Source organism: Centropristis striata, chromosome 4 (assembly GCF_030273125.1).
Source record: "Centropristis striata isolate RG_2023a ecotype Rhode Island chromosome 4, C.striata_1.0, whole genome shotgun sequence".
In the NCBI taxonomy this organism is placed as follows: Eukaryota; Metazoa; Chordata; class Actinopteri; order Perciformes; family Serranidae; genus Centropristis; species Centropristis striata.
The window spans coordinates 3,276,834-3,330,625 of NC_081520.1; the positions used below are offsets into that span (position 1 = coordinate 3,276,834).

The following is a 53,792-nucleotide window of genomic DNA, read 5'->3' on the forward strand; positions in this document are numbered from 1 at the left end:
TGCATTTATTTTTTTGTAAAATTACTTTTTCTCACTGTTAAATGTACTAAACACCATATCTCAAACAGAAATATACTGTAATATTTAATGATGAAATCTGTAATTTATGCGGCATTTATAAAGTATTTTTTTGTCAATTATATGGCAGAACAGTGTTTCTTTTGATGGAAAAACTTTTTATTTATATGGTAAAATATGGAATAAAATGACAATCTTAAACGTGGAATCAACAGTGCTAATATCATTTTCCTATAATATCAAAAAAGCTCTACTGTATTTATTACGGTAAAGTTCTGGCAATCACAGCTGCCAGTTTCTTACCTTAAAAACAAAGTTTTTTTTTTTCTCATGTTACATTGGATACACTGCATTTTTATACTCTTGCTGGAAGGAAAGAAAAATGAGGTGAAAAAGGAGAACATCACTGCAGCAGTCATCCCAACATAAACTGATTTAAAAAATCACTGTCTTTTCCTACATTTCCCGGAATCCCTTTTCTCCCGATGTCTTGTAGCTTTAGTGTTAAAAAAAAATGATGACATGAAGGACAGATGGATGGATACCTGTTTTGATTGTTCATTCCGGTCGTCTGCTTTTTGGGTCCAGCAAACCCCGAACGACAGCAAAACACACAAATATTTACAAAAAACACACATAAAAACACACAAAACACATACAGCATATATATATATATATATATATATATATGCTGTACTGTAAAAAAAATGGTAAAAGATGTATTAAAGGGGAGAACATGCAAATTCCACACAGAAGAGCCGCAGGCGGGAGTCGAACCAGCGACCCTCCTACATTTACTGCACATTACTCGTATTTTTAAAGAAAGTATCTGTAAAATAAGTGTTTGGCAACTTCCTCTGCCATATTGTTTATAGTATTGTATTGTATAGTATTGTAATATTTAATTACAAACAATCACAAATATAAATATTTGCATTCAGAATCTTTTATTTTTATCACTCTCAAGTATGACACAGTTTAAGAATACAAACATACAACAGCACCTACAGGAGCTGCTTTGACTAGATGAGAGAAAATCCTAAAAAAAAGACCTCACCCAATGAAAAAGATGTTTCACACCCACCACCGATTTAAGTTTGTGGATTTTTTATAAACGCTTGCATACTCCTGTGGAACATTCGTGCAAGGGAAAAATACTCACAAAGACCTCAATTTTAGCGGATTTCCACCTGCAGAAATAAGTGTTTGACCATGTAAATCCTTTACTTCAAATTATGGCCTGAACAGGAGCCAGGCAAGCAGTTTAACAACCTTAAAGGGACATTATGACAGCTGAAGAGGATGCTGATGGAGGAAATTAAGAAGAGAAAGGAAGAGAGAGACCGGGCAAGAGGCTGCTGGACGGCTGCTTTTGGACGAGTGAGTAATATTCACTTCTGTGACCAACATAATGTTAGCAAATATCAGTCACATTTCCATCTTCACTGTACTGCAGATGTCAAACCATCAACCTGGTCTCACAGAAATCCGTGAAATAGCCACGGATTTCGCTAAACTCAAAATCCGTGAAATAGCCACGGATTCGCTCAAATTTCCGTGAAACTGACACGGATTTCGCTACAATGCAAGTTAATGACAGTCATATCCCGTGGCTATTCCAACATACAAAGTGATTATGTACATTCACTGAGTGAATATTTAGAAAATAAAACATATATTTCTCGCTACAAATGTGATCAAAATCCATTTTTATGCAGAAACTAAGTCAAAATATTGATTTTTCACTAAAAATGAGAGAACTGTCCGCGATGTTTTTTGTTCTGACCGCTGGGACCTTGAAAGTCACGTGACTTGGAACAAACCAATAGCCACGGGATATGACTGTCATTAACTTACATTGTAGCGAAATCCGTGTCAGTTTCACGGAAATTTGAGCGATTCCGTGACTATTCCACGGATTTTGAGTTAAGCGAAATCCGTGGCTATTTCACAGATTTCTGTGAGACCAGGTTGCAAACCATATATGGTTTTTGTTTTTGTTTGGATGGCTTTTGTTGTGTGGAGTCGAAAATGGAACACAACAATTCAGAAAATTTGCACCGGACCCAGCATGATAGCTCTCATACAAAAAAGAAAGAAAGAAAAAATAGTTAATAAAAAGTTTGTTAAACACAATACTTCATGTGGTCAGTGCTAATGTTTCTTCTTCAGAAGTCACACATATTGTATAAAATAAGGCATTTTCCAGTTATCTCATAGTTAAAGGTGAATTTTATTTCATTAAAGGGCTGAACTTTGTGTCTAATGTGTGTCTTATTTGTGCTAATAAAAGGCAAAGACACTGTGTTCAAGTCATGAGAGATGTGACGGGCTGTGTTAGAGTCAGAGACCATGAAAACAACTTACACCTCCATCAGTTGTGGCCTCTTACACCAAATTAGAAAGACAAAATGTCCACTTATAACCCAGGAACTCATCAAATTGTCAGATTGTCAGTCCTGTTTATGTTCCTGCTCTGCAGAGGAAGAACCCTGTAGATTTAACAACCTGGTCTCACAGAAATCCGTGGAATAGCCACGGAATCGCTCAAATTTCCGTGAAACTGACACGGATTTCGCTACAATGCAAGTTAATGACAGTCATATCCCGTGGCTATTGGTTTGTTCCAAGTCACGTGACTTTCAAGGTCCCAGCGGTCAGAACAAAAAACATGGCGGACAGTTCTCTCATTTTTAGTGAAAAATCAATATTTTGACTTAGTTTCTGCATAAAAATGGATTTTGATCACATTTCTAGCGAGTTTTATTTTCTACTCAGTGAATGTACATAATCACTTTGTGGTGAAGATCTCGGCAGAAAAATTTGACTGTCATTAACTTGCATTGTAGTGAAATCCGTGTCAGTTTCACGGAAATTTTAGTTAAGCGAAATCCGTGGCTATTTCACGGATTTCTGTGAGATCATGTTGAGATTTAATGAACCCATTACCTGTAACATTCATTTCCCCCCCCCATTGATCCTTTGAGACTTGAATGCAGCATCTTTTAAAGTCAGTATAAAAAGTCGGTGTCACAGGCTCAGGTGGTTTAAGTGTCATGGCGGGGATTAATGAGCCTCTACGACATTATGGCCCCTCCCCTTTTCCTGGCGACATCACGTAATTTCAGAAGTTCTGGAAGCAATTGTCTGCTGGTGTGTGGGGAGGGCGGAGTAAGGGGCGGGGTCTGAGGCCAGGTCAGGGTCAGGGTCAGGGTCAGGGGTTGAGTGCAGGTCGAGGGTGGAGTCTGGCGTTGGGGCCGGCTCAGTTTCAGGGACAGGATCTGACCGAATCTCAGTCCTGTCATGTGACACCTGCTGCATCTCTACTGTAAGCCCCGCCCCCCTGTCCTCCACCTGACCAATGAATCCAGTGCATCCTAAGTAGCTCCTGCTGGGTTGTGGCCAGCCCGCCCTGCATGTCTCCCCCCTCCTCACTGAGCTCTTCCCTCTGGGTGGCGCCCGCCTATTTCGGCGGTTCTGATTGGCTCCGTCTTTCTGCTTCTGGTTCTGGTTCTGCTGCACTCTCTGCAGCGCCAGGGCGGCCAGGTCGGAGTGCGACGACGTGCTGTCAATCAACCTCTTGCCCATAGAGAGCGGCCGGACGGGCAGCGCCAGCCGCAACCTCAGCCAGAAGCGTGATCGCCGTGGTTCGGATCGACTTCCTCGCCACGTCACCGTGGTGACGGCGGCCTGCCGGAGCTGAGTCACCTCCACACAGGGCAACTTACTGACTGAGCGGAAAACGACGGCGACGATGGAGGCCTGGTGGCCGTGATGGAGGTACAAGCCCAGACGACACTCCAGCAGGCCGAGGCTCTTTTCTGCCAGGAAGTCGGGGCTGAGGATGAAGAGCAGGCGGCGGCTTCGCTGCATCGACTGCAAGATGGCGTCTGATAGGTCTGACAGAGGACAAACAGGAAGTGCAGCTGATCAAACACACTTTAAAACATTATTAAAAACCTATTTATTCTCCTTGGTGTTCAGTCCCAGCTAGGCAAGAATCCTTGGCTTTCTTTTTACTTTTTTACCCTTTTATTTGTCTTTTTTTATCTCTAACTCTGTTTTGGATTGAGTTTTTATTACTATTTTATTTTATTGTTTTACTGTTTTTAGTATTTTATTCTTTTTATTGTTTTTATTTATATCCAGTTGTGTATGATTTATTCTATTTTAATAACTGTACAGCACTTTGGTCAACTGAGGTTGTTTTTAAATGTGCTCTATAAATAAACTTTGACTTGACTTGACAAACAGATCATAGATTAAATACTCTGGCCCTCATTTATCAAACGAGCGTACGACAGAAAGTGAGCGTAAAGTGGGCGTACGATCATTTCTACAAGCCTCGGCATTTATCAATGTGGACGTGAGTGGAGGGTACGATCAGATCTCAGTCTGCTCTCAGCTCGTGTACAAAGGGTGTGAGTCAGCGTGAAGTCCACACGTCTGAGTCGGAGAACTGATCTTAGACTATAGTATCGATGCCTGGAGCTGAAAAAACTCTGTGGTGTTTTGTTTTTAATGGTGATAAAACATAACATTTACCGTTATCCTGCTGGACACCGGAGCGTCAGCGTCTCCTTCACCAGCGGTTCTGACCCAATAGAAACATTTCTAATCAGCGCTGCCACACACTGCTCTGACTGGGACAGAACTATTACTAAATGCAAAGAGGTGAATAATATATCTCCATCATAATAATAATATTTGGATATTATATAGGCTATTAGGCTTTATATACCATGATGTATAAATTAATTACTCCATCCTCACCAGGAGTTTAATGCTCCACTGCTACTCTGCTGACAGCACCACTGATTTCCTTCTTTTTCACTTTTTATGCTGCCAAACAAAACCAGTTTGTTGTGTTGCAGCTGTTGGACGTCAGCGTTTTACTTTCTGACTCTGAGAAATTCCTCTTCTTTTGGAATTAAAACTTACTTTAAAACATTGTTTACCTCCTTGAACCAAAAAGCTGTGAAAACGTTTAAGTCCGTGCTCCAAATGTAAAATATTCACCAAACTTGTTTGAGTTTATAACTATAATTACTTTTATTTCATAAACCTCCGTCGCTGCGTACTTCTTTATTATGCGTATTTCGCTCCTGTTATTTGTAACAGTGCACTTTGCTAATAAAGCTGACTTTAGGGGGGAAAAATCCTCTTTTTGGCTGTATTGCATCCATCGGTGTGGTAAACTCTCGAGCAAGCCTTCTGAATCGGGTATATATATATATTACACTAATATAATACATATATACACTATTAATACTAGCCTTCCATGTTTCTGAGGAAGATATATCTGGAGTTTCAATTTTTTCCTGCTTGGCAGAAATTATTGTGGAAAGTATGAAACTGGTCTATAACTGTTATAAAACAGAGTAAACTGAATTTAAAGAGATTCTATTGGAGATAAAACTACTTATATCTGGTATTACTAGTAACCAAACTGCTACAGATGCTAACAGAACAAAATAATTAAAAAATGTACTACTGTTCTGTTCTGCTGAGAAAAGAATAATTGTACAGAATATATCTTCATGCTGTATGAGCATTATGATCCTACAGGCATGTGAATTTGTGCAAATGGAAAACATGAAATGAGAAACACTGAAATGAATGATGATGGTACACACCAATAGATGAACAATTAATTTATTTCAGAAAAATAGAGGAAATGCTATGAACTGTTAAAATACAAAAATTAGAGCATGACAAAGTGCAGGATGCATTCTCCCATTACAATACTGTTCATGTTCAAAAGTGTTAAAGATGAAGAGCATAGTTTCTTTTTTGTAAATAAAAAATACCTTGATTTCTTGTAGATATACTTAATGTATAAAAGTGGAAACAGTGACAATAAAAAAATACAGAAAGTGCATATTAATTGCAAAATTTTAAAGTAACATTGAGATAAGTACATTGAATAGTCTTTGAAAAGCTGTAGTACATGGATCCCTCTTCTGTGTGTAACATTTTATAGTTGCAGCGCTTTTAAAAGCTACTGCATATGATATTGTAAATATTTCTATGCAGATGACATTCAACTTTTTATCAGTGTTTTCCTTGTTTTTTCAGTGTTTTCCACCTAAAACAGATTCCCTCAAAATATCGAAATGTATACATGAATAAATAAATATAACAAATACCACTAGATGCTGCTTAGAGAAATGTTTTTTCAATTCAACAATGGAATTAAAATAGACATTCATTTATTCTCACACCACCAACAGGTCAAAATGTTCCATTTTCAAACAATTTTAATAATTTTAAGATATTTCTAAAACTGATGACCCCAAATTCTTTTCAGCCTTATCAGTATTTCATATTAATAACACAATGACAGCTATCTGCTAGCATGGTCCTGAAGCATTTTACGCATTAAATATGTTCAGACCAAAAAGGATGTTTGCCTTGCATTATCAGCATAGAAGGGATCATTTGTGTGTATTTGCAATTTGTGATTTATCTGGTTCACTACATCAGTATGAACCCAAGATAAACAGGTTTCACTGATTTAATTGCAATAAATGGATCAAAAGAATGCTGAAATAACTACATGTTAATGCAAATATGTAAAAAATGTAGAGTCATGCTTCGTCAGGTCCGTCTACAAGATGACAAGCAAACAATATCTAAAATGCTGGTTTTCTGAACGGAGTTTGGATCTAAAGGATTCTGCTTTTCAGCCTTGCTGATAGACTTTTGAGGCACAGTGTCGTGCAAATTAGGGGCGCCGATTTCCTTAATTTTGTGGGATCGGCGATTGGCTAATTCTTTCACGGCAAACCGATCTTATCTACCTCGATAATAACCCCCTACCGGCAAAGCAGTGCTCCCAACATTGTTGCTAAATTAAGCAACTTTTCAGACCCCTTAGCAACTATTTTTCAAGAAAGTGACTGGAGACAAATCCAGCGACTCCTTTTTACTCTTCTCCGGCCCGTTAAGAAGAGCCACCGTTAGCGGCAGTTAGCTACAGTTAGCTTAGCAGTACAGTGTGTATGTTCACTTAGAAATGAAGAACACGAAGAAACTACATTTGTAATGAACACATCGTGAAGCATGGCTTTAACACATTATCAAAAAGCAGCCGTTGTAATTGATAATGAGAGGATCACTAATACTGAAGCTGACATTGTAAAAAAAAAAAAAAAAAGTAAATGGAATTAATCTGAAAAGCACCACAAGTTTTTCTTTGTACGTTACTTTTCTCGTCGTCTCTGGAGCTGCTGATGAGTGTTTTAAAATAAAAGGTTTTGTAGAAAATAGGTGGCAATGAAATGGGATAGGGCATTGTGTTGCGTTACTGGGGATTTCCACCGGACGCGTTACAGCAGCAGCACGTCAGCTTAGCGAGCCGGCCGTATACACGCGAGATAACGAGATCACGCGATAATCCTGACCATACGGGAGACCGCAAGATCCCGTGATAAACTCTAAACTCTATTTATACAGTCTATGGATAAACTGTGTGTATAAAGTAAACAACAACAACAACAACAACAACAACCAGCTTACTTTGCTTCTCTGAGGTGAAAGATCTGTTGATCTGACCATCTATCCTTATAAAAACAATATGTTATGTCATAAATGATTGTATGATGTTCCACTTCAACAATCTGTCTCTTGTCGTCCGTGTCGCCGATCCTCTGAGACCCTTTGATTGATTGATTGATTGATTGATTGATTGCTGATCTGGTGCCCCGGTCATAACATAATGTTGATGTGAAGTAGTTTTAGGCTGCATGAACTGTGTATTGTGTTTTATTTTGAAAGGGGCGGAAGTGTTTTACGCTGATTCTGAGTCGGACTTCCTGTCTGGTGCGATCTGCTCTGTTGAGATTCACGCGGTTTAGCAGCGTCTCGCGGAGAAATAGAAGTCCTACCTAATGCTCGCGGAGAGACGCTGCTGAGACGCTGCAGTAACGCGCCCGGTGGAAATCAGGCTTTAGAAACATAATTTATCTCAATGTGGGAGAAGACTAAAAAGAAAGAGAGCTTATGGTCTCAGTCATAACAGAATAACATCCTCTCTGTGGAGACTGAACAGTGACATGGGCTCTCGTGTCCTTTCAGACTGAAATGTTGCGTCCTCCCTAAGCTGCAGAGTTGAGGACCTTCTGCGGGTCTTTGACAGTGTTGCAGATGAGGCCTGTGGCGGAGTTAGTGCTGTTCTGACTGAGCATCCTCAGCAGGGGCACGTCCTTACCGCCCCCTTCCTCCTCCTCCCTGCTGCTAACCCTCCTAACAGGTAGCTCCACCCTCAGCCTCTTCCAGAAGCGAGACGTCAGCTCCTTGGACTTGTCCCCCTGCCAGTGCACCAGAGCCAGGGCCACCCGGGCCCTCCTCAGCTCCCTGACCCAGACCTGCCTCTGGACTGGCTTGTACTGGATCAGGACCACCCGCAAGTGCCCGCCCCGCGCCATGCCGTCGATGCCGGCCTTTAGCTCCAGCAGGGCCTGGGAGCCCTGGGAGGCGTATCCTTGACTTATAACCACCAGGAGGCGCCGGCTACGAGCCACGAAGCTCAGAGTCTCATCAGTGATGGCTGCAGGGGAGAGAGGGGTGAAGGGTGAATGGATGAAGGGTGAATGGATGATGTCTGTTTCTGCATTTTTTGCTTTGTCTAAGCAGAAGAAGTAAAGGTAGCAGTGGAACCAAAAACGAATTCTGGAAAAAGATTTAGCAGCAGCAGGAAAACACCTTCAGTGAGAGTAAAAGCAGAAGTAGAAGCAGTGTGTTACAGCTGAATGTGTCCAGGTGCACCTGGTAGGGTTGTCAAAAGTATCGATACTCAAAAAAGCATCGATACTAAAACGTTGTATCTGGATTCGATATTCATTTTCAAAAGTATTGATGTTGTTCTAATTGTTATAGTATTGTTATTTTTTTTACACTACCTCAGACCTGAAGCTTGTTTTCATAGTTGCAGTTTATTTTTGCACAACTGTTTTTTATTATAAATATATAACGTGTGGTTCTGTTAATTTTAACATGTTGCATTTTTCTTGTTAATAAAAATATTTCTGTTAAATTTTTGGGCCTTTGTTTTTATCCTGGTGGTATCGAAAATGGTATCGAGTATCGAATATTTTCCTGAGTATTGGCCTCGTCACCATGGGCAGTAGAGCCTTCAGCCGCTCTGGAACAATCTCCCTCCTGACCTCCGCACCATTGACTCCTTGCCACTTTTCAAATCCAGACTCAAAACTCATCTGTTCAGACGAGCATACACCACCTAGTCACCCACTCACCATGTCAATACTGTTCGATGTTCTATTTTGTTGCCACTGTTTTTAAATTATTTTATGTTTTGTTGTAAAGTGACCTTGGGTGATCTGAAAGGCGCTTATAAATAAAATGGATTATGTTATTATTATTATTTAAGACGGACTCGATTGATACATTTTAAAAGTGAGAAATCACATACTTTGCCACTAAATCCAACTTCTCATTTTCATTAAATCAAAATAATTCAGGATTATGATTCTGCAGTCCTGCAAAGGTAAATGGACATTCTCCGATAACTTCACTGAGCTCGCCAAGCGTGCACTGCTCCGTCCTGCAAAACAGCCATCCAGGCGGAGGGTGGAGTGGAAACGGGGTGAGAAGAAGCTGTTGATGTGACAAATGCATCTTTCCTAACTTCTCCTCCCGATAAGTCTCACCAGCAGACTAACCTGTCCTCTTCGTTCATCTTCTTTCTCTCCGTTTTCTATTTTGACCCCACTGACACGGAGAGTGTGAGAGAGTGTGCTGCGGAACAACTACAATTATTCTTCTGTCTACTTTTTGCTGCATTTCTAACAGTATTCAAGTACTACTTCTAATGTTATCACTGACATTTGTGTTGCTCATTAGAAATAGTAACTGAAAAAGGAACAGAGGTATCAGCATCTGTTTAAAACTGCTTATTCCCTCTGATCACAATTACCCTGTCCAATCTATCTTTTGTATTGTATTGTTATTAATTCTGTGTATTTTATTGCTGAATCTTTTCTATCTTTTTGTATGGTGTCCTTGAGTGCCAAGAGAGGCGCCTCCAAATAAAATGTATTATTATTATTAATGTTATTAGCAGTAGCAACAAAACTGTAGTACAAGTTCCAAGAAATACTCATAGTTTCAGCAGTAGCAGTAGTAGTAGTAGTAGTAGTAGTAGCAGTAGTAGTAGGAGGAGGAGGAAGAGAAGCAGTTTTAACAGCAGGACTAGAACCATTAGTAGCAGCAACAGGATAGGAGTATCACGGAGTAACCACTAGGATTACTTGTAGTAAGACAATATTGTACTGCAGTATAATTGTGTACAGTGCATACAGACTGAAGTATGTGGTGCAGTATCAGTACATGTGAGTACTCACTCCCTCCTGGCAGACTGTCTCTATCAAAGATACACACGGAGTATCCCAGCTCGTTCTCCAGAACGTTACGCAGCGTCGACAGAACAAACTGCTCCTCCTCGCTGTTCCTCGCATACGAGATGTACACGTCATACTCCTTATCATCTACAGACACACACACACACACACACACACACACACACACACACACACACCATTTACCGTTTACACACATATATATATATATTCCACATCCTTATCTCTAGAGGAAATGCGTAAATGTAAAAAAAAAAGTCCCCTGGTCTTATCTGCAGATGTTTTCTGTATAAGTTTTATCAAAAATGATCGCCGGAAAGACGTCAATCTGGTCTGTAGTCATGGAAACTCCAACATCTGATTACCATTAATAATCTATTCTAGGGGTTAACAATGAGTGGCAAACATGAGAAAGGTATGTTTTTTAATGTTACATAAACATAATCAGTCGTGCACTCAGCTCATAAATTGTTGAAGTTATTGCTGCTGCTGTTTGTCATTTTAATTGCGTTTACTGTGTTTATGTTTTGAAGTATTTTATGAAAAGTGCTTTACTTAATTACTTAACTTGGTCTGACAGTCATTTCCGTGCATGAGATAAAAACGGGTACATGCACAGGAAATAACTTCAGGCAGTTGGTATGAGATAAAATGCCACGTTTCACACAAGATTGAAAGATAATAACATAACAAGAACATAATCTGTGTTAAGAAATCCAGATTTGGTGAACCATGTTCTTTGTGCACACATTCAGACGCTGTCGACTCTGTGAACACTTTATATTAAGGTCATTAGTTAATAGGCATTAAGTCCTTGATTATTACCATCATTATGTGATAAGAATATTGTAAGATTATAAGACACTTATAAGTAGTTATAAGAACATTGTTAACAGTTTATAACTTCCTTAAAGCCTTAAAAACTATTCAATAGTTTATTACAAACATGTTTAGTGAACTAATTAATCTTTATGTCATTGGTAAACCTTTACTAAACGGTTTTTGTTGCTTTATTAAGATTAATACATGCTTCATTATGTATTTATTAACATTAATAACATTAATTATGCTTTTTTAAAGAACCAGATCCAAAGTGTTAACTATTCTTTATTAAAGTTAATAAATTCATGCTGTTTACATGAACGTGATAAACATTTAAAAATATGTTTTTTTTTTTAGACATCAGTGTATTTTGGTGTTTAGTTGTATTTATTTGCAATTGTTTGTTTACATTTTTTCTACCTTGACCACATGTAGTTTACATTACAGATGGGAGAGCTGCAAAAGCATATCAACTGTTAATAAGTCCATAATAAAATATTTATTAAGCATAATGAGGCATTGTTCTGGCTTTAGATCCAATAGCTGCAAAACATATTTTTTTTGTATTAATTTCTGAAATGTACTATATTTCTAAATATGCTATTGCTACACTTAATGGCAAAAATTGCACTGGTTTGTTGGACTTGAAAAAAAAAAACAATATTTTTGTTGCTTAAGCTTATGTATTCAGTCATTATTCAATGGTATACTAAAAATCCATGTGAAAAAAATTACTTGTCACTGTTCTCAGGTCAAATATTTATATGCGATTAAAATGCGATTAAAATGCGATTAATTTCGATTAATTAATTACAAAGCCTCTAATTAATTAGATAATTTTTTTAATCGAGTCCCGGCCCTAAAAATAATAAAAAACTAAATGAGCTCTGTCTGCTATGAGAACACCAGCTTTGATCTGAGACTCTGGAGACGATAAGAAGTGATCAACAGAAGGTGTCAACTGTAGTTTACCCGTGTGTCGCTCGTCGGTGCCGAACCAGGATCGATAGAGCAGCAGCAGCTCCAACCAGAAGACGTGATAAACCACGAAGAGCAGCAGCATGAGGACCAGAGTCACACCGAGACCACAACCCAGCTCCACCGACGGCAGCGACACTGGCACAAAACAAACACACCTGAGATTAATAACACATTCTGGTTAAACTAACTAAAAAAAAGTTATTTAATGGCTCATTTTAACTACGATTGTTCAGTCTGTTTGATGTCTTTCTTCCTTTTATTTTCTATAAACTAAGCCTGATAAAAATGCCTGCGCTTGTCTTTCCTGGAAAGCTTTTAATGTAAAATTTCTGCAAGAAAAGTTGGTAACACTTTACAATAACCAACTAAGTGATGTTTATAGATGGTTTATAAACCAATTATTAACTATTTACAAAAGTGCTACACATATTTAATCTTAAAACGTTTTCAACCAATTTCTTAAAGGTATATGAATTTCAAAATTTTCATTTCAAAATCATTAACATACTTAATATGGTGTTAAAAATGTTATAATCAGTGCAACTAAACCTATTAATTATAATTTAATTGTTTGTTAATGGTAAAGTAACTATCAGCTTAAATTAATATATCATCTTTTTGCCATTTATGAATTATTTAGTTAGTTAAACATGAATAAATTATGTATCTACCATTCTAAATGGCCTATATACGGTTTATAAATGATGATTAACAATAACAAACTATAATAATCATCGTTTATAAATGGTAAACAGATAAAGTGTTACCAAAAAGTTGAGTTTGATTGTAGCAAGAACAATAAAATCATCCAGCAGATAGATAAACCTGATTTAAATCTTCTGAGTAATAGAGCTAACAGAATACCTGAAGTTTTTCTGGAAATTCAACACCTACTAAATAATAGATTTTTCAGCCTCTGTAGCAGATAAAAATGAAATTCAAAAAGTATTTGAGAGCTTATATTCGTGGCTTTCATATGAATTTGAGTTTATTTGTCCAAACCTTCAATAAAGTTTTTTAAAAAATTAACAAACTCAGCAAATGTTACATTTGACTGAATAAAAAATCCTATGCATAATACTAATACATGCCCAATAGCAAGATGCAAACATGATATGACCACTGGAAGAAATAGACATAGTTCTCATTAGCCTACTGTAATTAAAAAAAAAAAAAATTATCATAATAATAATAATAATAAAAAATAATAATAATACATTTTATATATTGCACTTTTCAGGGTACTCAACGACGCATAAAGTAATATAAGACATAAACAGTCATGATTTCTTATATCATCATCTCAATCAATTAGCCTATTATTATTATTATTATTATTATTATTATTAATATATTATTAATAATATTATTATTATCTCCAGATGGCCACAAATATGTCTGTTCTTCGGTGAAAATGTGTCGTCTAAAAACAATTTTCCTCATCCATAAATGTCGATTGGTTCCGAGGGTTCAAAGTCCAGATCAGCAATAAAATCATCGGCGCTGTTTTCATCAGATCTCTTCCGTCACTTCCTGCTGAGCTCCTCCACTATAGTCGTCTTCCTCCATGATTTAAAGTTCTGGAAAAGTCCCATGATGCATTGCGACACTCCCACATGTATTCTGATCATGATTCTGATGCATTTCATTGGCCAAGAGACCGAAAATAGGTGGAAAAAATACAAATACTACAAAATGACGTATCCGCTGTCCCGGCCTTAATGGTAGAGTGACGCAACAGCGCTCCCGGTTTTAATGGTAGAAATGCGGTAATGCTTTCCCGGTGTCAATGGGTTAAAATGTGACCTTACGAGGACACAGAGAGATGATAAAGGTCCTCACCCTCCTCCTTCAGCTGAGCTCTGCGGGTCTGGAAGCCGCGCTCGTTCCTCACAGAGCAGTTATACTCCCTGTTCAGGTCTTCAGCCTGGAAGTCCTGGATCACCAGCACGCTCACCTCCGTCCGGTCCCCGTATTTCTCCTCCTCCCGGCTGCAAACAGACACAACCCTCATAAATTTCATAATAAAATAAAAGACTGTCAGACTCACTGAACCTGGAGATTTACGACCCATAAATCCTGAATGTTTGAGCCTCTGTGGCCTGTAGGCAACCTGCGGCTCTGGAGCCACATGAGGCTTGTAGAACCTGATAATGTAATTAATTCCCGATAATGTAATAACCCCGATAATGTAATACAAATCTGCACTTGAGTCCATTGAAAATGTAATAAAACCTGATAATGTAATAACTTCCCGATAATGTAATAAAGTGCGTTTCCCAATAATGTAATACACTTTTTACCACATTTCGGCCGGTCCTCACTTCTTTAAAGGCTTTTTTTTAGATTTCAGACTTTGTTTTAAGGGTTAAAGGTTACATGATAATGATAATTAACTGAAACTGTATTGTGTGGTTACTAAACTAACTAAAATTATAGTGAAAACGTCCTTTGTTTTCCTCTTTGTCAACTTTTTTCATAAATAATGAAGATGGATCAGACAAAGGAAATAAAGGCAAAATTTACTGAAAACAACTAAAACTAATAAAAACTAAACTAAAACTAAAGCATTTAAAAAAAATAAAATAAAAAATAAAATTTGCAAACTCACTCAAAAAACTCTAACTGGGTAACTGGGTAAAAGAGGCGGAACTCTAACTCTAACTAAAAACTAACTGAATTTGAAAAAAAAACATTAAAACTAAAACTGATGAAAAATCCAAAACTATTATAACCTATCCTCACAAATATAGAAGAATGTGTGTGTGTGTACAGACTTTGGGTCAGTTTTCTGAGGGTCAGTTTTTTTTTTCAGATATAGTTTATCTCTCATAACGTGTGACAGTCAGGTGTACAGACGTGTTTCTTCTGGAGAATCGATGATGGTCCAGTTTATCCAGCGTCTTCCCATCAACAGTCCACCAGATGTCCCAGGATGAGTTGCTCAGGTACGGGAAATGACCTGTGCACTTCAGATGCACCTCCGTGTCTGAGAGGGACAAAGAGAATTACAGTCAGCAATACTAATATTCATTTATTTTAATGTTTCCCTGAATAAATGATTGATCGATCAACGTTTCAGGAATTCCATTTGATACGTACATCATCACATGAGCACAATCCAACATATTTAATCCAAAAAAACATAGACAGTGTAGTTTAGTTTGACTTTGTCCTGCTGCAACAAATATGTCTCAGCCTCTTCTGTGGTTGTCTCTTTCAGGTCAGTTTGTGTCTCTTATGGCCGGAGCATGAAAGTGTATGGGACCCAACGGTCCCTCACACTGGAAGATTGGAAAGTAAAATTCTATGTAAAATACATTTTGAAGATTAGATACACTATTCTAGCCTGGGTATACCCATACTGCCTTGCGCGCTCAATTTCATTTCGAACCTGCAGGTGGTCTGGCAACCAGGGCCGTTTCTTAGCCCTGTTTTAGGGATCCAATCACAGAACGGGGAGGGACGGCAAGACGATGACGCGTACTACTCGACAGATAGAAGCTTGTAGTTTTGTAGTTCCAAAACTATCCAACATGGCTGCTGCAGACGGGAAACTCTCTTTAGCTGAAACTACAGAGCAGCCAGAGTCAGAACATGCCTCCCTCTTGATTTTAAGGGCTGTAATAAATCTAATGTGTTAATGAGTCAGCATTTAATTCATTAGTGGGACAAAAACAACTAAATAAGGGCTACATTAAACGTTTATTCATTTATTTAAATAGAAAAAATGCAATTGGGTGAAAAATAAATGGGTTACAAAAATAGGGGGATAAAAAAAATAATAATTTATGAGTAGCCCCCCCCCCCCTTTTTGAAAATGTTTTATTTTATTTTATTAGTATGATTAGTAGGATTCCCTGCTGCAGCACTTGAAGCGAGTTGCCTACTAGTCTGAGAGAAAATGAACATATCTATTTGATCAAATAATCATCTAGTGATATTCTCAATAGCTTTAAATGATTCTTGAAATCACTTAAATCATTGAAATGTTTGTTTTGACACCAAGATTGACTTTTTAAGTGGCTTGGAAGATATATTGTTTCTCATAGACTTTATTGGCTGCCATCTCCAATCCGCAATCTTGATGAAGTGGCTCCTACCAAAAATTGAAATCTATAGTGATAGAGAGCATGTGGGAAAAATGTTGTGCTTTTGACCGGCGTGTCCCCTTTATTTAGCTAAGCCGCCTGACTACATTGTTAAGTTCATTAAATAGCAGACAGTTCTGTAAAATTTAATTTGTCTTGTTTGAGTCTTAAATTGAGGTTAATAAACTCAACGTCAACAGTGACAAGCAGTCGGTTCATGAGACATTTCCTGTAACCCTGCTTTTCCTGACTCTTCAGCAGTAATGTACACTATATTGTGACGATTGTTTGATAGAGTGTGTCTCCACAGGACGAGTGTGTCTCTACAGGACGAGTGTGTCTCTACAGGACGAGTGTGTCTCTACAGGACGAGTGTGTCTCTACAGGACGAGTGTGTCTGTGCTTGCCGTTAACGGCTCGTTCTGTTTTATTAGACGATCTCCTGCAGCCTCCTCTGATTCTGTACAGACAATTAACTTTGTGAATATAGAGTCTCGTCCGTGCTGCTCTCAGGAAAACCAATTTAAAAGAAGTTGTTGGCAGAGGAGGCAGCGCTGCTCCATCACTGCCAGAGCAGCTTTATGTCCCGAGAGTCCGGGTGCAGGTGGGGGAGATGACGGAGGTCCCATAAAACACACTGTAACACTGCTGCAACAGATGAAGCTCCCATCTGGATACACTGCAGGCAGTACTGCTCGTAGATCACAGGACAGATTATCAGTGAATATTCGTCCTGTGACTGTTCATCTCAGCAGAATCATTCATAGCTTCACAGTGTCGCTGAGGAGCAAAATTTTGTGTTTTTAACAGGATCTGGTTCGCAGTGAAGGCTGTAATCCGATTACTTTTTTCAAGTAACAAGTAAGGTAAGGGATTACTGTTACTTTCCCGCAAGCAGGCTGCGTTACTGCGTTACTAAACCGTGATTTTCTTTCTGAGAGTGTCTCATTGGTAACAACACGTGTCAACAAGAGATGGAGTGATGGAGAGAGCAGGACCATGCAGCGTTTAATACCTGGAAGTAGGGCTGCACGATTATGGCCAAAATGATAATCAAGAGTATTTTGATCAATATTGTAATCACGATTATTAATCACGATTATTCATTGTGTTAGGGAAAACATCTATTTTTATTGCACAACTTTTAAACAAACAATAGGAACAGTATTTAGTGTGTGAGTGTCCGGTAGCAGCAGCACATACACACTGTACTGCTACAGAGCTAACTGTTAGCCTGTTAGCACATACACACTGTACTGCTACAGAGCTAACTGTTAGCCTGTTAGCAATTTGCAGACTGGACGCTAAGGGGTTAACATCCCCTCCGGCTCTGCAGCTGGGAGAGACTGCTGCAGGAGGACTGTGCCTATTCGACTCGTTCTCACTCTTCTTAACGAGCCTTCGGCTCCCGCCGGGCCGGAGGCTTGTTAAGAAGAGTAAGAACGAGTCTCCAAAAGTCTCCAATAACACCAGAAAAAGTCGCTGGATTTGTCACCATACGCTTTTAAAAAAAAAATAGTCGCTAAGGGGGTCTGAAAAGTCGCTAAATATAGCAAAGTTGCTAAGTTGGCAACACTGCTTTTACAAATGGCGCGTGTTGTTGTAGCGTCGAGTACTGCATCACATCCTGCTTAGCGCTCGCTCGTTATTTATTTAGGCAGCTACATGAAACCTTAACTATGTGTTTGCCCCCTGGTGGTTGGTGGACTACTGGTGTAGAAAGTGCTTGAATAGATATGCAGGAGAGCCGCATTTTAAAATGGAAATATCGCCAACGATCACGTTAATTTAATTGTGGCGGCTAAAATCGCGATCACGATTAAGCTACCACCTCCTAAAGAGTGACAGGACTTAGTGCCGCGGAACTGAAGAAGCTAGTCACTGGCTATATTGTGCCAGACCTGAAGAAGCTAGTCGCTGGCTATATTGTGGTGGAACTGAAGAAGCTAGTCGCTGGCTATATTGTGGCGGAACTGAAGAAGCTAGTCGCTGGCTATATTGTGGCGGAACTGAAGAAGCTAGTCGCTGGCTATATTGTGGCGGAACTGAAGAAGCTAGTCGCTGGCTATATTGTGGCGGAACTGAAGAAGCTAGTCGCTGGCTATATTGTGGCGGAACTGAAGAAGCTAGTCGCTGGCTATATTGTGCCGGAACTGAAGAAGCTAGTCGCTGGCTATATTGTGCCGGAACTGAAGAAGTTAGTCGCTGGCTATATTGTGCCGGACAGAAGAAGCTAGTCGCTGGCTATATTGTGGCGGAACTGAAGAAGCTAGTCGCTGACTATATTGTGGCGGACATATTACCCATTTCAACTGGAGACTGAATAATTCTGAGGCATCATAGAAAAAATACCAACCAAAAGCGGTGTCAAGCTGCTGCAGAGAAAGTCATTTTCAGGTTACCTTGAGAGAGAATACGACTGTTTCATTTGATTCAATTTTACATGGAATATGCAGAAAGAATAGAATTAGGCAGAAAGGTCTATTGCTTAATAGCGTAATCAGGTTGTGCATCATGTTTTTGAAAAAAGTAAAGTAATTAAAGTAACAAATTACTTTTGGAAATAAGTAATCAGTAAAGTAACTGGATTACTTTCTTTGAGAAGTAATCAGTAATCAGTAACTAACTACATTTTCTAAGTAACTTGACCAACCCTGCTGGTTAGTGCAAACTGTGTATTTTTGGCTTTTTTTTTGCATTTAGTTTTCAGTGTAAAGTCGAAACAAGTCGATGTGTCTGATAGATTTGTTTTCTTCTTTTTTATTTTGTAAATAACCTTGTGAGACCTCAGGTTTATTTTGAATCAAAGGAACAGTCTGACATAAAGGGGTCATCAGGTGAGAAAATATTTCAATAGAATATTTTGTTATATTTATGCTGAAATCATCGGTCCTCATCAGTTTGTTAAAGTGTTTTTCTTCCTGTCTTTTTGAATTCACCAATCGTTTCTGATCAATAACAAATTACTGCAGCGATCACTTTTGCTGCACCACTCCATCACCGCGACGACCGCATCCTTCAACAACAACCTCCAGCTGTCATCTGCACTGATCCATGTGTCCTCATATACATAGTGTCCCCATACTGTATGATACAGCCAGGTGTCCCCATAATGTACAATCCAATCAGGTATCCCTGTGGGAACTTTACTGTAGGTTCTATAAAAACGTCCGGAGACTCTTTTTCTTCGTTCAAACTTTTACTGAACCATCGCGCAGTATTACAAAAGAAACAAATGAACGGCATAACACTGTTGAAAACATCTTTGGTTTTGTTTTTACTGACTTCTTCTGCTAAACCAACACTTCTTCTTGACCTTTGACTCTAGAATAGAACGCTACTGCCACCTTGTGGTCTGTATGAGTCACTGTACACAGTAATTTAACTTTCGTAAACAGAAATGAAATAAATGAATGTAAATATTTTATCCCCTTTTAACCTTTTTAACTAAATGTATTACATATGAATTACTCATCAATTAACTATTAAATGAATAACCATATCATTGAAATAAAGATACAACAATCCCTGTAGTGTGTGATACTGTCAGGTGTCCCCGTAATGTATAATACAGTCAGGCATTGTGGTTATTGAAGCCAACTCACCCCGTTTGACAGTGTACACCTGGTCTTTAGCAGGGTGGACGACGCTGGGGAATTTGGGCAAATTTGGCGAAGCTGAGAGGAGAAAACAACAGTTTTTACCTGCACAGGTATGATCATTGCCGTCTGTACAGCAGCTGTAGTAGTAGCAGTAGCAGTAGTACTGTCTGTAGTAGTGTGGTCGTCTTACTGACTGCGCTGACGTTGATGCTCCTGGTGAAGTTGAGTGTTTTTCCTCTCCTCTGGTAGTGGACCACACAGAAATATAAACCCTGAAAAATGTCCCACATGACGTGAAACTGCAGACTTTCTCCCTTCTTCTCCCGATAGCTGCCCCAGTACGGATCCTTTTTACACCTCTGAGACACAGAGAGAGACAGGACAGAGGGGGAGACAGAGGTTTATAGCTTTGAAATTTACACGTCTTCTGCTCCTGGTGCTACACCAGCAGTTTCTCCCTGCTTCCAGTCTTTGTGCTCAGCGAGGCTAAACACATCCTGACAGAGATTAAACTGACTGTTATTTTATTCACTTAGATTTTATTATTAATTTTGAACTCAAAGTCCAACAAGTATCGCAGCATGACATTCTCAAGTCAGGAAATACATGGTAAATGGTAAATGGACCTGCACTTACAGTACAGGCCAAAACTTTGGACACACCTTCTCATTCAATGCGTTTTCTTTATTTTCATGACTATTTACATTGTAGATTCTCACTGAAGGCATCAAAACTATGAATGAACACATATGGAATTATGTTCTTAACAAAAAAAGTGTGAAATAACTGAAAACATGTCTTGTATTTTAGATTCCTCAAAGTAACCACCCTTTGCTTACTAGAATATAAGACATGTTTTCAGTTATTTTACACTTTTTTGTTAAGTACATAATTCCACATGTGTTCATTAATAGTTTTGATGAATCTACAATGTAAATAGTCATGAAAATAAAGGAAACACATTGAATGAGAAGGTGTGTCCAAACTTTTGGCCTGTACTGTATATTTTACACTACACACTACGCTCATTCACCTATTCACACACACATTCATACAGTGGCAGAGGCTACCCTAAACACTACCACCTGCCACCATTGGGAATTAAATCACACATCAGGATCAATTTGGGGTTCAGTATCTTGCTCAAGGATACTTCGACATGTAGGCTGCCATGGTCAGGGATCGAACCACCAACCCTCCGACCAGTATGAGACCACTCTACCAACTGAGCCATATACAGAGCATATTATAACAACTTACAATTAGACATAAAACAACATAACTTGCCTGTTTTAAAATGTATTTTGATTTGAACCCTGAAGAAAAGGTAAAATGAGGAGGCGAAACCCCCAGCCATGTACTTTATTCCTTCCAGCATGACGTCCATTTTGCCCATCTGGTGATATATAAATCTTTTTTCAGTCTCAGAAGAAAAGTCAGTCTCTCCAACTCATGAACCTTTCCTTGATTTCTTATCTAAGCCCAGTGCATTACCCACAGTCCAGTTGAAAAAGGGGGGAAATCCTTTCTGATGCAGGGCGTGGAAGGAAGTTTTCATTTGGGGTTGAGTTTCAATAATTTGCAGTCCAAATTAAGTTGCTGGTTCGTCCTTGTTATTGAGGTGAAGCTTTCTCTGGCAGTTGCAATGAACCCAAGATTCCCATTGCTCTGCCTCAGTTAGCCTGGCGCCATGGCTACGAACATCACCGGAGATAGCTTGTAATTTTTGATTTACCTCCGTCCTGAAGCTGCTGAGTTCTTGTTTCACGTCATTCCTCAAGTCGCTTTTGAAGCCCGCTAAGTATTGTTTGAGCTCTGTTTTCATGTTTTGTATGTCTTTGCCCTAGTTTTGGATAGCTTTTATGGTCGAACAGTCCCCCTCCTCGCAGCTAGGCTCTATATCTCCCTCGCTGACTTTGTTGGTAGTCGATGAATTCTTTTTATTTAAATTTCTTAGAACAGTATTCAAGTTTTGGTGGGTTTTTAATTACTAATTGACTGGGAGAGTTCTCTTTCTATCTTGCAGTGATCACTAAAAGTCCCATGAAACTGACCGTTTTAAATATAAACATGTATTTAACTAATTCATCTCACAAGAGACATTTATGGCTTTTACATTTTTGCATCATTTTTGGCTGTGTGAATATGACATCAATTTTAGCAATATATTTTTATTGATATTTTCATTTAAGAAGTGTAACCTGAACTCCAATATTCAAAATACAGACAAGATCAGGCTTCCACTGGAGTTCTGGCTGCTGTATGACGGAGCTCTGCACTGTTTGAATGATTATTTGAGATTGATGTTTGTTAAGATTAAACTCATAAAAGCATCCAATAATAACTTTTTAACGGTTAACTACAGTTCTGAATATCATGACCAACAGCAACACTCACAACATCAGATTGAAAAGCCATCTTACTCACATGGTACCAGGTGACAGTCGCCTCTCCGTCGGCCATCTTGCGGGCTTCCTGCAGGTCTGGACAGTCCACCACCTTCCCCGTTTGGAAGGCGACGACCTCCTGACTGACTGGGGCGGCAACTGGAAGCTCGCAGTCGGCACCACGAACCACCTCATCGGGCCGCATCACCTTCAGACGCATGGCAATCTTACTGCAGGATGACTTGTTCCTGCGAGACAGAGACACGTCAGCAGACCGGGAACAGGATGTTAAACACTGGATGTTTTTTTTTTTTAAAGATATTTTTTTTAGCATTTTTTTGCTTTATTGAAAGTGATAGATAGAAAGGGGGTGATAGAGGGGAAGACATGCGGCAAAGGGAGCTCAGGACGGATTCGAACCCGGCTCCGCCGCAGCAAGGACTCAGCCTTAATGGTAAGTGATCTACCAGTGTGAGCCACCGGGACGCCCCAACACTGGATGTTTAAAAAAAAACAAGGCAGTGAAGAAAATGTAGGACAACTGCGTGCAGCAGAACAAACCGCAGTCTGAGGGCGGCATTTTGTATTTCCAATATGTCACAGAAATCGAGGTCACCTGTGAGAAGCAGGATGTGACTCGTGACCACACAGGAAATAAAACCCCGGCACACTGGGCTGTAAGGTGTTCGCAGTAACAGTAATGCTGTAGACACATTATTACTGCGGTGTTCACAATATTTCTACCAAAAAAGTGAAGTCATCAATGTTTTCTTCTTCAATCCAATCCCCTTTATTTATATAGCACAATTTTAGCAAACACAAGGTTTCCAAAGTGCTGCACAAACAATAAATACATAACACAATACAAAGAGATGTAGTAAACAATAGATCAGTAAGATGCAATAAGATAAAATAAATTAAAAATAGGATAAAAATAAATAAAATAAAATGTAAAATGTACTGCCCGCACAAAATAAAATATGCATGAATTCAATAAAAAAAAAAAAACTTATCAGGCTGAATGTCAGATAACATCTTTGGTGACGTTTAGCTGGAACAGTAATGCACTTACTGGCAGAGCTTGAACATTGATCTCTATCGACCATTAAAACACTGACTGAGTATGTGAGTATGTGTGTATGTGTGTATGTGTGTGTGTGTGTGTTGTTGTTGTTCATGTGCAATTAAGATCGTTCAGTTCAGACTAATTTCTCTGAGACGGTTTAAGGACAGAAGAAGTTAAACGCTGTCTAACTGTGTGTGCGTTTGTTGGACTGATGAATAAAACCCATGACTCGTGACTAAGATGAAGAAACACAGAGACACAAAAATGAACCAACCATCATAATATTCCCCCTATAAAAGTATATAATGTACAATTTTCTGTATGATAAATGATAAACAATTTTCAAACAAGAAATGTGTTATTGGTTTCACATCCCCTTTGTGCATGTGTCAGCGTTGTGGTCTGACAGAAGTTGCCATAAATTGACCTTTTATCCAGTTTTAAACCACGTTTCCAATCTGCTTTTTAGATCTTGGTGTTTTTTTAAAACTATATATATGAACAGGACGAAGGATTTCAGTCATCAGACGTCTGGATCATAAGTTATCCGAGAAACAAGCTGAGCAAATGTTAAGGTCAGCTCAGCATCAGCTCCCACTATAAAACCTCCTGAATGATGACTACTGAAGGAATCGTGACTGAGGAGGTGACTGCAATGCTCTGTTTTTGTTATTGTTTGTAATACATTTCCGATAATGTAATAACCCCAATAATGTAATAAAAATCTGCACTGAGTCTATTGAAAATGTAATAAAACCTGATAATGTAATAACTTCCCGATAATGTAATAAAGTGCATTTCCCAATAATGTAATACACTTTTTACCAAAAATGTAATAAAGTATAACACCAAGCACCTTTAGATTTCAAGAAGCTGTTGAATGCATTCGTGTGTCGTCATGGAAACCTCGTTTGTGAAAAACGGATGAACGGGTCAAAAGTTAATAAACATTCAACTTTGACCTGTTGGTGGCGCTAGAGCTCTTGAGCTAGAGTTGATACACAGTATCACCACTTGAACCCAAGTAATGGGTGGTCTGCTGTTAAATTATTACAATATTGGGGAATTATTACATTATCAGGACTTGGGAAATGAAGGCTAACCTGATAATGTAATAACCTCCCATTAATGTTATACTTTATTACATTATTGGTAAAAAGTATATTACATTATTGGGAAATGCACTTTATTACATTAGCAGGAAGTTATTACATTATCAGGTTTTATTACATTTTCAATGGACTCAAATGCAGATTTTTATTACATTATCGGGAATTTATTACATTATCAGGTTCTCCAATCCCTAGCACCAAAAAAATACATATTGCACATTTAAGTTGCAATTGATTAATTAATTAACTTTGATGGTCAGTTTGTGTTCCTGATGTTGGGGGAGATTGTTGAGAGTAAAGACAAAACAAAACAGGTGGAAGAGAGACTCAGTTATCTTCTTTAAACAGCTAACAGACATCTGCATTGTAAAGTGTCTGCTCAGAGCGTCCTGCACAGCATTCATCCTCTCAGCTCTGTGAACTGGAGACCTAATTTCTCAGGATATGAAGTGTCACATGCAGGTCTGGACCGTCGCCAGCTGACGGGTCAAATCTGAGTGTCCATTTCTGTAATCCTCCGAGATCTTTAAGACGCTCTCAGAGACACTTTAGCTGATTAAGTTTTGGAGGGTCTAAGATGACCGCAGCAGCTGATTTAATCTAAAGGACCTGCAGGTCTGACCACTGAGCTGCTGTGTGCTGTGATCCAGTCTGAGCATCTGCAGCCTAGAATCACCTGATCTACTGTAAAACAATCTTTTCAAAATTATCTTAACCTCGTATGTTTTTTATATTAAAAGAACAATCGCCAAAAATAAACGTTTCATTGTAGAAGGAACTGAAAAAAAAACGGATATTAGGTTATGAACATTTCCATTAGAAAACGTTCTGGTGATGTAGAAAGAGCTGATGAACTCAACCAGTTCCCTTAATAGATTCAATACAGCGGCCTCACCCAATGCCAATGCTGTTTCTCCTCCTTCACCTCCTCCTCCTCCTCCTCCTCCTCTTCAACATGTGTAAAGCAACAACCACTCCTGAGCCTCCACCCATGTCTGTCTGGACTGTGCTGCCCAACTGTGTCAACCTCTCCACAAGATCTTCAACCTCAGTCTAAAGTTGGGGCGAGTGCCGGCACTGTGGAAGGTTTCCTGTGTTGTGCGGGTACCAAAAATAAAATGTGCAGCTGGAATTAATGACTACAGCCCAGTAGCCCTCACTACTCACATCATGAAGACCTTGGAGCGGCTGATTCTACGCCTACTTAGAGCTGAAGTCAAAGACAAACTCGACCCCCTGCAGTTTGCATACAAACAACACATTAGAGTGAACGATGCTGTCCTCTACATGCTTCACCGTGCCCTTGCTCATCTGGAGGAAACTGGTGCTTATGTGAGAATCATGTTCTTTGATTTTTCAAGCACATTCAACACCATCCAACCCAACATACTCAAAAACAAGCTCACAGAGATGGGAGTGGATCTTTCCTGTATCTACTGGATCACAGATTACCTGACAGGAAGACCACAGTATGTCAGGTTGGGGAACTGTGTTTCTGGGACATTAATGAGCAGCACAGGGGCTCCACAAGGCACTGTTCTGGCTCCATTCCTGTTCGCACTGTACACAGGGGACTTCAAATACAACCACTCTGCCACATCCAGAAGTACTCCGACAACACTGCTATTGTGGCGTGTATCAGGAATGGACAGGAATCTGAATATAGGGATCTGATAAAAGCCTTCAGTGACTGGAGTCACAAGAACTGTCTCCTACTGAACACCTCAAAGACTAAGGAAATGATCAGAGATTTCTGCAGGTTCAAGCCCCCCCTTCAGCCAGTGAATACTTGTGGGGTGGACATGGAGGTGGTGCCAAGTTCTAAGTATCTAGGTGTATACCTGGATAATAGGTTGGACTGGTCCCTAAACACTGACGCTCTCTACAAAAAGGGGCGGAGCCTCCTCTTTTTCTTCTTGAAGCTCAGATCTCTGGACATCTGTAGTAAGATGCTTCAGATGTTTTATCAGTCTGTGGTGGTAGTGTGTTGTTTTATGCTGCAGTCTGCTGGGTAGGGAAGCATCACACACAGAGATGAAGGCAGTTGGACAGACTGGAGGAGGTGGTGGAGAGATGCACTGTCAAGATGTTCAAGGCCATCTTGAAATACCCAAATCATCCGCTACACAAAACCTTTATGGACCAAAAAGGCTCCTCTCTCTCTGTTGCAGGACGGAGAGATGCAAAAGATCCTTCTCTCCTACAGCCATCAGGCTGTCTTATTCTAACAGAGCTAACAAACTAATTGAATTTCCCCTCTGGGATAAATAAAGTAATTTTGATTTGATATACTACAGTGAAATACAAGGACACAGTGGGTAATATGTAAAAGAGCAAAAATGCCCTGAAGCTGCTTGTTTGTGTTCAGAGTTTTAATATGACTGCTGAATAAACTTTGTGAAAAGGATAAATATAAAGATCATTCAAAGAAGATTAAGTTGATGAACACTAAAACGCAAAATGTGGAACAGGCAGTGAGTTGAAGTGTCTTACCGCAGCATACAGATGTACTGCCCGGTGTCGTTTGCGGTGGCCGGCTGCAGCCACAGTCTGTCTCTGTCTTTGCTGACCCGAGAGCTGCAGGACAGAATCACATTAGATTCTGAATGAATCAGATCCAATTACAACGACATCAGAAACACAAGGTCCTTTTAACTCCGGTGACGCTAATCAAGCTGTTGCCTCTAAAACACCATACATCCTGTCTGGAAAGGAAATCGTTACGATGCATTTCATCAGTCAGTTAAAGTGTCTCAATTAGTCTGAACGATTCCTGACTGCTCTTTAAAATGAAGATTGAGAGGTCTATCTGTCGTTTCTTTGTGGCTCTTTGGGGTTCACAATAGCACTGGGCAATCAGGCCTTTAAATAATGCAATATTTTTAATGTACATTTCTTGATATTTTTTTAATCTTGTGCTTGATTTGTCCCTTTGTCACATACACACCAGTATGAGGATTTTCGTTACTGTCTGTATTAAAACGTTCTTGTTCATATTCATTAACAGTTTCTATTGAAACAAGTTTAAACTTGCATGAAAAAGGGAGAAATCCCACAAGTTCAATCCAACAAAACAAGTGATCACACTCAGACTTTAAACAGCTGTTAAATAAAAATAAATAATGGCATGTTATTTGTAGCTTGATTCTAGTTTCTGTAGAGACGCACAAAATGAGGCTCAGTGTCTTTCTGGATTCTGCAAATCTATTTCTAGTCATCTGCCTTTTTTCCCCCAAGTCACTCAGAACAGTCATACATACATGGTGTACAACTGACAGGACAATTTAGACAATATACAGTACAGGCCAAAAGTTTGGACACACCTTCTTATTCAATGCGTTTCCTTTATTTTCATGACTATTGACATTTAAATTCATCAAAACTATTAATGAACACATGTGGTATTATGTACTTAACAAAAAAGTGTGAAATAACTGAAAACATGTCTTATATTCTAGTAAGCAAAGGGTGGTTACTTTGAGGAATCTAAAATACAAGACATGTTTTCAGTTATTTCACACTTTTTTTGTTAAGTACATAATTCCATATGTGTTCATTCATAGTTTTGATGCCTTCAGTGAGAATCTACAATGTAAATTGTCATGAAAATAAAGAAAAACGCATTGAATGAGAAGGTGTGTGTCCAAACTTTTGGCCTGTACTGTATATTGCAATCCTGTGAACTTTACTGGCGTTCTCAGATCAACAAGAAACTGGGGACTAATGAGGTGACACCGCCAACCAGAAGTGTGTGCAGAGAGAAGGGCTGTCAACAAGGTTAAAGCTGACCATGCATCAGTTATTACCACACATCATTACCTGTACTTGATTGGCTGCTCCAGGTCGTGACCTTCAGGGACGTGGTACCAGTACAGGCTGTGTCCGGCGCTCTGGGTGGAGGTGTAGTTGTATACAGAGGGATGGGAGAAAAGAGGGCAGGAGAGCCAGCCGGCCTCCCCCTCCAGGACTGAGACCGCCTCACTCGACTCCCCCCACTCATAACAATCTGAGGGAGACATAGTTCAAAGATCAATTCAACGGAGATGATCCATCTGCTTCTCTATGCAAACCGCAATATAGCTACAAAAAAATGGAATGAACTCCTCCAACACATAAAGTCACTGAAAAATGGGACAATTACACAAAAACAGTTTAAAACAACGCTGTTTTTATAATATCAAAAAGCTAAATCTGCTATTTTATAACATAACAATTTTAAACAACCAACCACTGAACGCTGTTTTATAACATCAAAAAAGCATTTTAAATTTAGCAAAAATTTGCTATTTTAATAATACGACAAGACATTTTAATCTTACTAAAACATCTTGCCTACCCAGGTCTCTTCACGGACAGCCGGGTGAAATATAGCAATTCTGCTAAGCCTGTTTGTATAACCATCTTCTCATGTCTCATGTTGCAATGTTTAATGGCTCTGCACTGTCTGTCCTAAAAATAAATTCATTCATTCATTCATCCACCCAGAACCAGCAGCTTATACAGATCTGTTTGTCAAGAAACAGTTTGAGCAGAAACTCCTTCATTTCTTTGTTTTTACTGATTAAACAAACCAGATATTACGTGTTAATAATTACGTGTTGACAGATGTACATTTGAACTTTGGACAGAGCCAGGTGGTTTCCTCCTACAGGCGCTCTGTATCTCATAATCACAAAGCCAAATATTCCTCTGAAACATGAATGTGCACATTGAGTGCCATGAAACTCTGTCCACCACATTTTTAGAGGCATCCAGAGCTGATTCTAATCTTCCAAATACAGTAGAGAAGAAAAAAGCTGTTGTCTGTCAGAGACAAGGGGAGGTGTGAGTCTCTCCTCATAGTCATTAGTACTGTTGCACTCGCTTGTTCGCATGAATAGTGGCAAAGCCCACCAACAACAACATATACAGTCGTGTCATCAGCATAAATATGTAAATATACATTTGTTTTGTCCACCTTAAAAAACTGGTGAACTATAAAATGTTCTATTCTCGTGTGCAAACAATAACAGCTACAGTCAGTAGTTAAATTCATTTGTATGCAAAATATTACCATGAAAGCAAGACAAGGGGTGCTCTTGTTTTTAAACTTGAATTTATCTTGTTGTACTCTGTAACACCTTGGTATTGAACAATTAAAAGTGCTTTACAAAGAAAATGGATTATTATTATTCTTATTAATAAGGCAAGGTGAAAAAAAGTGAGAGACTTCTAACTTTTACGGAATTTTTTTAAAGACTCTTTTTGGCAATTTTCATCTTTATAGACCCTTTTTCAGCCAACGTCACAAAATGTTGTGCGCGCATTCTGGCAACGGAAGTGGTGTTGTTCTCCAGTTGTTCCGACTGACATAGAAGCATTTATAAGCATTTACAAACTGTTCCCAGCATCAACATGTCTGCTTGTACGAATCACTATTCCACTGGTGGACTAAAGTTTTGTAGGATTCCAACAGGATCACGACCATTTCAGAGCAACCAGTGGAGTCTGTGGCTGCAGGCGAGTAAACGTGACGACTGGAATGAGGACATAATCAAAAATGATGGAGTCTGCAGCACCCACTTTATATCAGGGAAGGTTATCCATATACTCTTTGATTTAACGGGAAGCCTTGTTTACATTAGTGATTGTCTGTACTATGTAGAAAAGTAATTAAATGCAGTTAAAGTTTGATAAGCTGGCGTCATTGGACTCCAGTGGCTTTGTCCAATGGCCGTCCAATGGTAAAGAAAATAATGAAGCTGCATAATTCCTAAATGTAAAGTGTTCTTCTTGGCCCACAAAGACTATCAAGATATGGCCTGAGGGAGCTCTCTCAGAGCTCCAGGACTGTTTTGAGCACACAATATGGGATTTATTTGAACACAAGGACATTTACACACAACCTGTGTTATGCTACATAACACACTGCAATGAAACAGTGAATGTAAATAAACATAACTGGATTTTCGCAAACCAAAAACCGGATGAATACGGAAGTTCAATCACTCCTAGGAGCCCTGGACACTACCTTCAGGTCTGGAGACATCATCCAGTACAGAGCTGCCAGAGCAGACCTGAAGAGCGGGATCAGCAAAACAGGCTTACAAAAACAAGAACAAGGATCATGTGAAGGAAATTTGGTGTTTCCCATCATGGTGGGAAATGAAGTAGGCGGCAACCTACTTGATATTCAAGACACAAGGCCTTGTGGGAACTCAAACTGTGACTGTAACTGTAACACCATGTGAGAGGGGAACGTGTAGATAAGTGGGGTCTGTCCTGATGTGATGTATAGGGCAGGAAGATTGAGTCCGCATTGAGTCATGCTGAAGAGCCAATGCTGAAAAGTGCAACAGTCATAAGTCGAGCGGTGTATGGGGCTTTGTTGTAGTGTAAAAGAGCCTTCGGGATTGTGCGGTGTATGGAATATGAATGTGCTAATATAACTTGCTGAACAGAGTATTGAGTGCTTTGTGTTTGGCCAGCTCACCCATTAACTTGGTGCAATCCACAAAATTGCCATAATAATCACCTCACAAACATGGAGGGCATCCAGCACATCGCTAACCATAAGGACACAAACGCCACACACTCACATGAAGTGAGGCGCACACTCCAATTACCCAACCCATGGAAGGCAGCTGGCCCGGATGGAGTACCCAGGAGTACTGAAAACCAGCGCAGATCCGCTCAGTTCTGTGTTTACCGACATCTTCAACCAGTCATTTACACAGGAAAAAGTCCCATGCTGTCTAGAATCCTGAGTCATCATACCAGTTCCAAAGAAATCCACTATTTACAGTCTTAATCATTATAGGCCAGTTGCACTCACACCAATAATAATGGAGTGTTTTAAGAGTCTGGTACTAAAACACTTCCAAACTAGTCTCCCCCAGGACTTTGACCAACATCAACTTGCTTACACACAAGGAAAATCTACAGATGATGCCAAATCACAGACAAACAGACTAAAGAAGAGTTACTTCCCCACAGCAATACATACCTTGAATAGGAAATAACATAATTTGCATCCATTGCCACTTCATCTTTTACCTTTACCATTTATTATCTTTTAGACTATTTATTACATGTGCATAATGTCTGAATGTCTTTTTATGTTTTTAAGCACCTTATATATGAGAAGCACACGTAAATTTGGTTGTATATTTTTAATACAATGATAATAAAGGAAATCTTGAATCTTGAATGCTACCCCCTTCAAATAAGTGCCATAAAAACCAGGCCAGAAGAATAACACATGAAACATAACCTTCTGTTGGAGGTAAATAACAAATGCAAGTACAACCATCAGTATCATCATGAGAACAAGGAGCATAAAATTGTGAGAATGACGCTGGAAATGATCCAGATGTAGCCCAGCCAAAGAACAAAAAGTGTTGGAGAACAAGACGTTAGATCCCAAATGTATCCAAGTGAAAAGAATCCATCGTCATCAGTGTAAGCACGGCTGTATCGGTTGTATCTGTTTCAGTCTCATTAGGCTCTAGAAGCGTTGTCTATTTACCATTTCTAAAGTGAAAAAGTTATTTTTCATCGTCTTACAGACTATTTGAAGTCATGGTGTGATTCAGTGTTAATGCTGAACACGTGTCCTGGACAGAGCAAAAGGTCTAATGAGCAGAAACTTGTCTTTGTTGTTATGAAGTTCTTTTATAACTTCATAATTTTAAAATGACGGAGTGGATTTAGAGTAGAAGGACATCTCTCTCCCTCTCTCTGGGTCTGGTCCGGTTGGCTGGGCTCTGATTGAGAGTTTTTACGAGAGAATCAAACAGAGCTTAGTAGATGTCGTTGTTAACTGGCCTTGTTAAAGGAACGACACTTCCATCTCATTACAGGATTAAAGCATAGAGGCAGCTGCTCCATTAAAACACTGAAACTCATTGGAGCTGCACACTAAACGCTTTAAAGACAAAATCTGTGAGTGAGAGGAGGACGATAGGCTGTAACTGAGAGTAAACTGTGTCTGCTGGTTTGAACAAAATAAGAAATAAGTGAAAAAACATGTAAACACACTGCTGGTAGTTTTGGACTAATGCCACATGGACAATTGTGTGACCCTGACCTTCATGCTGAAAATATCCCACACTGTGATTTATTTTTGTCAGGCTGGGAAACCGGAGGAATTCAATGGAACATCGACATCTGATTTTACTTGCACGTATGATGCACGTTGCTTTTGACACAAACTTCAATATTCACTATCAATAAACTGAACATAAACTGTTTATTAAGTTATATAAGACATAAACAAGCATCAATTAATCTGTACAGTGAGTGAATGTTGTGGCCTGATTGAAGGTGTGACTTAACGCAACATTAATAAAAACATAAAGTGGCTGCACATCTTAAGGAACAAAGCCAGTTGGGGTACAAGTACAATACTTCAGTTTTATCAGCAGTTCTCTGTAAATAATACTATTTTTTAATATTGTTTAGATAAGCATTCAGTGTCAAGATGTACAACTGAATATCATCTGAATAGAAGCAATATATTATATTCCAATAAAACAGCTCATCATCGGCCGTTTGCCAGCCTGGTGGTTGAGATGCAGATCATTGAACTGCAACGTGGTTCGATTTCAGATTCCTGCCTGCATCTTTACTTACACAATCAAAGAAAAGGGAAATTCCATGGAATATAGTATTTCCCCAAGAGAAACCATCCTGTATATATAGAAGTTAAACAAAATGTTTTAGGAAAAATACTTGCATTACACCTCAATTTTCAATACAGAGTTGCTGATAAAAAGATGTCGATATCAAAACTGCTGAGACCCTCCATGGCTGACCTAGAGATGGCCATCACTTGTCTGAGTCGGTCAGTCAGGATACTGTGATTTACAGTATCAAAAACTGGACTGAAATCCAGCAGACTGAGATACAAGAGTACCAACATCTTCAACTCCTGCATCATCACACATAAGGAGGTCATTGAAGACCATAAAATCAATTACATCTTCATAAAAATGGCTCAAAAGAACTGTAAACACAGAAACCACTTCAGGACCGAAGTCAACTTATAGTCTCAGAAAGCACAGCTGAAAGAAACATGCAATCAGAGAGCTTCACGTTCTATTATTCTCCAACTAAAGTCAGATCTTTGTGGAACTTTGTGGATACATTTTACCAATCCTGTTCCCAAAATATGATTTAACTTTTTCCATAGTGTCATCTGCTGAGGCTCATGGGTACGGTAGTTTTTATACATGCAAAGAGAGAAGTCACTGAGAAACTGCAAACCCTCACAATGGGATTTTTTCTGTAACAAAGACTTAAACGATAATTGATCATCCAAATTAGCACCAACTAATTCCCCAACAATTGATTTATTTGACTGATGGTTACAGCGCTGACTGTTTTCAATCAAGAAATGGACAAGTATCCTCCTCCAGGTCTTCACGGGCCTCATTTATAATGTATGAGTAAATTAGATGGAGGACAAAGATGATGACTGTTCAATACGTGATAATTATATGATGACTGATGTGTTCTTAACAGACAGGCATCTTTAAGGTTAGCCACACCATGGACTCCATTATACACTTAAATTAGACCACATGCATCATCTCATCAAACTGATGATTCAGTGTACAATAGTAATGACCTTTATCGTAATTTATCAAACAGTATAATAAAGTTTAATGCTGTTAAATTACAGTTATCTATTGTCAATTGACCGATTTAACTGTTAATTTACATGTGAGGGATGAATATTTAACAGTATTTTACAATTATTTCAAAATACAGTAGGATTCTTTTGTAAATACACTGTAAATACACAGCAATTTGTTACAGTGTAGGGCTGGCTGAGGCCTGCCTTGGACCAGCCCTTAGTTATGCAGCTATAGGCCCAATGTGTTGGGGGACACGATACACTGGGCCCATCTTTTCTTCTCTCTCTCTGATGTCCCAATAATACATGACACAAGCTTTTATTTTCCCAGAGTACTCGCACTTTTCTTTGCTCTCTCTTCCACAGGGTGTCGAGCTGTGGTCCTGCTTGATATTCAAGACACAAGGCCTTGTGGGAACTCACTAGGGCCTTAACTCTGATAACACCATGACTGAGGGGAACATGTAGATCAGGGGGGTCTGTCCTGATGTGTTGTATAGGGGAGGAAGATAGGGCCGCATTGAGTCATGCTGAAAAGCCAATGCTGAAAAGTGCAACAGTCCTAAGTCGAGCGGTGTACCGGACTGTTGTATTGTAAAAATAGCCATTCGGAATTGTGCGGTGTATGGAACACGAATGTGCTAATAAAACTTGCTGAACAGAGTATTGAGTGCTTTGTGTTTGGCCAGCTCACCCATTAACTTACCCTCAAGGAACTATAAAAGTGGAAACTTATAGTTGCAAGAAAAAGTATGTGAACACAACGTGCTTAACCTAATACCACACAAACAATTATAATATATTATGTTTTTATTGAATATATCCATGAAACATTCATAATGCTGGTAGAAAAAGGCTAATGACTCCATTAAGAGCTAATTTGAGTCATGAATTAGCAAACTTGGAGTCTAACAATGAAATCATATGTGAGTGAGCTGTAAAAAATACTCTTTTGGATTTTGCTATTTACAAGAACCATCTGCTCATGTGAACCATGCCTCACAAAAAAGAGATATCTGAAGACCTGCGATCAAGAATTGTTCATTTGCATCAGACTGGAAGGGGTTACAAAGTAATGTCAAAGACTTTAGGTATTCACCAGTCCACTCCCAGACTCCGGACTCCCAGCCAAGTTGACTCCAAAGGCCCACCGCAGAACTCCAGAGTAACAAGTAAAGACTAGAAGGATTCATCAGAACTCGTTAACATCCTGAGTCATCTCTAGTCTACCACACACTTTGATTGAACAGCTGAAACTGGGAAATGTTTAGTGGATTGATGAAACTATGATGGAATTGTTCATGGAGAACACGCGGGACTAGGAATGTTGTAAATAGGGCCCTGCATTCCTATATGAGAACATCATCCCAACAGTGAAGTATGATGGAGGAGCATCATGACTTTGCTGCCTCATGGCCTGGACCACTTACTATCATTGAGAGCGTGGCTGTCTGCCAGCTGAAGATCAGTAGAAGTTGGCTGATGAAGCAGGACAATGACCCCAAACATTGAAGTAAATCTACTACAGAATGACTTCAAAAAAGTAAATCTGCCTTCTGGAGTGGCCCAGTCGGAGCCAAGATCTCAATCCAATAGAGATTCTGTGGACTGACCTTAAGAGAGCCATCCACACCAGACATCCTATCCATATGACTGAACTGAAGCACTTCTGTAAGGAAGAATCGTCCAGAATTCCACCTGAACGTTGTTCAGGTCTGATCAGCAGCTATCAGAAGTGTTTGGTTGAGGTTATTGCTGCCAAAGGAGGTTTGACCACTTATTAAATCAAGGGTTCACTTACTTTTCCAGTTATTAAATCAAGGGTTCACTTACTATTACTAATTACTAATTTAAGGAATATTGTCAAGTGAAATTATCTGTCCATGCAGCAAGATCATTTCCCTCAGATTTAGTGTTTTATCTTGTTTTTAGACACACCTTTTTTTTGCAGTGTGGATGTGTGGATTTTCTGCTTTTTCTTTCAAATAGTCGATGACGTACAGTAATTTTTTGTTTTGAATGTTGTCAGACAAAACATGCAAAATGAATACATCACTTTGAAAGTATAAAAAAAAGAGACTATCACAATTTCTTATTATTTCATAATAAATTAATAATGATTAATCGAGAAGATGTTGGTCAGGTGAATCAAAAACAGCCATGCTTATTATAAATATTACATGCAACTAAGTGAAATGTGAAGAAGATTTGAATTTTACTCAGAAACCGCAGCCTGTTCTGGGTCCAGAGCTACAGTTTCAGACCCCAAACACTTTCAGCCCCGCTGGTTCTCAGATCCAGAACACTGAATGCTGGATTAATGGAAGCTCTCTACACTGTGTGTGTGTGTGTGTGTGTGTGTGTGTGTGTGCGTGTGTGTGTGTGTGTGTGTGTGTGTGTGGTGAGGGTAATTGACCTGTCAGGTTTTCCTGCCCAGAGTATTAGTCTTTCTATTAAAACCTTCTCCAACATCCATCCACCTCCTTCTCCCTCACTATCTATCCATCCATCCGTCTGCAGTAATACCCTCAGCCTCATCCCTCCATCCCCCCACACTACCACCCCACCCCTTTGCCTCCCTACACACACATTATCCATCCATCTTTAACATGCTGCTCTTTTATTCTCATGCAGCTGGTTTTAGATTCAATCTGAGCTGTGTTGTGTAATAAATGCACTGCAGTAAATAAAAAGTGAAAGTGAACCGGTTTACTGTGTCTTTTGTCTGTTCTGCAATTACAGACCTGCAGGTATTTTAATTACTCTCTACATGCACAAGAAGAATGTGTCTAAAATTGAGCTAGTTCAGACAGGACAGAAATTATTCACAAACAGTTTCATGTCATCAGCAAACAATTTGTGCATGACGATAAATAAATTAGTGACTTTTACTTTAACAGTATCTTTCTCTATTCCTTCGGTCTGATCTTTGTTTTGATACGAAATCAGTAATAATTGGTAATTATTTAGTCCTACAACATGCCTAAATTTTCTTATTTAACAGGCCTAATATCTGAAAAGATTGAAGCTTTTAGACAGTGTTTTCCCTGAGCTATGACTTTAGTTTTAGCTTAGCTGAAAATAACCTAAAGGACTTTGGTTTGTCGTCAGTTCCTGCCAAGATCATCTTCTTCTGCTTCTCAAAGTGGAAAATGATCGTAATCTCTACATACATACTGTGCATATGAATACAGAATCTGGAGGCAGCGGGACCAGGTTTTGTTATGGAGCCATTCTGGTTTCTGTTTGTAGTCCCGAATATTATGACTGATCACATTAAACAGGGTTTGGTTGAATGCAGGAAAACAGTCTGTGTGAGACCAGAAGAGGAGAAACACATTGGCAGAATTGAAATCTTGGAACCCCTCAGCTATCATCTGACAACAATTTAGCTTTATATATTAGTTTTTTAAAAATGTTACCTGTCTTTTTCTGCAGCAATAGGTTTCTAGCTGGAACTTAATCACCAACAAAAAGTATCAACGAAGCTGCTAATCAAACTTTAAATAATGACCGGCACATGGAACAGGAACCGTCTCACATTCCGTTATTCAGATTTTTTTTTTAAATTCAACCTTTGTTTAACCAGGAAATATCCCATTGAGATTAAGAACCTCTTGTTCAAGGGAGCCCTGGCCAAGAGGCAGCAAACACAAAATAAATATTTACATAAGACACAGACCTTAAGAGACAAATGCATATTGTGCAATTGGCCTCAGTAACTATGTTTGGATTTAAAAGTGCTCAAAGAAAGGAAGTCAGTTAGTCTCCAGTCTCTCTGTACCATATTCCAGCATGAGGTGCAGAGTAAACAAAAGCCCTTTTACCCAACTCCATACGAGCAGAAGGGACAGGAAGCAACAACTGATCTTGTGAACGAAGAGAATAAGATCCAGCATTTCTCACAGTAATTAAGGTGCAAATGTATGAAGGCAGCAGATATCCTCTGACTACACTTAAAACCCCAGAAATAGGCTGACAGCAGATGGGTTCCAAGATTTAATATACCTCAATCACAACTTACTAAACCTACACCTGACTAAAAGAAAACTGGGTTATTCAGTGGTAAGCAGTCTGTAGAGCAGTGGTTCCCAACCTTTTTCTTGAGGGACCCACATTTTTACCATTGTAAACTTTAGCGACCCCCCAAAGCTGAACTCAATGTGACTTTCATGGTACTATTTCTTTTTGAGATATTCAGCATTTTCGTCTCCCTGACGCTTCGCCATTTTTCCATTAGCTCTGTGATTCTGTTGTTAGGTGAGGTTACCGCTAGGTGAGGTTACCGCTAGGTGAGGTTACCACTAGGTGAGGTTACCGCTAGGTGAGGTTACCTGTGTATACTGCAGGAGGGATGTTACACATGTCCTTATTCTCGGGATATAGCCTTTATTTTTAAACTTTTCCATAGTGATTTTTCTATTTAAATAAATGAATAAACGTTTAATGTAGCCCTTATTTAGTTGTTTTTGTCCCACTAATGAATTAAATGCTGACTCACCTATATTTAACACATTAGATTTATTACATCCCTTAAAAGAGGGCTTCGTGACTGTTGGGAATCACTGCTCTAGAGGACCCACCAAAATGGTAGCCTACAAATATTCACAGGCCACCCAAAACCAATTTTAAGCATGCAGCAAGTTAGCTTTGTCGCAGATTTTTCCCAGTGGCCATGCACAGTATTGCAAGAAAAAACCTTTTTAATTATTACTCTTTGTGTTGAAGGTTTTATATTTTTATGTTTACATACCTAGTAAATACATGTGCATGATATCATCTCTGAGTAGAGCTACAGGAAATTAAACATTTATATGCAGTTTGTATTGCAGCAGTTTGTGTTATAGCACAGTTCCCCCAAGGGATTCATTCAACTTTCATTTCATTTCATTTCATTTCATTCACCAACACCAGCTCCATCCATCCACCCCACCACAATCTGTTACCCTGTTCACTTTACATCCATCCATCCTCCAGAAACCGACCCCCCTCTGTCCACCCCCCACCCCCCCTCTATTCTCAGACACTGTTACAAATGACCTTCCTCTCTCAGGGACCATCCATTTCTGGTCCCGCGGGGCGAGAGCTTCAGCTTTTAATTAACCCCGCTTTTGCAGAGTTGCACCACATGAACAAGAAAGATTTTCACCTTCTATGAAGCTCACAGTGTGGAAGGGAAAAAGAAAATATTGTTTGGATCAGGCCTGGGATTTCGTCATTTTAGGGGCAAGGCCACTTTTGTGTTGTCAATTTTTTGAGGGCACAAAGGCCATAAAATAAAACAATGACTTTAAGTCCACGTCCATAATGAATTTAAGGACTAGAAATGACGCTTCGGAGGATGATTGGAGTCTCAGTCGAAACAGTCAAGCAGGTAAAGAAACATCTCCTTGTAAAGTAAAATGCATCAATCTCATCCACTTTGAGAGCTAAATAAGAGCAAACGCCTCAGAACATTTTCCATAGTCAGGAGATACCGTATTATAGAAACTTTGTTATCCTACTGTGTGTTAGAAAAATCTGTTATTCTGTCTCTGTCTACATACGTTTTTTATCTGTGCATCTGTGTTAACCCTTTGATGCACAACATGGGTCAAAAATTACCCTCATTCATTCCCCATGTTATTTAATATAATATTGTTATTTAATGCTGCTGTGTGTTTCTGTGCTCTATCTTCTGATATCCACTTATTTTATGATTGAATATTTCAATTATTCTTTAAATATCTTGTTTTTGATAACAACAGATCATTATACATTTTGCCTCTCATACTTTATGAAGAAAAAAAGGTTTCGTGTTATTACATAGCTTACTACTTGGCTAAGTAGCTTGCTAAGCTAACCACTTAGCCAAGAAGTTAGCTAAGCAGTTAGCTTAGCAAGCGAATTAGCTAAATACTTAGCCAAGAAGTTAGCTAAGTAGTTAGCTTAGCAAGCTACCTTGCTAAAAAGTGGATATGGGTCATTTTTGACCCATGTTGTGCATTAGAAGAGTAGTGACACAAAAAGGGATTTTATTAAAAAAATGAATGAAGGAACACATAAAATTAGGATGTATGATGATCAAAAACAAACTAATTGAGGAAAACCTGGAATACTGAATGATGAAAATATTTATTGTAAAGATATAGAACATAAAAACTCACACATATCGGGTCACTTTAGACCAATGTTGTGCATCAAAGGGTTAACTTTAAAAAAAAAATCACTTAATTCTAAATATCTTCTTTAAACAGGTCCAAAATAGAGCATTTGAAATAATCAGATCCTGTTAAAAACATTAATTCTGCGTGATATGGTTCAAGTGCTGGTGAAAAGTAAAGAGTCAGTGTTAAATGGGAGTAGTGTCCTCTAACAAGTCTAATGACAAGCTGTCACAGATGTCACCTACCTGATGGGTCACTGGATTGACTGACTCGGCCCCTCATGGCGAAGAGGAAGACAAGGGTGAAGATGATGGAAGCCCTGCAGGGAGATGGAGAGACTGTTAGTATTCAGGTATTATCGTGACCTTTCTTTTTATGATATACAGTACAGGCCAAAAGTTTGGACACACACCTTCTCATTCAATGCATTTTCTTTATTTTCATGACTATTTACATTGTAGATTCTCACTGAAGGCATCAAAACTATGAATGAACACATATGGAATTATGTACTTAACAAAAAAGTGTGAAATAACTGAAAACATGTCTTATATTTTAGATTCCTCAAAGTAACCACCCTTTGCTTACTAGAATATAAGACATGTTTTCAGCTATTTCACACTTTTTTGTTAAGTACATAATTCCACATGTGTTCATTCATAGTTTTGATGAATCTACAATGTAAATAGTCATGAAAATAAAGGAAACGCATTGAATGAGAAGGTGTGTCCAAACTTTTGGCCTGTACTGTATGTCATTTTAACTGTTGTTTGAGTTGTCCCCACTTCTAGCCATGATTGTGCTGATTCCATAGAGCTGCAGGACTTATAGATTTTATATACGTTTTATATATTGGAGTGAAATACAAGGACACCGTGAGTAAAACGTAAAAAGAGGAATCCGGCTCGGAGTCTTTTCCCGCATGTCTTCCCTTCCGTCTCCCCCTTTCACTCTCAATATCTCTCCTGTCAATAAAGCTACAAAATGCCCCAAAAAATATCTTTAAAAAAAAACGTAAAAAGAGCAAATAATGCCCTGAAATGGCTCGGTAGGGTTCAGAGGGTTTGTCAACAGGACAAATAACATAGACTTATAACAGAATATTGCAGAACAAGGGTAAAAAGTGGGGCCGGGACTCGATTAAAAAAATTAATCTAATTATTTAGAGGCTTTGTAATTAATTAATCAAAATGAATCACATTTTAATTGCATAAAAATATTTTTTCCAGTGTGAGAAGTAATTTTTTTCATATGGATTTTTAGTATACCATTGAATAATGACTGAATACATAAGCTTAAGCAAAAAAATATAGCATATATATAGCATATTTAGAAATATAGTATATTTCATAAATCCAGGTAGCCTATAGGTAGGTAGACCTTCTGTAAACTAGAATACTTTGGTTTTGAAGTAAAACACAATACTTTCAAGTACATTCAGAACATTGGAAACCCTGACTATTAGAAAACGTCTCTCAGTTGCTTCAGAGGCCATAACAGACTTTGTTGATTTACCAAAATATAGCAGCTAGCGTCCATGCTAGGTGATACTTGAGGCTGGATGTGCTGCGGTGATGTGAATTCCTTGTTGCATAGCAACACAACCATGCTCTTATCGACGCTTCCATCCGTTGGTTTTTTGTAACAAAATCGGTCCGCCTGAAACTCACCCAGTGAGAAATGTTCTGCGGTGCAAAAAAAAGTGTGATTAAAATGCGTCAATTTTTTTAACAAGTTCATTTTTGTGTAATTAATTCATCTTAATTAACGCGTTAAAGTCCCGGCCCTAGTAAAAAGCTGTCGCATCATGTGTTTTCTGATGTAGACGTTTACAGCCAAGAGATGTTTTGTTGACATTTTCAAAAATGTAACATATCTTTTCTTATAGCTTGTTTGATCACTGGATAAATTATGCTGGCATTGAATAAGTAACTCTTTAACATGCGAGCATCATATTCAGACTTTACATCAGTATAAACTTCTATCCAGTTGAGGAGGTGACACAATGGGTCGTCATGGCATTGTGCCTGACAGGCTGCATTTAAAATACAATGCATTGGGACAAATCGTTTTCAGACTAAATAATATACTAGAAATGCACAATTAATCAAATTTTAATCGTGATCACGATTTTGGCCGCCACGATTAAATTAACCTGATCGTCTGCGATATTTCCATTTTAAAATGCGGCTCTCCTGCATATCTAATCAAGCCCTTTCTACACCAGTAGTCCACCAACCACCAGGGGGGGGGCTGTTTTTCTCCCCTGAAAAAAGCCTGGTTGCTGATTGAATAGAGCGCTAACGTAGTACTGGACGCCACAACAACACACACCATTTGTAAAAGCCGGCGAAGCAGTGTTGCCAACTTAGCAACTTTGTTGCTACATTTAGCGACTTTTCAGACCCCCTTAGCGATTTTTTATTTTTATTTTTAAAAGCGACTGGTGACAAATCCAGCAACATTTTCTGGTGTTATTGGAGATTTTTGGAGACTCGTTCTTACTCTTCTTAATGTTACGTTAAGAAGAGTAAGAACGAGTCAAATCGGCACAGTCCTCCCGCAGCAGTCTCTCCCAGCTGCAGAGCCGGAGGGGATGTTAACCCCTCAGTGTCCAGTCTGCAAATTACTAATAGGCTAACAGTTAGCTCTGTAGCAGTACAGTGTGTAGGTTTACAACAAGCACCGGATACTCTGTACCAACATGGTCTCACAGAAATCCGTGAAATAGCCACGGATTTTCTTAACTCAAAATCCGTGGAATAGCCACGGAATCACTCAAATTTCCGTGAAATTGACACGGATTTCGCTACAATGCAAGTTAATGACAGTCATATCCCAACCTGGTATTTTTTCCTATTGTTTTGTGTCCAAGTCACGTGACTTTCAAGGTCCCAGCGGTCGGAACAAAAAACATGGCGGACAGTTCTCTCATTTTTAGTGAAAAAAAATCAATATTTTGACATAAAAATGGATTTTGATTACATTTCTAGCGAGAAATATATGTTTTATTTTCTAAATATTCACTCAGTTAATGTACATAATCACTTTGTGGCGAATATCTCGCCAGAAATAGGAAAAAATACCAGGTTGGGATATGACTGTCATTAACTTGCATTGTAGCGAAATCCGTGTCAATTTCACGGAAATTTGAGTGATTCCGTGGCTATTCCACGGATTTCTGTGAGACCAGGTTGCTCTGTACACACACTAAAAACTGTTCCTATTGTTTGTTTATAAGTAGTGCAATAAAAATACAGATGTTTTCCCTAACATGATGAATAATCGTGATTAATAATGGTGATTACAATATTGATCAAAATAATCATGATTATCATTTTGTCCATAATGGTGCAGCCCTAGTATAGTAGTATTGATACTGGAACACACTTTGTCTACCTCTCTCTCTCTGTATGTGTCAGGGTCTCTCGCCCCACACCATTAATCTGCTGCAGCAGCAGTAAAACCAGTGGAGAGATTCATCTGAGAATGACCTTCACCTCTCTGTTCACCTCTTCATCTAATCACTTCATTTCATGTTCATATCAAATCATGTGTGAGAAATAAGGAATTTTATGCATTTATATAACTGCCTGTGGGACAGACAACATTAACCGACAAGACAATGACAACATGGACGACATGAAACATACATTTCCCATTTCTCAACAGGATGTTGTATCAACCAATCAGCTTCCTGTGATAATCTTAAACATGCGTCAGTCTGTCGACCACAGTAACTCCATGTTACATATTTCAACATAAAGCACATTTAAAGTTGAGAGAAGAAGAGAGAGAGAGAGAAGGCTGTGGGAGAGAGAGAGAGAGAGAGGAAAGAAAAGATAGAGAGAAGCTGCAGCAGACAGACGGAGAGATAACATGTCGTGGTGAACGATCAGGCATAGCGAGTCGATCCCAGGAGGGACATACAGAACCAGAGCTGCTCCACAACACCATCCATCACACACACACACACACACACACACCGTTTTATTGAGCTCTATGTGGCGTGAAGTGTGTGTGTTTATATAAGCGTGTAATATGCCACAGGTATGGGGATGACAATAACCAGCGCAGCCCTGCCCCAGAGGCTTCTGGGTAGTTAATTAGTCATTTCCAGGAGCTCATTCACACAAACAAACAGTCAGCAGTTTCTTCCGTACTGAAGAAAATCATATTTCACACTCTGATCATCAGAGACAGCCGCAGTCTTCGTTTACACTTTTTAAATTACAATCAGAGTCTTTGTAGAAAATTAATTTTCATGATCTGGACGCCTTGTTTCATTTTGTAAATTAAAGTTTGAAATTAAATTTAGTACAAACAGACACAGCAGAAGCCTTCAGTTGGTTCACACTGCTACAGAGGCCCCTGAGGATCAAATCATAGAAAGGAGATTGTTTTCAGAAGATTTTTTAAGCCTAACCTTTTTCTCCTGAGACCCAAGCTTTTGTTTTGTATGTATTGTTAGTTTCTCCTAGATATTTTGGATCAGTAGGACCTGATAAGTAGGCATTGTCTTTGAACAGGAATTAGTTTTGGGGGGAAAAAGGGTTAATTTTACTGAATAACACAAGTAATTCACTAGTGTTTAAAACTGTTTATTTCCTTACATTTATACCCTCACAAGAACGACAGTAAAAGTCTATTCGTTCTCAAATGAGTACTTCCTGACTAGCAGTGTCGTAGCTTGTTGCTATTGCTAAAAAATAGTCAAACAACAAACATTATTAAGCACAAATAAACAAGTTTTAACCATAAAATCTGATCAGCTTTTGTACCTGGTCCACTTTTTTTCTGGGGATAAGCTGCTGATTGACTTTACCAAGATGCTGCCATCTGATTTTTATCCTGAATAATGTATTGACTACTGAGGACAACAGGTCATAGTTAAGCAAAATTAAGTATAAGGTCCAGCAAACCTAAAATGAAATGTCCACATATGAGGATGCAGGGTCACAGGAGGTTATTCTTAATGTGGAAAACATGGTTTTGTTGTCTGCTGTTACAGCACTAATACATCAGTGTGAACCAGGCCTGGAATTTCGTCATTTTAGGAGCAAGGCCACTTTTGTGTTGTCAATTTTTTGAGGGCACAAAGGTCAGAAGCCAGGGCACCAAGGCCATAAAATAAAACAATGATTTAAAGTCCACGTTCATACTGAAACTAATTTAAGGACTAGTAATGACGCTTCTAATGGAGATTGGAGTCTCAGTCGAAACAGTCAAGCAGGTAATGAAACATCTCCTTGTAAAGTAAAATGCATCAATCTTGAAATAAAAGTATAAATTCATTCTTTGTCAGTTCTGTCTGCAAGAACACAAGGACACTCCTGTTAAAATGACTGTTTTCTGAATGGAGTCTGGTGCATTAGGTCAGTGATTCCCAACCTTTTTCATGAGGGACCCACATTTTTACCACTCCTCTTTGGGGGCCCAGCACAGTGATTATATCTTTATAATCAGCGTAGTTTCTGCTTTCAAGGGACACCAAGTTTGTGTGGACTTTCGGTTTTAACTCTTTATCGGGCAAAGAACTATATTTGGTAACTTATATAATAATATTAACTTTATTGACCTGGACCTCCAATGTAAAAATGAAAAATTTAGAAAAATCTGCAAGAAAGACTCGTACGAGGAGAACTTGACAATGAAGGCATATTAAGGCCAAGTATGAATAAAAATAATAGTAATTTTTTTCTAGAAAAAAGTTGCAAATTTACTAGATTAAAGTAGCAAATCTACAAGGAAAAAAAGTTGCAGATTTAAGAGATTTAAAGTAGCAAATCTGCATGAAAAAAGTCACAGATTTACGAGAAAAAAGTGGGGAAAAAGCAACCTTTTTCTCGCAGATTCACCACTTTAAATCTCATAAATTGCACATTTTAACACTTTAATCTTGTAAACTTTTTTTCTCAAAATATTATCCCCTCCCCCGGGTCCGTATATTTTTTTAAACACATTCTGGCTGTATGTAATATCCTCCAATATTCTCGTGGGTTGAAATTTGGAATTTGCAAGTATTTCAATGAGTGTCCTATTAAGGGTTAAGAGGTTATATGTACACTTATATGCTAAATTACTTTTGAAAAAACAGACATTCAATCTTGCATGAAGCCTTGCCATGTGTTGGGAGCTTGGAGATTGACTTTTTTCAAATGTATAGGTATAGATGTATATATTTAACCCCTTAAAGATTTATTACACTCCTTAAAATCAAGAGGGCTTCGCGACCCCCCAGTGGATCTTTGCCGCCCCCCTGGGGGGGTCGGGCCCCCCCTGTTGGGAATCACTGCATTAGATCAATGCTGTGCAGGAGAATCTCAGCACCTTGAGGAGATCTGAACTTTACAGAGTGACCTTGTCTAGTTTTACCTGCTGATTCCAAGAGAGACTCTAGAAACGTGAAAACACTCTGACTTCTTCTCTAAACACTTCTTGGCCCTCATTTATCAAGCGAGCGTAGAAACCAGCGCAGATCTGAGCGTATATTTGGTCTTACGACAGGGTTCACGTGGGATTTATCAAACGATCATATCTCTCCAACCACAGCGTGAGAATGATCGGCTGTTGATAAATAAGGCGGCTGGAAACATGCGTAATTTAAATACCACGCCCTAATATATATAATATATACCTGATTCAGATGGCTCGCCTCCAGAGTTTACGACACCGAAGGGCGCAATACGGCCAAAAAGAGGCTTTTTTCACCCTCTAAAGTCAGCTTTATTAGCAAAGTGCACCGTTACAAATGACAATAGGGGCAGTATAGACATATTAAAGAAATACGCAGCGACGGAGGTTTATGAAATAAAAGTACTTATAGTTATAAACTCAAACAAGTTCAGTGAATATTTTTCATTTGGAGCACAGACTTAGAAGTTTTCAGCTTTTGGTTGAAGGAGGTAAACAATGTTTTAAACTAAGTTTTAATTCCAAAAGAAGAGGAATTTCTGAGTCAGAAAATGAAACGTTGACGTCCAACAGCTGCAACAACAAACTAGTTTTGTTTGGCAGCATAAAAAGTGAAAAGGAAGGAAATCAGTGGTGCTGTCAGCAGAGTAGCAGTGGAGCATTAAACTCCCGGCGAGGTTTGAGTAACTAATTTATACATTGTGATATATAAAGCCTAATAATCTATTTAATATCCGAATATTGCCATTATTATGATGGAGATATATTATTCACCTCTTTACATTTAGTAATAATTCTGTCCCAGTAAGAGCAGTGTGTGGCAGCGCTGATTGGAAATGTTTCTATTGGATCAGAAACGTTGGTGAAGGAGACGATGACGCTGGATAATAATAATATAATAATAATAATAATAACAACAGGAAACAGCAGGAGACAACAACATTTAATATCCTCGGCTAGTATTCTGTTTAAAGAATTTCACGATCGCAGGGTTTATTTATTTTTGGATTATGTTTTAATGATAAATGATGTAGCCTAAACATGTTTTGCTTTGTCACCATTAAAAACAAAACACCACAGAGTTTTATCAGCTCCAGGCATCGATACTATAGTCTAAGATCAGTTCTCAGACTCAGACGTGTGGACTTCACGCTGTCTCAAACCTGCGTACACGAGCTGAGAGCAGACTGAGATCTGATCGTACCCTCCACTCACGTCCAAACTGATAAATGCCGAGCCTTGTAGAAATGATCGTACGCCTACTTTACGCTCACTTTCTGTCGTACGCTTGTTTGATAAATGAGGACCATTGTCTCTTTTCTCTGTCGCTTGTCTGATAAGGACTATAGATAAACCCAAAATACTGAAGAAACCTGGAGCATGAACAGCGTTTTCCTCCAGCGATAGTTCAGTGTATTTCTGCTGAAGACAGTTTGTCCTTTCAGCTCCAACAGGAAGTTCATAAACTCATTCAGCTGCTGAAGCAACAACCTGCAGACTGTAAACTACAATCAATCAGCTCAGGAGGGACTTGATGGACCAATAATCAATACCACAGGATTCATATCTGCAGAGTCGCTGTGGACGAGTCTCTAATGTTTACCACGGCTCTTACTACACAGTAAAACTGATGATTGTGTGTTATGGTAGCACTTCCTGCCTGTTTTATCTTGACTTTAATATTTAAGGATGACTAAAATAATGATTACATTTATTAATCTCTAATTGTTTTGATTAAATACTGACAATTTACTCTTCCTACACTGAAAAAAGTGATTTTGACCCTTAGTGAATGTTACATATATTATTTAAGCATATTTTAATAGAAATTATGTGTTATTTAACTCCACTTATAAAATACAACATATATTGTCAGAATTTTGACAATGTTATTTTATTTAATTAAATGTAGCTCGAAAAAATTAAGTTAATCCAAATTTCAATTTTTTTTTGTCAGTTTAGACTTGTGGTTCTCTGTCATGTATGATAGCTAAAATATATTTAATTAGAATCAACTGAATAAAAAAAAGTACAATTTAAACATTTTAATTGATTTGAAAGAGTACAATATATTTAAAAAACATACACAATTTATTTTAGTTCATTTAAAGTGGGTTTGATTGGATTTATTAAGAAAACTCAAAATATTTGAGAAAGAATTACATAATATATATTTTTTAAATGTACTTAAAATGTGTAAGTCCAGTCAACATAATAAAAATATCTAGATTCAGATAAAATTATTTCGTGCAATCACTTGTCATAATAAAATAATGTTCATTCAACAAAACATGTTTTGAGTGTAATCTAAAACTCCTAAAAAAAGAGTTAATTTCTTATTTTAAGCGTTCAACATGCTTATTTCTAGATTTAACAATCTTAATTTAAGAAATATTGTCAAGTGAAATTATCTGTTCATGCAGCAAGATCATTTCCCTCAGATTTAGTGTTTTTAGTCTCTCCTTTTTTGCAGTGATCAGCTGGACATTTTCCTGACTTTTTAGAGAAACGTGAGGCTCACAGGACCGAAAAATTATTTAAAAGTTAAACTTATTTTATTAAATGCTTTGAAGTCTTTCATTATATCATATTATATCATTATCTATATTTTTAGTAGAAGTTTAGGTGATAATGTTTTTATTTTTTTTAAGTATATTTAAAAGTTTTTAGAAAATAGAAAACTAATTACATTTTTCTTAATTAAATCTTTACTTCATTTTTTTAATGCTATGAGGTCTTTCATTCATTTCTATATTTTTAAAAGAAGTTTAGGTCCTTATGTGTTTTTTTTAAAGGTTTCTAAGGTCTGGATTTTTTAGGTCATTATGTTTTTATTTTGAAAGGTTTTTAGACATTTATGCTTTCATTTATAAATGTTTTCGTCTTTAATGTATTTCTATATTTTTTAGAAAGATGCCACATACACATTAATGCAGCGGGAGTATTAATCCAAAAACATCAGATAAAAGAGGAAAACATTTACTGCACTTTCAATACTTTAATAGAATTGTTGATAGTACTAGATGATGATGATGATGATGATGATGATGATGATGATGATGATGACGACGATGATGCATATTTGTCTGCCGGGTGTCATTTTAATTTCTAGTTTTAATTAAAAAGAGACATTAGTAGTGAAGAACATTTTTTTCTGTATTCATTCATTAAGTGCTGATGTCTGATGATGATGAAGATGATGAAGATGCAGGTTGACTGCAGTGTTCAGTGTGTTTCTGCTGATCACTGCAGAGTCCCCAAACTGATGTGATCAACGATAATCTGATTATCAGATCGGATCAATGGAGCACCCTGACTCTAACAGACACTGTCCTCCAGTGTGTGTGTGTGTGTGTGTGTGTGTGTATGTCCGTATGTATGTGTGTGTGTGTGTTTGTCTCCGATTGTGCGTGTATGTGTGTGTCTATATGAATGTATGTGTGTATGTCCGTATATGTGTGTGTGTGTGTGTGTATGAATGTACGTGAGTATGTCCGCATGTATGTGTGTGTGTGTGTGTGTATGAATGTACGTGAGTATGTCCGCATGTATGTGTGTGTGTGTGTGTATGTGTGCGTGTATGAATGCATGTGTGTATGTCCGTATGTATGTGTGTGTGTTTGTCTCCGATTGTGTGTGTGTGTATGTGTATGACTGTACGTGTGTATGTCCACATGTGTGTGTGTGTGTGTGTGTATGTCTGTTTGTAGGTGTTTTTGTGTGTGTGTGTGTATGTATGTATGTATGTATGTATGTATGTATGTATGTATGTGTGTATGTCTGTATGTATGTGTGTGTGTATGTCCGTATGTATGTATGTATGTATGTGTGTGTGTGTGTGTGTGTGTATGTGTGTGTGTGTGTGTGTGTGTGTGTGTATGTGTTCATTTCCAAATGTCTTCATCATCTAAAAAACACATTGAACCAAACTTTGTCCATATTACAAGCTGTTTTACTAATCTCTCTCTGAGTCCAATACTCAACTGGACTAATAATGTATTCAGGTAGGAACACTTGACTTCAACTTTCATCCTGTTACTGTCCAAAAAACAGGCAAAGCATTAACAAAATGAGCAATTTCGCCAATATGTGTGCATGCTGGTGTAGTGCATGTATGCCGAAATGTTCAGTACATTTAAATCATTAATGGCAATAAGTAGTTGTGCTCAGTTTTTTATGCACTGGTAAGAATCAGCGGTAAAACCTTAAATTGACACATTTTTAAATGAGATTCCGCACGCAGGATACTACAGGCGAGCCAACAGAAAACACGTATCTATCCATGGTGAGACTTGAAGTGACCGGGGTGAGGCTCTTATTCAAAGCATTGGAAGCGGTTTAAAACACATAACTGCCTTATAATAAAACATAATATATATATACATATATATATATATATATATATATATATATATATATAAACATCATGTGGTCGGACCAGGCTCCATAGAGAAAATCACACAATTAAAAAACTAAAAGAGAGCAGGAGGTTGACTTACATTGACAGCAGGTCCTGGAGGGTGTGATCGGTCTGTCCGCTCGGGATGAACCACCAACCAGGGCTTTAACGGCGGAGAGTCCCGGTGGGCGGGCGGTGCTGTACCAGGCGGGGGCGGGTCCGGACCCCGGGTCTCTCTCTGTTTACTGTGTGTGTGTGTGTGTGTGTGTGAAGTGGGACAGGCTCCTGCAGCACACTCACCCCGTGGTTAGCACCGCAGCCCCGGGCAGGGCTCTGCTGATTAACGGCCCCGTGTCAGGGCTCCGCCGCGGCTCTAAATCTCGAGGAGTAACGGTGCCAGACCGGGACTGTCCCCGGTGGTCCAGGAAGTCTAACAGCTGAGCGGCGGGCGGCACGAGGAGCCAGTCTGTGTGATAATTAACGAGCCCCCGTGGAGAAAGTCACGTGATAATTAATTTATTAAAGACACCTCAATGTTGCAATTAGGCGGAACAGAAACAGAGAAGTGAGACAGAGAGACAGAGAGACAGTGAGACAGACAGCTGGGAGGAAGTTCAGGACGACAAAAAGACGCAGAGACACTTTGTTGTTACAAAAGTACATCAAAAGATAAAAAGCTGAGTTAAAACAGCTGAGCAGCGTGTTTGTTAGTGTGTGTGTGTACATATAGGAAGTAGAAGTTGAGTGTATTCCGGGTGATGCTCCTCCTCCTCCTCCTCCTCCTCCTGCTGCTCCTCCTCGTGTTGCGACATCATCAGTGATTTCCCAACAGCACGAGGCGGCCAATCACAGGCTGATTAATAAGGTCAAACTGCACACACACAACAACAACTCTGACCTTTTACATAAGTGTTAGAATCATCTGTTATTCAGTCTCTTTTTCTGTCTCTGTGCATGGGGGCAGTGGTGGTTCTACACAGGGGCCTCCAGGGGCCACTGCCCCCTGTGAAGAAGCCCTTGGCCCCTGCTGTGGCCCCTGTGTCAAATTAATAATAATAATATTTTTTTGTTCAAACAATATCTCATTATACACAAAAGGAACCCAGAATGTGTACATTGTATAATAGTTTAATTGTGCAATAAAAGCTAAATATGAAGATCATTCTCACTGTACTGCACTTTCAAAATAAAAAAAAAGTAATTGTGCACAAAAATGAGAAATGTTAATGTCGTACAAAAATAACTGTCTCATTGTTTCAACCAGTGTATTTGTATCTTCCAAATATACTTAAATTTGATTTTTAAATAAGCTAAAATAAAGGTTTTGAATGCTTAAATATCATCTTTGCCGTTTTTTAATGTGCCCCTCTGATTAAACACTGGCCCCTCCTTGGCCCCCACAGTAATACTGGTCTAGAACCGCCACTGCATGGGGGTCACTATCTGATTGACTAGGTCACTATCTATCACAGACAGCATATTGTTTAAAAACAATATCAGCACATGATCATTGTATCAAAGCATCTTGCATGCACAGAGAGGACACACACTGTCTATATTGTTTTTAAACTATGATTAAACTAAATACATTTACTGCATCTGCTTAAACTTAATTTGTCATATTAAGAGTAAGATTCTATTATAACAAAAATATATAGTTTATGTTTTATATTTTATGTGGGCATTGCAAAATCTATGTCTCCACACTGCAAAAAAAGAAAAGTTGGGTGAACTCAAAATTTCAAGGCAACAAACTTCGATAAAATTTTAAATTGGACAATTAAACTAAATATTTTAAGTTTTGTTTTTGAGTTTGCTCAACTCTGAATTCAGATTTTTGTCAACTCAACTGTAAGTTGTACTAACTTATAATTTTACATTGTAATAACTTTTAATCCTTACTTCTGCTAACTTCTGCAATGTGCTGAATTGGCACGATTGTAACGCCGCTATGAAATGTCAGCTAATGTTGCGACCACAATTTTGAGTTAGCATTGACACGCTAATGGCTGCTCTTGTAGCTGTAACAAGCAGCGCCGCTAGCGTCAGTTAGCCGCCAGCATCAGTTAGCTGCCAGTATCAGTTAGCCGCTAGCATCAGTTAGCCGCCAGCATCAGTTAGCCGCTAGCATCAGTTAGCCGCTAGCTTTCGCTAATGACCGAATTTCACCGCTTTCCCGCATTTCACAACAAAGAAATAAGAGTATATAGTATATAGACTATTGTCCCTTGTTGTGAACCCCAACTTAAAGATATAAGTAACAACAACTCACCAACTTGTTTTTGAGCAGACAACTGGCTTCCTTTGTTGTGCTAACTTACATTATTGCCCTAAATGTCAATAATTTATATTTCCAAGTTTTACCAACTTAAATCACTGTTTTAGGCCAAAAAATACAAGTTGGCTTTTTTGCAGTGCACTAATATCTCTGCAAGTCCTATCAAGGCAGGAGTTTGTGTTTTGAAGGTATGCATTCAACACCATCCAGTGTTCAGGGTAGGTTCACCACTCTTCCAAGCTTTTTTCATTTGTGGATTATGGCTCTCACTATGGTTTGCTGCAGTCCCGAAGCCTTAGAAATGGCTTTGTAACCCTTTCCATACTTATAGATATCAATTACTTTCTTTCTCGTCTGTTCTTGAAAGTCTTTACATCGCTGCATGTTGTGTTGCTTTTTGAGGTGTTTTCGCCTACTTTACTGTGTCAGACATGTACTATTGAAGTGATTTCTTGATTAACCAGGTCTGGCAATAATC

General features: G+C 38.6%; 1 protein-coding gene across 2 annotated transcripts; it reads right to left on the reverse strand.

Annotated features, from left to right (window-relative positions):
- Positions 1–7,966: 7,966 nt before the first annotated feature.
- Positions 7,967–51,805, reverse strand: LOC131969965 (interleukin-1 receptor accessory protein). 2 transcript variants are annotated; one of them, XM_059331201.1, is made up of 12 exons: positions 51,137–51,805; positions 40,469–40,542; positions 28,278–28,464; positions 26,952–27,035; positions 22,321–22,528; positions 20,084–20,252; positions 19,897–19,968; positions 15,060–15,189; positions 14,043–14,191; positions 12,192–12,335; positions 10,383–10,526; positions 7,967–8,569 (listed from the first exon to the last, which is right to left on the reverse strand). In XM_059331201.1, coding segments are annotated over exons 1-12 (1,815 nt in total). In that variant the 5' UTR covers positions 51,139–51,805; the 3' UTR covers positions 7,967–8,117. The 2 variants fall into 2 exon arrangements, with proteins under 2 accessions (XP_059187184.1, XP_059187183.1); XM_059331200.1 differs by lacking the exon at positions 51,137–51,805 and adding an exon at positions 41,739–42,197.
- Between the last annotated feature and the right edge of the window lie 1,987 nt (positions 51,806–53,792).

What these genes read in the sequence shown, in the direction of transcription:
- LOC131969965 (XM_059331200.1), bottom strand. Translation starts at nt 41,851, where the DNA reads ATGGAAGCGTCGATAAGAGCATGGTTGTGTTGCTATGCAACAAGGAAT. An exon ending in TCAATCCAGTGACCCATCAG is followed by an intron (nt 28,465 to 40,468) that starts GTAGGTGACATC and finishes TGTCTCCCTCAG; the next exon opens with ATTGTTATGAGTGGGGGGAG. An exon ending in AGCTCAGCTGAAGGAGGAGG is followed by an intron (nt 12,336 to 14,042) that starts GTGAGGACCTTT and finishes GTTTTGTGCCAG; the next exon opens with TGTCGCTGCCGTCGGTGGAG.